Genomic DNA, 59,917 nt, shown 5'->3' with positions numbered 1-59,917 from the left:
TGTGTGCGTGAGTCTGTGTGTGCGGTTAAGGATGGGTGAGTGTGCGCGGGGGAGGGTGTATGTGTGTAGGTGTGTCTCTATGTGTGTATGTGTGTATGTGTGTATGTGTGTGCGTACTGTAAATGTGTGTATGTTGTATTGTGTGTATGTGTGTATGTATGTGTGTATGTGTGTATGTGTGTATGTGTGTATGTGTGTATGTGTGTATGTGTGTATGTGTGTATGTGTGTATGTGTGTATGTGTGTATGTGTGTATGTGTGTATGTGTGTGTGTTATGTGTGTGTGTGTATGTGTGTGTGTATGTGTGTGTGGTATGTGTGTATGTGTGTGTATGTGTGTAATGTTGTGTATGTGTTATGTGTATGTGTGTATGTGTGTATGTGTGTATGTGTGTGTTGTGTGTATGTGTGTATGTGTATGTGTGTGTATGTGTGTGTGTATGTGTGTATGTGTGTAGTGTATGTGTGTATGTGTGTATGTGTTATGTGTAATGTGTAATGTGTGTCTGTGTGTATGTGTGTAGTATGTGTGTGTGTGTATGTGTTAATGTGTGTGTGTGAATGTGTGTATGTGTGTGTGTATGTGTTAATGTGTGAATGTGTGAATGTGTGTATGTGTGTACGTGTGTGTGTATGTGTTAATGTGTGAATGTGTGTATGTGTGTACGTGTGTTGTGTATGTGTGTAATGTGTGAATGTGTGTGTAATGTGTGTGTGTGTATGTGTAATGTGGTATGTGTGATGTGTGTATGTGTGTATGTGTGTATGTGTGTACGTGTGTGTGTATGTGTGTATGTGTGTATGTGTGTATGTGTGTGTATGTGTTGTATGTGTGTATGTGTGTGTGTCGTGTGGTATGTGTGTATGTGTGTGTGTGTATATGTGGTGTATGTGTGTATGTGTGTATGTGTATGTGTGTATGTGTGTATGTGTGTATGTGTGTATGTGTGTGTATGTGTGTGTGTTGTATGTGTGTATGTGTATGTGTGTATGTGTATGTGTGTATGTGTGTGTGTATGTGTGTACGTGTGTATGTGTATGTGTGTATGTGTGTATGTGTATGTGTGTATGTGTATGTGTGTATGTGTGTGTGTTGTGTATGTGTATGTGTGTATGTGTGTATGTGTGTATGTGTGTATGTGTATGTGTGTGTATGTGTATGTGTGTATGTGTGTATGTGTGTGTGTGTGTGTGTATGTGTGTATGTGTGTATGTGTGTATGTGTATGTGTGTATGTGTGTATGTGTATGTGTGTATGTGTGTATGTGTATGTGTGTATGTGTGTGTATGTGTGTATGTGTATGTGTGTATGTGTGTATGTGTGTGTGTGTGTGTATGTGTATGTGTGTATGTGTGTATGTGTGTATGTGTGTGTGTGTATGTGTGTATGTGTGTATGTGTGTATGTGTGTATGTGTGTATGTGTATGTGTGTATGTGTGTATGTGTGTGTATGTGTGTATGTGTGTGTGTATGTGTATGTGTGTATGTGTGTATGTGTGTATGTGTATGTGTATGTGTGTATGTGTGTATGTGTGTATGTGTATGTGATGTGTATGTGTGTATGTGTATGTGTGTATGTGTGTATGTGTGTATGTGTATGTGTGTATGTGTTATGTGTGTATGTGTATGTGTGTGTGTATGTGTGTATGTGTGTATGTGTGTATGTGTGTATGTGTGTATGTGTGTATGTGTGTATGTGTATGTGTGTATGTGTGTATGTGTGTATGTGTGTATGTTGTGTGTATGTGTGTATGTGTGTATGTGTGTGTATGTGTGTGTATGTGTGTGGTGTATGTGTGTCTGTGTATGTGTATGTGTCATGTGTGTATGTGTGTGTGTGTATGTGTGTATTGTGTATGTGTGTATGGTGTTGTGTATGTGTGTATGTGTGTGTATGTTGTGTGTATGTGTTCTGTATGTGTATGTTGTATGTGTGTTGTGTGTGTGATATGTGTATGTGTGTACGTGTGTGTGTGTATTGTGTATGTATGTGTGTGTGTTGTGTGTATGTGTGTATGTGTGTATGTGTGTATGTGTGTCTGTGTGTATGTGTGTATGTGTGTCTGTGGTATGTGTATGTGTGTATGTGTATGTGTCTGTGTGTATGTGTGTATGTGTGTATGTGTGTATGTGTATGTGTGTATGTGTATGTGTATGTGTGTATGTGTGTATGTGTCTGTGTGTATGTGTGTAAGTGTGTCTGTGTGTATGTGTGTGTGCGTGCTGACGGATGTTTGACTACAAGAGTAGGCGGCCTTACTACAGTGGTGAGCTGACAGTCAGACATGTTTACACACCTACCTTATCTCCTACCTGTGCAGCTGTGGACGTCCCACACCTTATCTGACCCACACACGGCCTGTCCTGAGATACATCACGTGACCTCCGCGTTGTAGGGCCTGTGGTCGTGACCCGGACCTGCACGTGCTGTCCAACGTGAGCTGTTGACACTGGCCAACATCCGGGGCTTGTTTGTTCATTTCTTTGTTTTTCGCACCCAGCTTTCTGTGTCACACGATCAGAGCTCTCCTATGTCAGCACGTAGTTGTACTTAACATGTAGTTAGTGTGACAGCACGTAGTGTTGTACTTTACACGTAGTGTGCTAGTGTGTCAGCACGTAGTGTTGTATCTAACACATAGTGTGTTAGTGTGACAGCACGTAGTGTTGTATCTAACATTTAGTGTGTTAGTGTGTCAGCACGTAGTGTTGTATCTAACACATAGTGTGTTAGTGTGACAGCACGTAGTGTTGTATCTAACATTTAGTGTGTTAGTGTGTCAGCACGTAGTGTTGTATCTAACACATAGTGTGTTAGTGTGACAGCACGTAGTGTTGTATCTAACATTTAGTGTGTTAGTGTGACAGCACGTAGTGTTGTATCTAACATTTAGTGTGTTAGTGTGTCAGCACGTAGTGTTGTATCTAACATGTAGTGTGCTAGTGTGTCAGCACGTAGTGTTGTATCTAACACGTAGTGTGTTAGTGTGTCAGCACGTAGTGTTGTATCTAACACGTAGTGTGTTAGTGTGTCAGCACGTAGTGTTGTATCTAACACGTAGTGTGTTAGTGTGTCAGCACGTAGTGTTGTATCTAACACGTAGTGTGTTAGTGTGACAGCACGTAGTGTTGTATCTAACACATAGTGTGTTAGTGTGACAGCACGTAGTGTTGTATCTAACATGTAGTGTGTTAGTGTGACAGCACGTAGTATCTAAAACGTAGTGTGTTAGTGTCACAGCACGTAGTGTTGTCCAGTGCTTCTACACGCAGTGTTGACAGTTGACACAATCACAGTACTGACACATTATCGACACTAGACACTACTGACATCAACGACTGACATTAGCTGTGACAGTTGCTGTGTCACCATCGTGTAAAGATAACGTAGATGTAAAGATGAGAAGCAAGGGAGAGTACTGTCAGTCGGGTGGCTGGTATTTACTCCCGTGGACTGTGTTTCACTTCTCTGCGACTTGCAGCGAGCAGCAGGCGGAGGCGGACAGTGGCGTGGGCGACACCAGGTGGCAGCAGGTGACTTGACGACCACGCAGTCTGTGTCCTGTAGACCTGGAACTTTCTCGCGACTATAAATAGCGGCAACGCCAGAACATTCAACTCATACACCAAACAATTCATTGTCCGCAGCCATGTTGGTGAAACTCGTGATCGTCTGTCTGTCCTTCACCCTGGCAACTGCCATCGTGTGCACCCAGGACATGTGTGACGGCGTGCAGTGTGCGGCGGTGACAGAGGACAACTGTGACGGGAGGGTCGCCCGCAATGGCGGCTTCTGTGGCTGTTGCGACCTGTGCGTCAGGCAGCTAAGTGTGTGACATGTCTGTATTCACCTGTCTGTCTAGGTGTCAGGTAGCTAAGTAAGCTACTTACCTGTCTGTCTAGGATCCGTATTCATGACTTCTGTACGTCGTTAGTTACGGGTAAACCTAAGGCGACCGTTTAGCCTCCGCATTCTTAAAGCATATTCCAGATTGCCCGGATGTTACTTTACCCTCTCTGTAATCAGCGGTACAGAGGTCCCGGGGCACATAAGCATCAGGTAGTATCCGTGGTGTCAGGGAACTCGTGAAACTACGGACACAAGCCTTCTCCTCGATTTCCCCATTCGACCCCACACATGATGACTTAGCCGTGCTTCATGAATACGGCCGTAGCTATCGGGCCTGTACGTGTTGAGTCCTGGGGCCGAGACAATAAATGTTAACTGAGTAATTTGAGTTTGTAACAAGTAATTTGCTCCTCACATTTTAAACACAGTATCAAACTACATAAACACACACTAGCGGAGCACATAGGAGTGATTCACACAGGAGCTCAACAGCGCAGCATCTAGTGTAGCACTATGTATTCCTACTAGTGTAGCACTATATGTATTACTACTAGTGTAGCACTATATGTATTCCTACTAGTGCAATGTATTCCTACTAGTGATATGTATTCCTACTAGTGCAACACTATATGTATTCCTGCTAGTGCAACAGTACAGCTCCACGTCATATGACACTACAGCTTCAAGTGACATGACACTACAACTCCACGTCATATGACATTACAGCTCCACGTCATAAGTCACAAGAACTCTACCTCATATGACATACAACTCTATGTTACATGACAGTACAGCTCCACGTCCATGTACCTCAGTATTACTGTAATTGTCCTCATCATCGTCGCTCTTATCTACGATGTCGTCCATGTCTTGTTGTCGACAGAGAAGGGCGACTCGTGCTTGGCGACCATGTTGCTGGGGATGCCGGCCACCGTGGAGTGCGGCTCTGGACTCGTGTGTAACACCGCTACTCGCACCTGTCAGGAGCTGCTACTCAGTAAACGGGCAGGTGAGCTGCACTCAGGGCTTGAGACTCCATTCGGTCTGCCTTCCCTTCATTATTCTCGCTCCATGTTTCTTCCCTCCTGTTGTCTCTCCATCCCTCTTTCTCTCTCTCTCTCTCTGATGAACAATGGAGGATAACTCAGATGGACTACCATCTCGCGCGGAAATAGATCACTTTCGTCATCTCTCTTTATCTTTCTTTCTCCCATCCTAACTATGACAGACAAACAGTTATTCGTGTGCTCCCCTGACTTTGAATGTGCTCCCCTGACTGAAAAATTGTGTGCTCCCCTGACTTTGAGTGTGCTCCCCTGACTGTGAGTGTGTGCTCCCCTGACTTTGAGTGTGCTCCCCTGACTGTGAGTGTGTGCTCCCCTGACTTTGAGTGTGCTCCCCTGACTGTGAGTGTGCTCCCCTGACTTTGAGTGTGCTCCCCTGACTTTGAGTGTGTGCTCCCCTGACTGTGAGTGTGTCTCCCCTGACTTTGAGTGTGCTCCCCTGACTGTGAGTGTGTGCTCCCTGGACTTTGAGTGTGCTCCCCTGACTTTGAGTGTGCTCCCCTGACTGTGAGTGTGTGCTCCCCTGACTTTGAATGTGCTCCCCTGACTTTGAGTGTGCTCCCCTGACTGTGAGTGTGTGCTCCCCTGACTTTGAATGTGCTCCCCTGACGGTGCTCAAGCAGCGAACTAAAGGCGCCAATGAAGTATAAGCGCGAGGGATGGATACAATGTGAAGACTACTCACACATCACACATCACACATCACAATCAAACATCAAACATCACACATCACACATCACACATCAAACATCACACATCAAACATCACACATCAGACATCAAACATCACACATCACACATCAAACATCACACATCACACATCAAACATCACACATCAAACATCACACATCACACATCAAACAGTACAAATGTTTACTAAGCATCATCAACACTCAAGGACTTCAACACAAGATTACATCACAATGCTCTTAGTGCGCCTTTGACCACTTGGCCACTTAGCCCCACTGCTAGCAGCCTTATGGTCAGCTGACTAATCAGTGGAGCTAGCAGAGTGGCTACAAACTGTCGTCACGACACACGAAGCTAAAGGTTCGTGACAAAACTCATCTCTGTCACAGGCCATACATGGAATGTAATGAGACTACACTCTCTGTCCGCCTTATTTACACTTTCAGGATTGCTGTCAGTGAAAATAAGTGTCTACATGTCAACACACGTCACAGGCAGAGTTCCTGGAGGTACTAAAGTCCTGCTAGCGTACAGCACGTGCGGTCAGTCACTGTCTAGCAGTGTCTACAGTCTCTAGCTAGACATACTATGATACTCCAGCAGCAGGTGGTGAGTGTAGACAACAGATGGTGAGTGTAGTGGAGACAGTTGTAGTTGTAGCCAGTGACAGTGTGGTGAGTTACATGTGTGTTACATGTGTGTTACATGTTTGTGTTTCTCACAGACCCGCAGACCTGCCAGGAGCGCGTGCAGCAGCTGCAGTCCGGCGTCCACCTTCTGGGTCAGTTCCTGCCCACGTGCGCCCAGGACGGCACCTACGCCGCGCGCCAGTGTCAGGGCTCCGTGTGAGTGGTTCATCCTAGTCACGTGACACCCACTTCCTGGTCCCCGTGCAGTGTGTCAGTCACTTCCCCTGTTTGTCCTGTCCTTCTGTCCTTTCCGCCAAGAAAATCACAGGTGACATGAAGGTAGCTTCTACATCATTCCATGTTTTGCTTAATTCCAGATGTTTCTGTGTGGACCAGACTGGAGTCCGAATCCCTGACTACTCCTCCGCCATTGGACAGGCAGCCGACATGAACTGCCGTGAGTCTTGTCTGTGAATTGTGAACGTTCATTAGGTCTCCGTGGTGTGGAGTGAGGCACTGAGTGGATAAATACACTCACATTCTGCATGGCTGTGTGTGGATGGCTAACTCACAGACACTGACTGTGTGAACATTGAGTTTGTGAACACTGACTGTGTGAATACTGACTGTGTGAACACTGACTGTGAACATTGAGTTGGTGAATACTGACTGTGTGAATACTGACTGTGTGAACACTGACTGTGAACATTGAGTTTGTGAATACTGACTGTGTGAATACTGACTGTGTGAACACTGACTGTGAACATTGAGTTTGTGAATACTGACTGTGTGAATACTGACTGTGTGAACACTGACTGTGAACATTGAGTTTGTGAACACTGACTGTGTGAATACTGACTGTGTGAACACAGACAATGTGAACACTGACTTTCTGAACACAGACAATGTGAACACTGACAATGTGAACACTGACTTTGTGAACACAGACAATGTGAACACTGACTTTGTGAACACAGACAATGTGAACACTGACTTTGTGAACACAGACAATGTGAACACTGACTTTGTGAACACTGGCTTTGTGAACACAGACAATATGAACACAGACAATGTGAACACTGACTTTGTGAACACTGGCTTTGTGAACACAGACAATGTGAACACAGACAATGTGAACACTGACTTTGTGAGCAACTCTGTAAAGAGTAAAAGTGAAAGCTTAACCACACCTTATGTCGTGTGTAGTGGTAGCCGAGTCGTCTGCTACTTGTCGATGTGATTGCTGCCCTCGACGACTAGCGGCATCCTCCTTGTTCGCACTGACATTTCCTCAGTTAGCGCATGCGCAGTGCACACTCATCGTAGTTGAAGCGGAAGTAAAAGTTCAATCTGTGAGCACCTTTGCTACCTTGACTGAGCCACACACATGTCGTGACATGAATAGGACAGACAGCTGTCATGTCGTACACTGTGACAGTGATACACTCGGAGACAGATGACACTTAGTGTCACTTGCTGTCCTGTGTGTGTGACCGTGTACACTACGTGTGTGTGTGTCTGTGACCGTGTTACACTACGAGTGAGCGTGTAGACTACGTGTATCTGTGTATCTGTGTGTGTGACCCTATTACACTACGTGTGACCGTGTACACTACGTGTGTCTGTGTGACCGTGTGCTCTACGTGTGTGTGTCTGTGTGACCGTGTATACTACGTGTGTGTATCTGTGTGACCGTGTACACTACGTGTGTCTGTGTGACCGTGTACACTACGTGTGTGTATCTGTGTGACCGTGTACACTACGTGTGTCTGTGTGACCGTGTTACAGAGTGTGCACGTGACCAGTACGCCTACCTACAGACGGGGCTCATCGGCAAGATGTTCTCGTGCGAGGACAACGGCAACTACCGGAAGTACGGGTGCACAGGCTCCGTGTGTTACTGCACCGACTCACTGGGCAAACAGTTGGCCGACTCGCCCACCGTCAACATCGGCGACTTGGCCACCCTCAACTGCTAGGGGGCGCCACCTGCTGGGGTACAGGAAAACCACCCAAAGACAAATACAAAATAAAAATATTCTCTTTAATAATCTTTCTTAGGAGAAACATTGACACATTGTGTGTGTGTGTGTCTGTGTGTGTTTGTGTGTGTTTGTGTGTGTTTGTGTGTGTGTATGTGTGTTTGTGTGTGTGTGTGTGTTTGTGTGTCTGTGTGTGTGTCTGTGTGTGTCTGTGTGTGTCTGTGTGTGTTTGTGTGTGTTTGTGTGTGTTTGTGTGTGTTTGTGTGTTTGTGTGTGTGTGTGTGTCTGTGTGTGTTTGTGTGTGTATGTGTTTTGTGTGTGTGTGTGTGTGTGTTTGTGTGTGTTTGTGTGTGTGTTGTGTGTGTTTGTGTGTGTTTGTGTGTGTTGTGTGTATGTCTGTGTGTGTGTGTCTGTGTGTTTGTGTGTATGTGTGTTTGTGTGTGTTGTGTGTGTTTGTGTGTTTGTGTGTGTTTGTGTGTGTTTGTGTGTGTGTCTGTGTGTGTCTGTGTGTGTTTGTGTGTGTGTGTTTTTGTGCTTGTGTTATGATTACGCGGTAAGCCTGTCTATGACATGGTCTCGTGACTACAGTATCACGTGGTACATGTAGCAGAGACTGTCGCCTCCTATCTGCTGCATGCTGTGGCGTTCCCACACCTTATCTCGCCCCCCAAGACGCCCCCAGCCTACGATGCCACGCGCCGTTTTTTTAACGATTGTGTAGACGAAAGTGCACGGCCCGAACATTGTAGCTGTTACAGTGAGGACCGGTCACACGGCCCTCTACAGTACACAGTACACGCCAGGTGAGGCTTTCACTCAGCAAACGTACAGAAACTGGTCACATGACACAGGTGTCATTGATAGGAAGATTGATCACGCGGTACACAAGATATTTATAGATACACAGGTCCTTATTGATAAATACAGAGACAACTACACGCGCCACGTGGTGCACAGCACATCTTGATGGCTATGTTGATGACACGTCACACAAGACACGTCGATGGCTATGTTGATGACACGTCACACAAGACACGTTGATGGCTATGTTGATGACACGTCACACAAGACACGTTGATGGCTATGTTGATGACACGTCACACAAGACACGTTGATGGCTATGTTGATGACACGTCACACAAGACACGTTGATGGCTATGTTGATGACACGTCACACAAGACACGTTGATGGCTATGTTGATGACACGTCACACAAGACACGTTGATGGCTATGTTGATGACACGTCACACAAGACACGTTGATGGCTATGTTGATGACACGTCACACAAGACACATGGCTACGTAGGTCAAATGTCAAAGACCTGTTGCTGAAGACAGAAGTCTCATGTGACAGAAGTCACTGACTAGAGACTATAGCTATAGCTACAGCTCGGTGTGCAGCTCCTCTGAAGACGAACATAACAACATGGACAACAGCACGAAGTACCAATCACAAATCTTCTCTATAAAACCCTGTGTAAACAACAACAGTGGTGTCAATCCTGGCCCACAGCAAACATTGTTGTGTAAATAAAACCTACAGAAGGACAGACAGAAGGCTGTATAAACAGGTGTGCGCCTGACGTCACACGAACTTTGTGTGGACACCTGTGTGCTTTGTCTATATTTACACGGAGGTTTGCTGACTGTCACAGGTCAATGTGTTGGACACTAAACAATCCGCTAGATGGCGTCAGGCTACAAAGATAAGCGCCGCAGTTTTAACCCCAACAGCGCCCCAGCCTATATATAGCAGCAGACAGGTAGGTAACAACCGTCAACTGAAATCTGCGACACACGTTTGACAACTGAGTGAGGATGAAGATGCTGGTAAATATTCTCGTTCTCTCACTGGCTGTGACCCTCACCCACGCCATCGCCTGCACACCCGGGGTGTGCTCCCTGGTGCGCTGTGCTGCGGTGACGGAGGACAACTGTGACGGGAGGGTCGCCCGCAATGGCGGCTTCTGTGGCTGTTGCGACCTGTGCGTCAGGCAGCTAAGTATGTGACATACCTGTATTCACCCGTCTGTCTAGGTGTCAGGTAGCTAAGTATGTGGCATACCTGTAGTCACCCGTCTGTCAGGTAGCTAGGCACGTGGTTTACCTTTATCACGTAAATAACTATCACGTGGTACATATCACCAGTCGAATAAGGAGAGTAGGTAGACAGACCCTCGCACACGAAGCTGCAGACTTGAATCAAACATACCAACATCGCCAAGGGAAGTGGAGTGCGCCATGTTAGCACGTGATCAAAAAAGGACTCGGCTACAGTTTACCTGGACTAGAGAGAGAGAGTAGGAGGGTTAAGGCCGCTTCTAAACAGAGACACGTGAGCTGTGTGCAACGAGAGCGAGATTCACGTCACGTGACCAGCGAGCGGGGGGGGGGGGGGATTACGGTTACTTGTGGACAGAGGACGGGGAGTGGCTTATTGAGTTGTTGTTTGTATTTGTGACTAGACAAAGGCGAGTGGTTTATTGAGGTTGTTTGTGAAGTTGTTGTTGTTGTTTGTGGCTAGACAAAGGCGAGTCGTGTATCGAGGCCTTCCTGCTGGGACTGTCCATGCCGGCGAGCTCCGAGTGCGGCGCTGGTCTCACCTGTAACTCCCAGACTCACATCTGTGAGGAGCTGCTGCTGAGCAAGAGGGCAGGTGAGCTGTGCCTGTCATCCTGGCAAGTACGACGACGACGATGATGATGATGACGATGACGATGACAATGACGATGACGATGACGATGATGATGATGATCTTAAAAGACACATTGCTATGGATCAGACTTGACACCAACAGGTAAGAGAACGATGTATTTGTCTTGTCCTGTCCTTATATCTCATATCACTTCTCCTACACTGTGTCCCTCCCAGACCCTCAGACCTGCCAGGAGCGCTTGCAGCAGCTGCAGTCCGGCGTCCACCTTCTGGGTCAGTTCCTGCCCACGTGCGCCCAGGACGGCACCTACGCCGCGCGCCAGTGTCACGGCTCCGTGTGAGTTGATGTGTGTGTTGTGTCAGGGCTGTGTGAGATGTTGTCACGTGTTGCGTGTCATGTGACTTGCCTTAGGACACCTCGTGTCATGTCAGATGTCGTCACAGTCACGCATTTTGCGTCAGGGCTGCGCACTGGTGACGTCATTGTGACCAGTCCAGCTTCTGTTTGTTTTTCCCCGGGGACCATAATATTCTGGAGGTAGCCATGTCGACGCCCGCCGTGACAGTAGCGCCACCTCAGGTCACGTGCTGACAACACTCAGTGTCCAGGACCTGCACGTGGCTGCTGACCGCCACAACAGCGCCACCTGGCTGCTTGCAATCGCACAGCGCATGTACAGTCAATACCAACCGCCAAACGACAATAAACACAAACAAATGTTGTTTACAAATAGTTTCAAGACACTTTGAGCGCCAGAGCGAGATTTGTTCTTTCTGTGTATATTGCACGGCGGCCATGTTGTTTACTACGATGGTTACATTCGCTGAAACAACACGTGACTCTGTGATGTTCCACGTGACTAGCTGCCCCTGTCAGTGGTGGAACCCGTCTTTTGGGCCTTGGTTACCCTCAGTCCACTTCCAGTGTTGGGACGATGGGGTCGACATTTCTGGGGCCACAAGGATGGGGGTGGAAGTGAGGGGTCCCCCACTAGACAAACAAACAAACAACCTCTGTCAAAATGTACATGATGTATTTTTCTGTATTCTTGTAGAAAGTCAACATCTACAGCAAATAGTCGGCCAGGACACTTTGTTTAAATTTTACTTCATGTTTGTGTCTGCTGCGCATTCACAGAAAACGGTTCCACAGCACCAACTGCCGGTGATAAGTGAGGTTGTGGAGGTCGTCGTCATGGAGATGACGTGTAATGTGCCACGTGCACCCTGAAACAAGTGTGGACTGGAACCAAGTATGGTCGTGATAGGGAAGGTCTTCATGAGGTTACACTGTAGTGGAACAATTTAATAGCACGGGTGTATCACTGTAAATATATAAATATGTAGTGTGTCACAATAAATAGCAAGGTGTATCACTGCAAATATATAAATATGTAGTGTGTCACAATAAATAGCAAGGGTGTATCACTGTAAATATATAAATATGTAGTGTCACTATAAATAGCACGGGTGTATCACTGCCCCTTGTTACACGGGTTTGGGGAGACAAGTGAGGTCAGAGGACAACCTTCACCTTGAATAGTACACATGAAAACATGTCTACGATACACAACAGACTTTATTCTACGGAATGACAGCCGCCATTAGTGTTTGTCTTCCTCCTGCGTCTGTAAACATTGTACACGTGTCAACACTCTACCTTGTTTATGTACAGGTGATGCTATATACACTGAGCCTGTCAACATTGTACACGTGTAAACATTGCCCTGTGCAGGTGCTACTGTGTGGACCCGAGTGGCGTTAAGATCGCAGACTACAGCGCGTCCATCGGACAGTCAGCGGACATGAACTGCCGTGAGTCAGCCGCCATGTCTTGTGTCAGTCTGTCTGCCGTCTGTCGCTACATAGTCGAGAGAGAGAGAGCGGAGAAGTCTGTGTGTAGGTGGATGTCGCCATAGTCAGTAGCATGGGTCAGGTGACTGTAGGTGTATGAGTAGATATACCAGAGTATAAAGCCCAGATGCTCCAAGGCCACAGGACGCCATTTTGCGCCTTACACTCAGTTGAGGACAGCGTCAACCTTGACCTCTCCTCCTCCCACACCCACTGCTGACGTCACAAACTACTGGAACGTATGTATGTGCGAGAGTTTAGAATGACCGGATGTAGGTAGACAAACACCAGCAAACACGTCCACGTGTAGACATACACCCACATCCTGCTACACACATCCTGATTTGGGTTGTTTCTTTGTTTTTTATTTTATTTTTAGCCCAGTTCTCTGCTCTTTGTGGGCCCTTGTCACAAACTGTGGGCCCTCGTCACAAACTGTGGGCCCTTGTGGCAATCTTTGTGATTCTTGAGTTTATAGAGCGACCAAACTGCGTCACAATTGACGGCATTATCGCTCCATTATCACAGCTGTTGTGACCTATTCATGCCACGTGTCCAGCCACGTGACGCAGCCCACTGAGTAGCCGTGTAGCGGCCTTCATCTCAGAATTCATCCTGGGTCCAGTGGCCTCAGCTTTACAGCCACGTGTCCACATCTGTAGCAATAATGTTAGTCACACACCAGTGTTTATTTATTTACTCAGACTGTGAACTATTCCTCAACGACTTGGTCACAAGCTTTCCTCTCAGTGTTTCCTCTCCTCCATTCTTCACAGTCACCTCTTAGACCCTGCATTGTGTGATACACGTATCTGTGTGTGTATCGGTGTGACCGTGTATACCACGTGTGCCTGTGTGACCGTGTGCTCTACGTGTATCTGTGTGACCGTGTACACTACGTGTGTCTGTGTGACCGTGTACACTACGCGTGTGTATCTGTGTGACCGTGTACACTACGTGTGTCTGTGTGACCGTGTACACTACGTGTGTGTATCTGTGTGACCGTGTACACTACGTGTGTCTGTGTGACCGTGTTACAGAGTGTGCACGTGACCAGTACGCCTACCTACAGACGGGGCTCATCGGCAAGATGTTCTCGTGCGAGGACAACGGCAACTACCGGAAGTACGGGTGCACAGGCTCCGTGTGTTACTGCACCGACTCACTGGGCCAACAGTTGGCCGACTCGCCCACCGTCAACATCGGCGACTTGGCCACCCTCAACTGCTAGGGGGCGCCACCCTCCCCAGCCTCGAGTACCCTGGGTAAGACTTGACTTAGCGAGCGCCTGTAGTCCCAGAGGTTTACACGATGTCAGTCTAAAGGTAAACACGTCGTAGTCACGTGTCACATCAAAGGCTGTCACAGCTGTAGTGCAGGTCTGTGTAGTTTCCTTACCTGTAGATGACTTTAGTGACAGGTGTAGTGTGATGTCATCAGGTGTTGTTACGAGCGGCCCTCCAGGTGTAGTGTGATGTCATCAGAGAAAGTAGAAAGCATTCTTTCTTGATGTTGTTCCGGGATAATCACGCGATGGCGCTTCCCTTACCTTTGTAAGTGTTTTATGTGACCGACAGTTGTTTTGATTATGGATGGCGCTGTGTTTACAGTGTGGTGTCACAGTGAGGACTACACGGATGTGACATCATCACCTGTGTAGGGAGGTCCTCTAAACACAAACACTTGGTCTGTAGCAGTGACAGCAAATTTCCCCGAGAAGACTTCACAAGCCTTTTCAAAAAGTCTTTAGTAAAGTTGTTAACAACTGCACAAGTTTAGTGTAAACGTGTAAACACCTGTACAGCTGCTGCTTTGCGGTTTATTTGTTGTTCTCTGCATGAGACCTGCCAGTCCTCCTGCCATCATTTTTGTCTTTTCAGGGAAGGGGTCTGAGAGGGAATCCATGCAAAGACTTAAAGACCAGGATTGGCTGTAAACCTTCAGGAAGTAGTTTGTGTCATATTGTTAATAAACAGTTTACTTTAGCAAGCAGTGTGTTATGATGATAATAAACAGTTTACTTTTTAGCAAGCAGTGTGTTATGATGATAATAAACAGTTTACTTCACGAAGTAGTTTGTGTCGTGAGACCGTTTTCCCTACAGATGTCTTTCTATAACCAGTTGCGGTTTATCCAAGGTTTATCTGGTGACCTAGTGGCTCCTTTTCTTTAATAAATCGTCTGGACTTCACGCGCTTTGTACTAAATTCCACAAATACGAGCCTGGCGATTGGTCTTCGTGCTGTTACATGCAATCTGACCTCACACTACTTCACTAGGCGTCACGACACGAGATCACACACCACAAGATGTCACGCCACACCATACTACAAGTCACAATACAATTTCACACGATACAAGATGTCACGATACAAGATCGCAAGAGACAATATCTCACGATACAAGATGTCACAATAGAATATTTCATGATACAGGATGTCACAATACAATATCACACGATACAAGATGTCACGATACAATATCATACGATACAAGATGTCACGATACAAGATCACAAGAGACAATAACTCACGATACAAGATGTCACAATATTTCATGATACAGGATGTCACAATACAATATCACACAATACAAGATTTCACGATAAAAGATCACAAGAGACAATATCTCACGATACAAGATGTCACGACACAAGATCACGTGATCAATAAGCTCACGAAGAGGCTCCCACAAAGACGTCAGGGCATGACGTCATGTGACTGTGAACTAACGGCACGTCATTACAAGACAACCAACAGCAGGTGCCCCGCGATGTCCTGGCACTGACACTGACACTGACACAAGTCTGCTGGAGTTCAAGCTGGCACTTGAAGTGTCACTTGGCTGATTGTATTGTGTACTGGGAGTACTGGGAGTATTGGGTGTAACGAGTGTTCTGAGTGTACTGCTTTCTGAATGTCATCGTTGGTATTTATGCTCAGTGTATCAGTATATCAATGTATCAGTATATTAGTGTATCAATGTATCAGTGCATCTGTGTATCAGTGTATCAATATATCAATGTATCACTGTATTAGTGTATCAGTATATCAGTGTATCAATGTATCAGTATATTAGTGTATCAGTGTATCAGTATATCAATGTATCAGTATATTAGTGTATCAATGTATCAGTGCATCTGTGTATCAGTGTATCAATATATCAATGTATCACTGTATTAGTGTATCAGTATATCAGTGTATCAATGTATCAGTATATTAGTGTATCAATGTATCAGTGCATCTGTGTATCAGTGTATCAATATATCAATGTATCACTGTATTAGTGTATCAGTAATATCAGTGTATCAAGTATCAGTATATTAGTGTGTCAATGTATCAGTGCATCTGTGTATCAGTGTATCAATATATCAATGTATCACGTGTTTAGTGTATCAGTATATCAGTGTATCAATGTATCAGTATATTAGTGTATCAATGTATCAGTGCATCTGTGTATCAGTGTATCAATATATCAATGTATCACTGTATTAGTGTATCAGTATATCAGTGTATCAATGTATCAGTATATTAGTGTATCAATGTATCAGTGCATCTGTGTATCAGTGTATCAATATATCAATGTATCACTGTATTAGTGTATCAGTATATCAGTGTATCAATGTATCAGTATATTAGTGTATCAGTGTATCAGTGTATCAATGTATCAGTATATTAGTGTATCAATGTATCAGTGCATCTGTGTATCAGTGTATCAATATATCAATGTATCACTGTATTAGTGTATCAGTATATCAGTGTATCAATGTATCAGTATATTAGTGTATCAATGTATCAGTGCATCTGTGTATCAGTGTATCAATATATCAATGTATCACTGTATTAGTGTATCAGTATATCAGTGTATTAGTGTATCAGTGTATTAGTGTATCAATGTATCAGTGTATCAGTGTATCAGTGTATCAATATATCAATGTATCACTGTATTAGTGTATCAGTATATCAGTGTATTAGTGTATCACTGTGTTAGTGTATCAATGTATCGGTGTATCAGTGTATCAGTGTATCAACCCTCTGAATACCGGCGGATCGAAGCCCACACACGCGTGTAGTGTGTTGTCCAGTGCGCATCACTTGTAGAATGTTGTCTATTTATTCTCTACACTCAGCTGCAGTGCTGTCACTAGGGAGGGGGATGTTGAGTTGCTGGTGAGGGAACTCACGCAAAGACTCACTGACAGCTTCAAGATCACGTGGGAGTATTACAGCCATCCTTTTCTCGTTCTTTTCCCCAACACTAGGTGACATTTCCCGTCATGCTCAGAACATGATGACAGCTCCCCCCAGGGCCTCAGACTGTAACCTGCTGTTTGCTGTCTCGTGTCTCTGGCCACGTGGCTAGGGAGGAGGATAGCTCTGTAGTTAGCTCCAGACACAAGTGTAACACTCGTTAACACTAGCATCAATGGTAATGCTGTCATTAGCCCCAATTATCCTGGTAATGTTTTGTGGGGAACCTTAGCGACAATAGCGGCGCTGTTACATCCTAATGGCGACTGAGATATTCTGCTGTTAACCCTTAGGTAGTGGAACCTTTCTGTCATTAACCCTAGTAACAGTGTGACAGCAGGGTTAGTGTCTACACGAGATGTTAGACAGTGTCACGGCAGCCTGTCAGTGTATGACACGAGATGTCAGTGTCGTTGTCACAGTGCCCATGTGGCAATATGAATCGTTGAGCAATATGAATCGTTGAAGCGAGGTATGCTCATGCATAGAAACTATGGATCTTCTAGTGTTGTTGAATGAATTAGCAGACATGTTCGTGGTATTTTTATAAATCAAAACCAATAATAAAGCGTGAGTTGTATGTGTTTAGTTTTTCATGTCATTTTTATTTAAATTTGACGTGCATTTACTCTTAGCAGACGATCAAACACCCATTCGCGCAGGGATATCAAACAAAAATAGTCCACTATCCACATCACTTGCAAGCTATAATAATTTGAACCTAAACGTTTCGTTTGTTTATCAACTGTTAAATGTAACTTTGTAGTATTTTATTTCTTGTTAGGTTCACTACATTCTCTTCGCATGCCTCGCTTCAACGGTTCATATTGCTCAACGATTCATATTGCTCAACGATTCATATTGCTCAACGATTCATATTGCTACACCCACACCTCATTTCTGGTCACCTGCTCTGTGGGTGGTTGGGCGGAAGGGGCCAGGGGATGGAAGGACTGGAAATTCCAGTGACTGTCGACGTCACGGACAACGGCTGGCAAATGAGGTCACACTGATATCTAGGCCAAGTACCAGCGATATTGTCTCAACAACAACAACAACAACATGGACTTTGTTGTTTGCTGTACACGTGGCTGTTAGGACAGCTTCCTACACCAAGGACACAACACCACCAAGCCCTCTAACGATGTGTAACGGCACATTGTCCCCGCGTGTTTGTACTGTGCAGACTTGGGGGCTGGAGTCTCCCCCTTCCTCCCTGCCCCACCCCCACTCCCACCCCACTCCATTTTGTTTGGTTTCTTTTTTATTTTACCTCCCCTGGTATGTCTAGGCTGATGAAGGGAAAGTGGTCACAGACAAACATTCCAGCTACAAGGGTGGAGATAGACAGTGGAGACCAGGCTACAGACAAAGCTACAGAATGTGGAGACCCAGACACAAGGTGTGAAGGCAGAGTTACATACATGTATACAGTATCCTGACAGATCGAAGAGCTGAGTATGCAGACAGACAGACAGACAGACAGACAGACAGACAGACAGACAGACAGACAGACAGACAGACAGACAGACAGACATTATCAGTAAAGGTAACCCTACCAAAGACACAGATTTTTCTAAACTTTTTCTCGCCCTGGAAAACAGACCTAGACGAGCTTTGATAAGAGGAGCAAAATAACGTTTGTGACCCCAGAGATAAGTTTCCAGGGTGTGTTTTGCCCACACGCGGTGCATGCTGGCAAGCTGGGGGGTGTACTTAACTACCCAGGAGCTGGATCAAGACCAACACTCGTGTAGCCACGCTCCGGGTTCACAAAAGCTGAGATTGTAGCGACTTGTCCTCTCTTTTCTCTTCTTCTTCTTTATCCAACTTGTGGGTGAGGTCAGCTCGGGTCAGCGATGCTGCGGCTCCTACTTGTCTCCCTTGTGTTGGGGTGTGCGGGGGGCAGCGTGTGCGGACCGGACGTGTGTGCGCATGTCCAGTGCGAGCTCGTGACGGAGGAAACTTGTCTTCGCGGGAGGATCATCAAAAACACCGGCTTCTGCGGCTGCTGCGACAGGTGCGACCACACGCTAGGTGAGTGACCCGTGACAGTGTGACACACAAAACCGATTTCACACGAATCTTTCGTCAGCCCACAGTAGACACGCTTCAGTGCCAGCACTCACTAGACCTGTCTCTGTCACTCACTAGACCTGTCTCTATCACTCACCATATAGACCTGTCTCTGTCACTCACCATATAGACCTGTCTCTGTCACTCACCATATAGACCTGTCTCTGTCACTCACCATATAGACCTGTCTCTATCACTCACCATATAGACCTGTCTCTGTCACTCACCATATAGACCTGTCTCTGTCACTCACTAGACCTGTCTCTGTCACTCACCATATAGACCTGTCTCTGTCACTCACTAGACCTGTCTCTATCACTCACCATATAGACCTGTCTCTGTCACTCACTAGACCTGTCTCTGTCACTCACCATATAGACCTGTCTCTGTCACTCACTAGACCTGTCTCTGTCACTCACTAGTACAGACGTTTGTTCGTTCATCGTGTTCCCCATGAGTGCCAGTATTAGCGATGCTGAGAGAACAATGGTAGCATCAGGACCTTGTGACATTACTGCTTACAGTTTGTGACACAGTTTCGCTGGGGGATGTTGGGGGGGGGGGAACTGTAGCCCCAGAACTGTAGCTACCTGTGCCCTCCTCAGCCCCTCTCCCGCATGTCGTGCGTAGCTGCACGTGCAGAGCACTGCTCACCTTGACCTCTCATGTCCCTGTGCAGTGAATGGCCACAGGTGTGCTGTCGTCATCACCACCATAGAGGACGTACCACTCGACTTCCGCTGTCCCGATGGCTACGAATGTGACCACGTGACCTTGACCTGTCAGGAGGTCACAGCCGTTGGCAAGCGCCAAGGTATGGGGGGAAGGGAGGGGGTGGAGCTCGTCTTTGTTGTCTTTGGGTGGGGGGAGCATTCAGCACGTGCAGCAGAACTTTCATTGACAAGACAGGGTTAACTTCCTGTTGTTGTTTACTTGTGTTGTCATTTCTCACTTGATGTGTGTTGAGCTTTGTTGTGTCCGTTGTCAGTCCACTTACAGACACCAGGAGGCAGTCTCACGTCTGCACCAAACATTGAATGTTGTTGTGATCAACATCTAGCTGACTCTATCTGCAGGCGAGTTCACTCACTTTTATCGAAATGAGTCCTTGTCATCGGAGCTCGGCGAAATAGTTTTGTTCCGGACACTGGAGTAGACCTTGTGACACTGCTCAGTCCACATTCACAAAGGAACCAGCAGCTGACAGCCAGCCAGTGAGTGAACGTGACACACCATGGAAATAAACGTGACACACCATGGATGGGAACGTGACACACCAAGAGAGAGAGAACATGACACACCAAGAGAGTGAACATGACACACTATGGAAATAAACGTGACACACCATGGAAGGGAACGTGACACACCGAGAGACGCACCAAGAGAGGGAATAAATATGAGACATGACTTTGTTTGTCCCTCCCCCTTCAATCCAACCCCGCCCCTGCTTTCAGGAAAACTCCGGTCTGTACCAGTTCACAGAAAGAGTGTAAAGCATGTGACCTCGGACACCGTGATTAAGAGTAAGACCGTGTACGTGAACGACGTGTGACTTGTTCACTGGTCAAACATCCCGGTCAAAGTCGACAACAACTAATCTCTGTACACTCACTCATTCCTGTCTTTCATGTTTTTGTTTATAGTTGTCGTGTTTCAGTTTTCCTTCCTTAGATGGAGGGCTGGATGTCAACTAAAATAACTTTGCTCATCCTGTTACCCTGGTAAATAAAGATTTGTCATTTGTCAGCGCCCTCCCTCAGCTGCTCGGACTTCGCACGGAAACTGGCACAGGACGGCCTGCCGGGTGGATTCGTACCCCAGTGCCAGGGGGACGGAACTTATTCTCCTCGACAGTGTAGAGGATCTGTGTGAGTCACCTCCCCTTATTCCTGTTTATGAAGCCTTTAATATTCCCCTGTCTGTCTGTCTGTGTGTGTGTGTCTGTCTGTCTGTCTGTCTGTCTGTCTGTCTGTCTGTCTGTCTGTCTGTCTGTCTGTCTGTCTGTGGTGAGCTCTATCCATCTTGCAAATAAAATTAATGAAAGACACCTGCACTACTTCAAGTTTCATGTCTCAACACGTGATTACACTCGTGCAGGCAGCCAACCATGAATATGTACATATAAACAAACAGACAACAAGCAGACTAACAGAGAGAGAGAGACAGCAGTGTGTTTCTCTATTTCTCTCATCCTCCTCTATTCCAGATGCTACTGCGTGGATGAAAGGGGGACTACCATCAAGGGCTACACATCGCCCATAGAGGAGGCCACTAACATGGGCTGTGGTGAGTACATGTACCCGCCTTCCACCTGTCGTCTGCCTCACGTGTCACGTGTAACTGTTGTCTCACAGTCTGTCTCACTTCTGTAATATGTATATCATTAGTATGATTACTTCAGTAATATGTATATTATTAGTATGATCACCAGTACTAGGTATATCATTAGTATGATCACCAGTAATATGTGTATCATTAGTATGATCACTTCAGTAATATGTGTATCATTAGTATGATCACTTCAGTAATATGTATATCATTAGTATGATCACCAGTAATATGTATATAATTAGTATGATCACCAGTAATATGTATATCATTAGTATGATCACCAATAATGTGTATATCATTAGTATGATTACCAGTAATATGTATATAATTAGTATGATTACTTCAGTAATGTGTATATCATTAGTATGATTACCAGTAATATGTATATAATTAGTATGATTACTTCAGTAATGTGTATATCATGAGTATGATTACCAGTAATATGTATATAATTAGTATGATCACCAGTAATATGTATATCATTAGTATGATCACTCAATATGTGTATATCATGCGAATAGTATGATTACCAGTAATATGTATATAAATTAGTATGATTACTTCCAGTAATGTGTAATATCATTAGTATGATTACCAGTAATATGTATATAATTAGTCATCAACACAGTAATATGTATATAATTAGTATGATCACCAGTAAATATGTATATCATTAGTATGATCACCAATAATGTGTATATCATTAGTATGATTACCAGTAATATGTATATAATTAGTATGATTACTTCAGTAATGTGTATATCATTAGTATGATTACCAGTAATATGTATATAATTAGTATGATTACTTCAGTAATATGTATATCATTAGTATGATCACCAGTAATATGTATATCATTAGTATATCTTTACAGAAAAGTCTGGAAGCTGGAATAGTTGATAATGAAGCAATAATACACGATAATACATGCGGTCAGCTTACTCTCCATGCTTCGACTGATTTCTGCTCACTCACTACATGCTATGCCTACAAAGATTTGTCTGTCCTTTTCTCAAAGCTGATGTCCTCCATTAGTTTAGTACAAGCCTCAATGACCCCGACTGTTCAGTCCAAAAGGTCAGAGTTGGGCCTTGAGGATAGAATCTGTACCGGAAATGTTTGCTCGGGAAGTTTCCTCCACACACGTGTTCAGCAGGCAAAGCGAAACTGCTGGACGATGTTGCAGCACCAGTCAGCTGCACCAGTCAGCTGCACCAGAAACAGAAAACAGGAAATGAAGAGCTTAAGAACTCCTTGATTATAGCTTAGTGCATCAGCTGCAGGTCAGACGATACCAAACGTCAGAGTAGTTGTAATCCAGAATGTTCCACTAGCATCTCTCTTGTGAGATTGACTGCTTTATAAAGTGTACATCATGATGATGATGATGATGATGATGATGATGATGATGTCAAACAGAGTGTGCCCGTGATCAACATGCGTATATGCAGAGCGGACTCATTGGGAAACTCTTTCCCTGTACTGACAAGGGCAGCTACCCACAGTAACCACAGTCTTATCCTGACGTCAGACCTCAGGCACGTGGCGGTGTCACGTGAGGGACGTCACGACTGTACTGCCTCGCGGACGCCTCTGCTGACAGGACAAATCGTGCGTGCACCACGTGTAGTGTCATCGGCAAGTCAGTGCTGTCTCTGTCTACATGTGTAGACTCCTGACGTCACTGGTCTCTACAACTACGTCACTACTGCGCTACTCACTACATCTATGTCACTATACTAACCTCTAGGTCACGTGGTGTCCATGTACATGTCAAAACGCTTCATGCTAATAATCGGCTGCTGTAATGTAGACGTGACACCTATGTACAGGAGTGAACACGTTGATGTTAATAAAGTCACGGCTGTAATTTGTGTCAGGCCTGTCTATAGGGCTGTATACGTTGCTGTCAATAAACTCACGGCTCTGATGCCTGTCTATAGGGCTGTAGACGTTGCTGTCAATAAACTCACGGCTCTGATGCCTGTCTATAGGGCTGTAGACGTTGCTGTCAGTAAACTCACGGCTCTGATGCCTGTCTATAGGGCTGTAGACGTTGCTGTCAGTAAACTTACGGCTCAGCAGCAGTCACCGTCACCCGTGCACTCGTCCTTGACCCCTACAGTGTAGAGATCTCTCGTCGCTGTCATCTAGAGCGAGGATATTTGATGTTGTCGCCATCGTAAAGGAGCTTTCAGACGATAACAAAAATGACAGGAAGAAACAGTCCCACATCAAGCATTCATAATCTCTGTCTCTGTGATATGTTTGTGACGTCAGTAGGTCATAAGTAAGTAGGCTTGTGACGTAGCAGTGCCACACAGTCAGACTGCTGACAACATTTTTAGTTTTCTGGCTGAACGTGAAACTACATCAGTGGATGAATGAATGTTTCAGTAGAGACACACGATAATACTGGCCTTCTGTGTGTGTTGTGTTGTTGTTGTTGTTGTTGTTGTTGTTGTTGTTGTTGTTGTTGTTGTTTGTCGTCGTCGTTGTTGTTGTTGTTGTTGTTGTTGTTGTTGTGTTCAATGCGTCAGTTGCGTCATCGCCGACAAATACAACATGGCCGGTGGAGGTTGCGTCACGTGTGACGACACTTGTGACGTCTAGTCACACTGCCAAGTTTTCAACATCCGGGGGTCACTTAGACTTTCACCTGACAAAGTCCTGCAATGTCACACACACACACACACAGTGTTTGTCAACATGTTCCTGTACACAGCTGACGTCATCTCTATTCAAACTGACGGTCGCCATGGTGCTTTGTCTCCAAATGGCGGAAACTTTGATCACCGCGATGACGGCTCTTGTCTCCCTGACGACGGAGGTCGTGTAGCACATGGTCGTCCAAGCACTAAGTGTTCTTAACAAAACATTTTACTTCTGTGGCCTCATAACACTGCACACCAGACGCACACTGCAGTCAGTACAATCATGTCAGCTGAGCGACTGTCACACTGTGCTTCCTTCAGTCACTAGGATTCCTTGAGTATACAAGTGGATGTAAACATCTACTCAGAACTTCTGGAGTAAATATTACAGACGAAGTCAAAAGATCAATCCACTCCCCATGAAGACAAAAAGCGAGCCTCTGTAGTAACTCTTTACAAACATTACTTGCAAGTCATCCGGCATGTGAAGCTGATGCCAAACTGTGAAGTAGCAAACATTGTAGCATACCACACTACATACATTCACTTCACTCACAGGAGATCAAGATCATCACTGCTGCTTCACCAGTTCAAAAATTCCATGCAGTTCATAGTTCACATGGAAAAAAATGGTTTCTTTTAATTAAAGCTTAAGAAAGGCGAGAGTTGTCTCCGCTCCTGCCATCATTCATCTGTATGCTGCTATTGGATCAGCTCACCTTCCTGCAACACTGTCTTTCATTCAAGTCTGTGTTTCTGATCCTCGACTACAGAACCCATCTCCAGCATCGAAATTAACCACGGCCAGCATCTGTTAAACAACTTTTTTCCAATTGACATGAGCACATGGCGTGAGTTTGTCAAGATCAGGACATTCTTGGTCTCTGAAAGAAAAAGATTTGTCTCCTGTCACAGACGAAGTCAATATGTAAGTGTAGGCTGCACTGTGGCAGCTGTTGATGTGACCTGACATGAAATAAAAAGTACAATGGTGCAGACACAATACAATGGTGTATACATGTACACAACACAATGGTACAGACACAATACAGTGGTGTATACATGTACACAATACAGTGGTGTATACATGTACACAATACAATGGTGCAGACACAATACAGTGGTGTATACATGTACACAATACAGTGGTGTATACATCTACACAATACAATGGTGTATACATGTACACAATACAATGGTGCAGACACAATACAGTGGTGTATACATGTACACAATACAATGGTGTATACATGTACACAATACAATGGTGTATACATGTACACAATACAGTGGTGTATACATGTACACAATACAGTGGTGTATACATGTACACAATACAGTGGTGTATACATCTACACAATACAGTGGTGTATACATCTACACAATACAGTGGTGTATACATGTAACACAATACATGTGTATACAGTGTATACATTTACACAATACAGATGGTGTACATGTACAAATACAGTGGTGTATACATGTACACAATACAGTGGTGGTATACATGTACCACATACAGTGTGTATACATCTACACAATACAGTGGTGTATACATCTACACAATACATGGGTGTATACATGTACACAATACAATGTGCAGAACAATATGTGTTATACATGTACACAATACCGTGGTGTATACATGTACACTACAGTGGTGCATACATGTACACAATACAGTGGTGTATACATCTACACAATACAGTGGTGTATACATCTACACAATACAGTGGTGTATACATCTACACAATACAGTGGTGTATACATGTACACAATACAATGGTGTATACATGTACACAATACAGTGGTGTATACATGTACACAATACAGTGGTGTATACATGTACACAATACAGTGGTGTATACATGTACTCAATACATGGTGTAACAGTGTACAAGTGGTGTATACATGTACACAAGACAGTGGTCTGTTTAATGTAACACAATACAGTGGTGTATACATGTACACAATACAGTGGTGTATACATGTACACAATACAGTGGTGTATGCACTCTTGCCTCAGAATGCTGATGGAAACCAAACTACATTTTAACAATCACTATTGCCATGCACATTCACTAAGACCATGGTCCAGTTGCAGAGTTTTTAAAGACTTAAGATTCGCATGCAAATATATGTTGGAAGCATGTATAAACACACAATGTATAAACATGTATAAACACACAATGGTGCACCTACACACAGGTGTATACAGGGCTACAGTCTTGTCTCAAAAGGAGAGACCACAGCACGGACAATATTCTAGTAACAACCGACCTGTTTTCAATGTCACTGAGTTGCCTATTTCATCACTTTGATTAGGAGAGAGAAACAGATGAAGCCTTAAGTTACAGGCTTCTGAAGCAGGTAAACAAATTGTGTAGTGAGTGGTACACTGGGCAGGGCAAGTGTCATCCATACACAGCAGCCCTGTCTACAGTCATCAATGCCACACAGGGAAATGGTCCAAGCAGACACTACAGCGGCACTTCCTCTGTCATACATAAAATATCTTTACCGCACATGCAGTATGATGATTATGTTGTGAAAAAGGAAATATATTTGTGAAGAAAGAATATAATGATGATGTGTACAAATGACATAAATAGCAATGCTCCTGGCACATTAGACTTACATGATAGACACTGACATAGTAAACTCTAGAGATAAATATAAGGAGAATATCTGCTGCAATTGGACCATTACTACACAGCGTCGACATGACCATTATACTAAGGGAAGAGGAAGCTGCAAGGTTTACGAGAGCGCCCTAGCATCCTCAGTGTGAACACTCTCACTCCTGTTCACTCTCCGTCCAAGCTACTTTGATTAAACATCTACTGAGAGTGTCAGACACACATTCACATTGACAGCAACACATGCATTGTGCTGTAAACTGAAAACAACTGTCCAATGGTGACGACTGAACATTTCACGTCACTGTCACGTTGTCTCCTCTTTGTTGCTGACACAAGAGCAGCAACGAGCAGCTAACTTGTCAACTACAGTTGGCACGTCACGCCACCACAGGTTTCAACAGGTCAATGTAACAACAAAAACCACAAGAGTATGAACTTACTTTGTACATGTAACGCCACTTCGTGTTAGGAAATGGATGACACTGCTAATGAACATACTCCCCAGCTCGCCATTGGCTGTAGCCTTGACGTCTCACCTTGCCATAGTCACATGACGTCATGAAGTCGATGTTGGCGCTCCTATCGCGTATGATGCAGCTAACTTTTTCACTGACAAGTAATCAATTATCATAATTAAACAAATTGCTCTCACAAAAGTTGAATTTTTTATTTGTATCATTTTCATGTTTTTGCATTTCGCCATGACTATAGAAGCGAGTTTTTTTTACGAACGCTTTCCTGACTAAAGCACGTTTACACGTGATACAACAAAACTCTTCCTGGCGAAAAACAACATTCAGTGTCGACTGTAAACTTCTCTTTAACCGTTTGGCTATGAGTCGGTCGTCCTGACGTCACAACTGGACCCTCAGAGAAGGCAGCTGTACAAGCTTAGCAACAGCAGCAGCCGCTACACCACCAGCAACAGCAGCAGCCACTTGATAAACACCAGGTTGTGTCATCTATCCACGAGCCCAGGCATCCTTTCTTTCCAAATATGAACAAACATAATTCCAAACTACAGTAAAACCTCTCTGTTAAATAGTGACATGTCACAGGCAGTGTGACACTGACACGGACATGACAAACCACTCTATTAAATAGTGACATAATTACAGTGTGACACTGACACGGACATGATAAACCACTCTATTGAATAGTGACATAATTACAGTGTGACACTGACATGAACATGACAAACCACTCTATTAAATATTGACATAATTATAGTGTGACACTGACATGGACATGATAAACCTCTACTAAATAGTGACATGATTACAGTGTGACACTGACATGAACAAGACAAACCTCTCTATTAAATAGTGACATGATTACAGTGTGACACTGACATGAACAAGACAAACCTCTCTATTAAATAGTGACATAATTACAGTGTGACACTGACACGGACATGATAAACCACTCTATTGAATAGTGCCATAATTACAATGTGACATTGACATGAACATGACAAACCACTCTATTAAATATTGACATAATTATAGTGTGACACTGACATGGACATGATAAACCTCTCCAAGACTCGCTAAAACACAACTCAGGTGGTAACTGCCAGAGGTCATAGTGCAGAGTTCAAGCTGCCTGCTTCATTCCACGGACCAGGACTTCCTATGACATCAAGTTTGTTGACTGAAGTGTTGACAGAATGTCTTAGAAACATCTCAAGCTTTTCTGTCGCTGTGGCTGTCACTCGGTCCTGTGTACGGTGCCACCATTAGACCAAGGTTTGTAGGGAAAGCTGCTCACGTGATCAGAGCACGTGATTACAGTGTCACGTGGTGACAGACAGACACCCTCTCACAACACAGTGTTTACATTTCCACCAGATTTTACAAGAAAGTCGCAGTAAAGACAAGCAGTCACAGTGTTCGTGAGAGACATGTCCTGTACACACGACTGCTAGTCACGCTCAGTCGACTGATGGGCGCTGGTGGACAGACGACAACGACCACTGGCTCGATCACCTTAGAAACCATGGTCCGCACTCTCGTGAACTTGTGTCTGAGGGCAATGGACTGCACCACCACCACCACCATCACCACCAGCACCAGCACCACCTCATCCACCATCACCTCCACCACCATCACCACCATCACCTCCACCACCATCACCACCATCACCACCATCACCTCCACCACCATCACCATCACCACCATCACCTCCACCTCAAGCAACATGAGGGCTTTTCGTGTCAGCCAGTGGCCATCTCCGTTTGTAAGACGGTGGTTGAAGGTGTTCAAAGAACGCTGTGGCTCTGTTGATAATATTTGATGACAACATCTGCTCTTGTCATTGGAGATCGGTTCGTCCTCTGCACTTGGGTGGATTTGACTTTTGTAGTTGGGGCGATCACGTGGCTAGGACTGGAGCAACATGGCTTGTGGCGCAATGACAGTGAGCCGCTAAACAAGCAGTCTCATTGCGAATGTACTCACTTGACGGCAATTGTGTGAACACTCGTACAGTAGGGCCAACGGTTGGTCAGAAGTATTCTAGAAAATGCTTTCTGTCAACACGCAACGTTTGCAAAACTAAAGCTCGAACTGTCGGACACAAGTCTGGATTGGAGGTAATGGACTAGAGATGACACTTACACAGGCCAGTCGGCCATGGAGACATTTGTATCGTCATGCGAGGGGATCATAAACAGGAAGGTCTTCATGGGGAGGTTAAACCGTATTAGTCACAACCTGCAGCTGTATATGCAGCATCACACAGGGATACCAACAAAGTATTACACAGTCGGTCTACTGTACAGTAGACATTTGTACATCTATTTCTCGACTAAAGTTGCTCCGCGTGTGCGGCGCGCTGTGTAAATGGTCGGTCACACTTCATCAGATAGATGGAGAGAGAGACAAAAAGAAGATGTCAAGCCAAAAAGGCCAGGAGCCGAAACAACTTCGGTAGATGAACTTTGTCCTCATCTTAACTGGAGTTTCAACTGCCGCGAGAAACTGTCCGTCGTGACTCACATCTTCCCTCCCAGCGAGAAATGTTTCCCGGTGAGCACACGTCCTGCCGTCGACCTGCGTCCGCCCAGTGCAGCAGCTGAGGGCAGAGGACATGCAGGTCGCCGCGTGGTGGACGTGGATGCTGGGGGTCAGCGTGACGGTCACCGTGACGGCCAGTGTGACGGCCAGTGCAGGTAGGCTCCACACCGCCATTTGGCTTTCCTGGCACCATAGAGGGCTCTGTGTACTGCTAGACACTTTCCTTTGGTCACGTGACCCGCTGCTTGCTATCAGCGGCCATGGATTTCATGTCTCAGTCCTGCTGCAGACCTTCTGTAGGAAATCTGTTCATCTGGTGGACACCGGATGTCACTCAGTTGGGGAGAGATAGAATTCTTTCGCAATTATGAAATGTCACAAATGTGCCGTCAGACATGTTTGCGATCATCAATGGCTGCAACAAATGTAGTTCAACATTTTTTGTGAAAGTTTATAGCTTTTTATGTTTTCAAATGCAAATCAGTTTCCAAGTATATGATACGACTTAAAAAAATGTAAATACTGTAGAAAATGTTTTTAATATACAATTGCCGGGATATTCTGTAGGAACTATGACTGCAGTACAATTATTATGTAGGAACTGTATCCTACGATAGTCGCTGGGCGCGACAAACTGTCGCTAGTGACTGAGTGTGTGGGGACACCCTGATGACATCTGGTCACGTGTGCTGTGAAAGATTTCAGCAGGTGTCTGTCTAACGTCTGTCTTGTCCAACCAATGATGTTAGATGAGAACGTAGTAATGTGTGATGGCGATGTGTACAGCAGGCTGCTACAGGTAAGTATGCAGAATGACACGGTGTGTCTGAACACACTTGACATACTCGTGTCGATGGGGGCTTGGTCATAGGTCATAGTGTCGCGTGTAGCGACGTATCCAGCCGCTCCCAGCGCTGAACAAACCAACACGCACACGAAACGATGCTACAAATATATATTTAATGAAAACAAAATAAAAAAAACGAACCCCCCAAAAAACAAAAAACACAAACGCCTCCCTACCGGACGCCAACTGACCTTACCCACAACTCCCGACAGTTCCGTCCCCGCAACAACCTAGCTCAGACTTCCTCAGCGGCACAACCACCACCGTTCTTCCAGCGGTGGTCACTCACAAGTCTCCGTCTCTTCGACGGTAATCACAATCAAATTTCCCTTCACCGTACGATAATCATCACACAGTTGAAACTTCCTTCATGATGGTTTTCTATCCCTCTTCGCCGTCCTTCCCCAAGAAAAAAAAACGTCATCAAAACAAATTACGTCAAACTTCATTGACGCAACAGGCTGAGTCAGCATGCGACACGCGACACATAGGTCATAAGTCATAGGCTATGTTCGGTATGTGGATGTTGTTTTACAATATGTCTATGGCTGATGATTATTTTCTGCATTATATAATTGTCCTGGTGGCCTCAAATCAAAAAGAGGAATAATGCAGACGACATTGCGACCAATTGCTAAGACACAAAAGTCGTCATTGGAGAGCGTGGCGATGAGAGAGAGAAAGAGTAGAGAAGCTAGTCAGTATCCCTGAGAGAAAGGGAAGAGAGTGAGATGGAGTAGGAGCGAGGGTACAACATCTGTATTATCTCCCCTTTCCTCCAAACTTCCTGTCCCAGTTGCTGCACTTGTCAGCCTGAGGAAGCGGAGTCACCAGGACAACCGCTCGGCTGCTTGAGTTTAGTTCACGAACATTAGTCTAATGATAGGGACAGAGAGAGAAGTCGGCCATAAGTCACAGGAAGTCGAGTACTAGGTGCAGCCTATTAATAACTCATTTTAGCTTATTAGAAATAGTCATAGCGCAGCTTAAGGTGGCTTGTGTGTTCAGGGAGGGTGTGTGTGTGTGGGGGGGTATATGTGTGGGCGTGTGCAATATGTATATGGGTGTGTATATGTGTGTAGGGGGTGTAGTTGTGTGTTTAGGGGCTGTATATGTGTGTAGGGGGTGTATATGTGTGTAGGGGGGGTGTGTGTAGGGCTGTATATGTGTGTAGGGGGTGTAGTTGTGTGTGTAGGGGCTGTATATGTGTGTAGGGGTGTATAATGTGTGTAGGGGGGTAGTTGTGTGTAGGGCTGTATATGTGTGTAGGGGGTGTATATGTGTTGTAGGGGCGGTGTAGTGCTGTATGATATGTGTGTTAGTGGTGTGGGGTGATATGTGTAGGGGGTGTAGTGTGTGTGTAGGAGTGTATATGTGTAGGGGGGTGTAGTGTTGTAGGGGTGTATCATGTGTAGGGGGGTGTAGTTGGTGTAGGGGTGTATATGTGTGTAGGGGGTGTAGTTGTGTTGTAGGGGTGTATATGTGTGTAGGGGGTGTAGTTGTGTGTAGGGGGTGTAGTTGTGGTAGGGGTGTAGTGTGAGGGTGTAGGTTAGTTGTGTGTAGGGGGTGTAGTTGTGTGTGTGTAGTTGGTGTAGGGGGGGTGTAGTTGTTGTAGGGGGTGGTAGTTGTGTGTTGGGGGTGTAGTTGTGTGTAGGGGTGTAGTTGTGTGTTAGGGGGTGTATATGTTGTGTCGGGGGTGTAGTTGTGTGTAGGGGTGTAGTTGTGTGTAGGGGGTGTATAGTTGTGTGTAGGGGGGTGTATAGTGGTAGGGGGGGGTGTATCAATGTTAGTGTTGTGTGTAGGGTTGTAGTTGTTGTAGGGGGTGTAGTTGTGTTAGGTAGGGGGGTGTAGTTGTGTGTAGGGGGTGTAGTGTGTAGGGGTGTAGTTGTGGGGGTGTGGTGTAGGGGGTGTAGTTGTGTGTTAGGGGGTGTATATGTGTGTAGGGGTGTGTTGTGTGTAGGGGTTTGTAAGTAGGGTGTTGTATGTTAGTGTAGTTGTGTGTAGGGGGTGTATATTCTGTCGGGGGTGTAGTTGTGTTTAGGGGGGTGTAGTTGTGTGTAGGGGGGTAGTTGTGTGTAGGGGTGGATATGTATGGGCGTATATCACAGTGTATGTGTGTGTAGGGGTGGATATGAGTGTGCGTGGATGCGTGGGGGTGCGTATATGTGTGGGGGTGTATGTGTGGGGGTGTACATGTATGTGTGTGGCAGCTAATATCACATCCATTACCGTTTGCCCTTGGGTCGTCCAATGTGGTGAAAATATTTGTGTTGATTGTGCTGAGGTCATGATGCTCTCCGAGTATGTATATACAGACACCATTATGTTCAACATGCTGTCCTACTGTCCTACTGTCCTACTGTCTGTGGCACATTGTGGTCTGCATGGTGTATCACGTGACAGTGGAGAGAAGGACACGATGACGACACATCTGACTCTAGTGTCTGTAACAGCTGTCGGTTTCCATGGAGACACACAAGCTTTACGCTTCCAGCCACCGAGAAGACAAACAAGGGATGTTGTTATGGTGGAGCCTGCAAGATACAGGGCAGAGCCTCCAGGGTCCAGGGCAGAGCTTCAAGGATCCAGGCAAGAGACTGCAGTTTGGAGCAGCGGTAAGAGGCTAAGTCGTGCAGGGGTCGAGACACGGGTAGATGTACAGACACCCGAGTGTCTTTCTAACGCAGTAGATGACCCGTCACTCGGGGGTCGCCTGACGTAACGGTTAACGTCTGTCACAATACTGTGAGGGTTGGTTGTCCTGGGTTCAGCTCTCGTGTTGGGCAAGCTGTTCTTTCCCTGAATGTGGCATGTGTACAGGCTGACTGCCTTGTCGTGATGTAGTCGTAGCTGCTGACTGGGTGTCAAGCACCGAGTACCTCCACACACACCTGTCTCGTGTTACGGTGAGATGCTGGGAAAAGTGTGTACATGTCAGGCCACAGTAAATTGTACTACTGTAACATGTCACAGTACATCGCACTATTGTAGCATGTCACAGTACATCGTACTATTGTAGCATGTCACAGTACATCGGGTACATCGTGCTACTGTAACATGTCACAGTACATCATACTATTGTAACATGTCACAGTACATCGTACTATTGTAGCATGTCACAGTACATCATACTATAGTAACACGTCACAGTACATCATACTATTGTAACATGTCACAGTACATCATACTATTGTAACATGTCACAGTACATCGTGCTACTGTAACATGTCACAGTACATCGCACTACTGTAACATGTCACAGTACATCGTGTAGACCACAGTACATCGTGCTACTGTAACATGTCACAGTACATCGTGCTACTGTCACACATTACATCATGTTCACATATCATGCCACAGTACATCGTACTTCTGTAGCCTGTCACAGTACATCATACTTCTGTAACATGTCACCGTACATCGCACTACTGTAACATGTCACAGTACATCGTGTTCACATAACATGTCACAGTACATCGTACTACTGTAACATACCACAGTACATCATAATCATACAACAGGCCATAGTAAGTACATCCTACTTCTGTAACATGTCACCGTACATCGTACTACTGTCACACAGTACATCGTGTTCACATAAGATGTCACAGTACATCGTACTACTGTCACACAGTACATCGTACTATTGTAACATGTCACAGTACATCGTACTTCTGTAACATGTCACAGTACATCGTACTACTGTCACACAGTACATCGTACTATTGTAACATGTCACAGTACATCGTACTTCTGTAACATGTCACAGTACATCGTACTACTGTCACACAGTACATCGTCCCATTGTACACCACAAGCTGTGTATTTGTCTATTTGACAACACAGTGTATCTACTGTCGTGTGGTTGTGTTTGTATTATCACTAAACATTACTGATGACACAACATGTGACTCACAACATTTCTTGTCCTCCAGGAAAAGCAATTTCCGCTACAACTGTTGTGCTTGCCTCCCTTGTGACCAGCACGAGCCTCGTCCTCTGTGTCTGGTGAGTGACGTCGTCCCCACGTGACCTGTCATTGTGGTCATCACACATCATCGGCAATCATCCCCTTATAATCACACATTATCAGCAATCATCATCTTGTAATCGCTGATTACTTGTAGTCATTGTGGTCATCACACGTATCAGCAATCACCATCGTGTAATCACATTATCGGTAAATACGGTAGTAATCACACATTCTCGGAAATCGTTGTCTCACATTCACACATTACCAACAATCACGTTTTCGTTACGACAAATGATCGACAATTGCTGAGCGGTAACCACTTCCTCATCAATCATTATGTTGTGATCCCACATCATCAGTCATCATGTCTTCATCGCACCTGCCCTGAACTCATTACCTTCTTGTACTCATTACCTCATTATACTCAGTGCCGTCCTTACTCATTATCTCATTATACTCAGCACCTTCCCTGTATCAATTACCTGTCGAGTACCTTATTGTACACATTACCTTATTATATTCATCACCTGTCCTGTACCCATTACCTGTCCATTCCATTATTGCACTCATTACCTCATTATACTCAGCACCTGCCCTGTACTCATTACCTCATTATACTCAGTACCTGCCCTGTGCTCATTACCTCATTCTACTCAGCACCTGCTCTGTACTCATTACCTCATTATACTCAGCACCTGCCCTGTACTCATTACCTCATTATACTCAGTACCTGCCCTGTGCTCATTAGCTCATTCTACTCAGCACCTGCTCTGTACTCATTACCTGTCTCAGGTTCGCAGCCAAAGCTCGCCTGCAGTGCTCCAGGAAGCTGCGGATGAATCTGTCTGTGCCAAAGCCGCAGTGTTTCAGGAGATGTCTAGGAGCAATCAGGAGGTTGAGGCAGGACACCGGCAATGATGATGATGATGATGATGACAGCAGCTTCTACACCGACGTGGCGGTGGCACCTGACGACTGCCTCACACAAGCGGCGGTGTCCCCTACCTGCCACGCGGCAAGTGTGTCGGGTGGACCGGACTACACTGACGTGGCTTTCCCGGGTGTCCGTGACTACACCGAGGTCACTCTCTCGCCTGGACCGCACTACGCGGATGTGCAAGTGGTGAGTGGGTCACGTGGCTCTGACAATGCAGCTGCTGGTCTGTCCAGTAAAGGTAGTCGGGTACTCTTTGTGAGGGACTATTCGGAAGTCAAAGACGTGAGCAGTGACCGAGTGGGCATTTCGGGTAGGCCGGAGTATGCCGAAGTCTACAAACCTCACCATGGTGGCCGGATGGATACCTTGGGTACGCCTGAGTACACCGAAGTCTACAAACCTCATCATGGTAGTCGGATGGATACCTTGGGTACGCCTGAGTACACCGAAGTCTACAAACCTCATTATGGTAGTCGGATGGATACCTTGGGTACGCCTGAATACACCGAAGTCTACAAACCTCACCATGGTGGTCGGGTAGTCATGCTCGACGACCGTGAGTACACTGAGGTAGATGTGTCACCTGTAGATGGTCGGGTGTTTGTCCCGGGTGGGTATGATTACACTGATGTCATGGTTTCTAGAGGAAACGGTCAGATGCTTATGTCGGGTGGCCACGAGTACACGGAAGTAGAATTGTCGAGGACAGATGACTACACAGAGGTCGTTGTCCCTCCTGAGGACTGTCGGGTGGTCATGTCGGGTGCCCTTGAGAACCGGGGGGTGGGTCTTTTTAGGGCCATGGCTGGGGTGGACGTACCGGACGACCTACATTACGCCGAGGCCTGTGTGACAGACGTGAGGACGGGTGCTGCCACCCAAGGACCTGAGCAGTACAGCCACCTGGAGAAGTGCGCACCCAGGGGCACACTACAGGGTGTGCCGCGCGCCTATAACCACGTGGTGGTCGTAAGGGCCAGACATCAGGCGTGTGATGACAGGGGCCAGGCTGCTGGTGTGGTCAAGCTGACCTCTGACACTGAGTACGATGTCAGCTCCGTCACGAGTGAGGGATGTCGGGTGAAGGTCATCGCACAGCAGTACGACACACTCAACAAACAGTTTCCACCCGGTCCTGCCAACACGTGACCCCACCTCCACCACCTCCACCACCAACACCACCACCTCTACCTCTACCACCCTCCTTGCCACTCACAGCAACGATAAGAACATTAGTAGCGACAGCATGTACACCAGCAACAGCGACGTGTACGGCAAAAAAAAAAAGAGGAAAAAAGAGAGGAGCGAAGACTGTTCCATGGAAAGACGATATTGACAGTGGCGGACACACAGGCAACCAGCGAGACTGCAAGACTGACAGACAGGTTGACTGACAGATGATGATGATGATGATGATGATGATGATGATGTCGATTTGTAATGCGCAGGTATTCATTCAGAAGAATGCTCATTGCACAGAAAAAAAAAACAAAAGAAGAAAAAATAAAGTAAACAAATATCTAAAACACCAGGAAAGTAAAAAATATAGACAGAAGTGTTTCTTGGTAGTTTAAGACTGGTTTGAAAGAAACAGATGGGTTTTCAGTCTTTTGCGAAACGTGGTTGGTGAGGTGATGGTGGAGAGTGACGATGGCAGAGCATTCCACAGCTTAGGTGCCGCGTGTTTGAAGGCCCTGGCTCCAGTGCGCTTCTTGTTGGTGTCTGTCACTGCAGGGAGACAGAAGCGTGACTGGGAGCCTGAGTGCAGGCTACGTGACGGCTGGTACGGAGGAACTATCTCTTGCAAATAGTCAGGAGCAGTTGTAGACATGCAGGACTGGGCAATGGAAAGTACTTTGTGGTCAGTGCGCTTGTTCATTGGGAGCCAGTGAAGTCTGTAGGATAGTTGTGATGTGCTCAGTGGACGACTTTGCACGGGTGACAATCCTGGCGGCTGTGTTTTGAACTCTTTGGAGTCGATCCAACTGAGTAGCAGGTATACCCCACAATGCACTGTTACAATAGTCCAATCGTGATGTGATGGTAGCCACAGCAAGTGACTTGGCAGCAGCTTGAGTCAGCATGGGCCGTAGTCTACCTAAAGTCCTCAAAACGTAGTAGGACTTAGCCACAACAGAACTGACATGGTTATAAGAACATGGAGAGTTCTGCATCAATAAACAGCCCTAGGGTCCCGTACACAGTCAGCAAAGGCGATGGAGGCATCACCGACCTGCACGGCACTAATGCCAATCTGCTCCCGTCTGGCCCTGGGGCCACACAGTAACGCTTCTGTCTTGTCGTCGTGGAGTTTAAGACGATTGCTGGTCATCCATGCCTTCACCGCAACACAACAGACAGGTTGACTGACAGACAGGTTGACTGACAGACAGGTTGACTGACAGACAGGTCAGGGTTGTGGCAGCTGACAGTCAGAGGGAGAAGCAGAATGCGGATGGACGTGTTTCTGAGAGGCAGACTGACGGTGGAAAAAAGCATGAAGAGAATGAGTGACTGGAGCTGTGGACACTAACACTAATCATTTATATATGTTTAGATATTTATGTAACCATTCATTAAATACATTTAACGACACACATAATTATGTATATATACTTGTATATACATCGACGATGTTTATGTACTTGGATCTGTAAACGTTATTAAAGGGACATAACAGCTTGTCTGTCCTCTAGACACTGATTACGTCCCCGTTCAAGAAGTGGGTCGACCTGTCCTACATACACCACATTGCTCCCTCCTTCAAAGCTACTCTTCCTTTTTTTCTTTCCCATGGATTTGCGACTCGCCCTCCCCCAGCCAGCATCTTTCTCTCTCTTTCTCTCCACTCAACGACCCCCAGCCTTGATTATTGTTGTTGTGTGAGGTGACCCCCAGCCTTGATTATTGCTGTTGTTGTCTGAGGTGACCCCAGCCTTGATTATTGTTGTTGTTGTGTGAGGTGACCCCCAGCCTTGATTATTGCTGTTGTTGTCTGAGGTGACCCCAGCCTTGATTATTATTATTGTTGTTGTGTTGTTAACCCTGACCCCAGCCTTGATTATTGCTGTTGTTGTTGTGTGAGGTGACAGCCAGTCCCTCCATCAATAAATGTCTCAAACGTGTTTTGTTGTCTCATTTCTGACATGACGAGATATTCAAAGGTTTTCAAGGTTTGCAGAGGACAATAGGACAGTCACAAGTAAACGTGGCAGCTGTGTGACAGCTGTATAGCAGCTGTGTGACCGCTGTATAGCAGCTGTGTGACAATGGACAGCAGCTGTGTGACAATGGACAGCAGCTGTGTGACCGCTGTACAGCTGTTTAACCAATATATAACAGCTTTTCGATAGTTACAGCTCTCTTTCTCTTTCCCTCACTTTCAATCGCTCCCTCTTTCTTCCTATATTTTGTTCTCTTTTCTTCTCTCTTTCCCATTATGTCTCTTTCTACTCTTTATTTCTTTCTTTCCCTCTCTCTTTTTCTTCGTATCTTTTCTCTCTCTTTCCGTTCTTCTTTTTTCTTTTCTTTCTGTCTCTTTTAAACCTTTTTTACTCTTTCTTTCATTCTTTTCTGTTTTGATCACGCTCTCTTTTTCTTTCTTTTTTCTCTGTTTCTATCTCTGTCCCTTTATTTCTTGCCTCTGTGTGTGCGCTCGCGCGTATATCCGTGTTATCAGTTGTAAACAATGGACTTCAGAATGAAGCAGGTAAGAAAGCTTGTCAAAACAGTTTCTATTTTCTGATAAACCATTGACCTTTAACCCAAGTGATAAGCGTGGGTCCTCGCAACATGAGATTACCAGCCTCCTTCTTGTTGCTTTCCTCGACATCGCTCACACTTCAAGTGTTTGTCACCCTTTGCGCCCAGCGCACCCTCCCGAAAGTGCAGCTCCTTGTACCCGGGGTGTGTACGACGAGCAGTCACGATGACATGAAGGATACCATGGATGGCGTGGCTCATCGTGATCAGTGCACACCGCTATCTACCCGCAATGCTCTCAAAGTCTTGTCACAAACCTGTCTGAACTCGGCTCGCGGCGAGGTGACTTGTGAAGCTCGTCAACCTTTGGACGACGGCCACAACGAGGAGGGCAACCCCTAGAGGACGGACAGGAGCTGGTCCCTCACCTGCTCTCACACCTGCTCTTTCTTCTGACCACCGGCCACACGTGGCTACAGCATCAACAGCTACACAGCAGTTGCTACATCAACAGCTACACAGCAGCTGCTACATCGACAGCTACACAGCAGTTGCTACATCGACAGCTACACAGCAGCTGCTACATCAACAGCTACACAGCAGCTGCTACATCGACAGCTACACAGCAGTTGCTACATCGACAGCTACACAGCAGTTGCTACATCGACAGCTAGACCCTCAACACAGGTGATGACAAAGGTGGAACTGCAGTCGCTTGGCTGACCCCACTAGCAGACCAGCCTCTCTCCTGAAAGTCCAGGCAATCAACTCGCTACCGTTACTAACCTCAGCAACGGACCGACGAGAACGGTAACAGCATCTCTGATAACATCGATAACATTATCCTCTGTCAGACTGACACACGGGGACTAGTGACCCTCCCTGTGTGTGCGGTGTGCACTTTAAATTGACCCTCCCTGTGTGTGGTGTGTACACGGGGGACTAGCAGCACTCAGACTCCTACACACGGGAAGCGGGAGGAGGCAGGCCGGAGGCGGGAGGCGGCAGCACTTAGAGAGAAAAGACAAAGTTGCGGCCCTCGCCACAAGACACTTGGAGCACCTCAAGTCTGGTGTCGCCAGGCGCTGACCCAGTCACAGCCACACCGGAAGTAGGGGTCGCACGTGGCCCAGCAGTCGCCACACTGCACCGCACCGTGCACAGACTGATGTTGAGACAGCGCCGCCTAGTGGCTGGCAGCAAACAGTTGACAACACGAGACAGAGCTGCAGCTTGCAGGATGATTGGATACCCAGGATACCCGCTGACAGCCACCCTGCTGGTGCTGGCGTTGTGCTTAGAGAGGGGTGAGTACCTTTATACGGGTAGATGTACAGTATATAATGTGTAGCACTCAGGGTGGCCGGTGGGTTGGTACGGGTAGCATCCTATTTGTATTTCCTTTGTACAACTCAGCGTGTGTTGGGTTAGGGTTAAATATATTTACTGCTGTGTATTGAGGGCGCAATACTTACCTCCCCTTGTTACACAAAGATATGCTTATTGCAGAGCGCGCACACACAGACACACAAACACACACAGACACACAAAGACACATACAGACACGCACACACAGACACAGACATACACAGACACACAAACACACACAGACACACACATACACACAGACACACATACAGACACACACAGAGACAGACACACACAGACACAGACACACACACATATACACACAGATACACACACGCACACGCACACACACAGACACAGACACACACAGACACACACACGCACACAGACACACATACAGACACACATACAGACACACTCACACACATACAGACACACACATACACACACACAGACACACATACAGACACACAGACACACATATACACACACACAGACACACACATACAGACATACACAGACACACAGACACACATACAGACACACACATACACAGACACACACAAACAGACACACACATACACAGCTGTATTGTAATGATACAGCTGTACTCTTCGTGTGAATGAATGTGCTAGTACACAGCTGTGTAATCCTACAAAATAATCCTAGATGTCAGTGTCCATGTTGAGGACGGCGATGACAGCTGCTATCAGCGACCTCGTGCGTGCATGACACTGACACAAGTGGCACTTAGTAGAGGATGAGTAGGGGCTACAGTAATGTCAGCTGCCATCTTGCTGACAGCCTGCAGACACAGGTCAGAGGGTGGCAGCTGTGTAATGCCCATTACTGTGCTGGCCTCGCTGATGTCTGGCCATCCTTGCAAATAGTGTATACTGTATATGATAGCATGGTGTACATGATGTCACATGGTGTTACACACGGTGTACATGATGTCACATGGTGTTACACATGGTGTACATGAAGTCACATGGTGTACATGATAGCATGGTGTAGATGATGTCACATGGTGTTACACATGGTGTACATGATGTCACATGGTTTTATACATGGTGTACATGATGTCACATGGTGTTATACATGGTGTACATGATGTCACATGGTGTTATACATAGTGTCCATTATGTCACATGGTGTTATACATGGTGTTACACATGGTGTGCATGATGTCACATGGTGTTATACATGGTGTACATGATGACACACGGTGACAACAGCCCATGACTGTGTCAAGAGACAAACTAGCGCCACTGCACCACTTCACCCCCTGTCCCTTGACTTCCACTGACAGGTGTGGAGGGAGGGTTGGGAGGAACAGTCCTGTCTCTACCTCCTCTACCAAAGGCCATCTCCTCTGTTTTTTCATCACAGCTGCAGAAAGCGGCGGACAGAGCTTGTATACACTGACATACATTGTCTATATATAGAATTATATGTACATATGACACATGGCAGAACCCTGTCTACAGGACAAGCACCTGAGGTCCTGTCTACAGACACATGTCACAAACCTGTAGAAATATTGACTACAGATGACCTGTCGACATGTCCTACATTGCAAGTCTGTTTACAAGAGTTCATGTCCTCTTGTCTGTCGAATGATGCGGTCATCTTCATCGGACAGGTAAACGCTCAGGTGTTTGACACTCACTGTTACGTCACTCCTGTGGTGTGACCACCGTCGTTTGACACATTCCACCCACAATCATGATTACTCTCAGCCCTGCAATCACTGTTCAGCAGTTTTCTGTCTTCCTGATGATGACCTTTGTCCTCACTGTTGTTTATTCTGGAGGCAAGATCACCACAGCTCGGTGGTGTCGGCTTTATCGCCGTTATCATCTAACGTCGGCCGCTTATCTGCTTGTCTTGTAAAAACTGTTACTACAGCTCTCTCCTCATTCATCTACAGATTATTTTATTTGTTGACCCACTCGTCCAGGCTTGTTCTGGCCTGGTAAAAAACAAAATGAACTTTGACATCGACACGGACTCGCCCTGCGATCCACGAGTTGTGTCAGCACTTGACGAGTCTGTCAGGGTCGCAGGTCGCAGGTCGCAGGTCGCAGGTCGCAGGTCACAGGTCAGTCACGGCGCAAGGCGCACGCTATCAAATGTCGCAACAGATTTTGATGAAGATTTTGATGCAGATTAAGAGGAACAAGAACTAACACGACTGAGAGAGGTTTTCAGTGGGAGGGGTTACGTGGGTTACCGTGACGTGTGCCATCCCAGCAATCCCTTCAACTGGATAAAGTGTTTGACTTGTCTGGGCGCCAGCTTCTTGTGAGGTGTGGGCAGTGAGGTGTGACCTCATTCATTGCTTCTTGTGACGGCGGTGCCCATCTCTTCTCCCAGCCTGCCTGACCTCCCCAGCTCTCCAGGAGTTCAAACACCCATGGAACACCTAGGTCACAGAGTATCGGTTGTCACGTGTGTACACTAGGGGGTAGAACTCTACCCATAGGCAGTCAAATGTTTGCAGAAGAACAGGGTGGTCAGGTGTTCACACTACTTTTAACACACAAGCCTCCAGGATTGTTCACGCGTAGTTTGTTCACAAAAAGCATCAGATCTTGAGTACAGCACAAATATAACTGCCTCAACTGATGTGATCACGTGATTACCATGTCAAAGCACAAATATAACTGCCTCAACTGATGTGATCACGTGATTACCATGTCACAGCTAAACAATAACCTTCTCTACTGAAGGCGCTTGTGACAGAGCTTCAAACAAAAGAGACTTCCCAGCCTGCAAAATATCATCGGCCCCAACTCGGCCCTACTTGGGCTTAAGATGTGCCCTACTTGGTGCAACCACTGATCGGGCCACAGTGGGTTTTGCAAATGGTGGCCAAGTAGGCCCGACTTGGGTATCCCATCAAAATACCACCCTTTTACCACCTTAATACCACCAACAGGTGGTCTGCCCAACACTTAACCACCCTTTCACCACCAAATTCCCACCCTTTCACCACCTTAATACCACCAACAGGTGGTCTGCCCACCACTAAACCACCCTTTCACCACCAAATTCCCACCCTTTCACCACCTTAATACCACCAACAGGTGGTCTGCCCACCACTAAACCACCCTTTCACCACCAAATTCCCACCCTTTCACCACCTCAATACCACCAACAGGTGGTCTACACACCTCTAAACCACTTTCTCACCACCAAAATCCCACCTTTTCACCACCTTAATACCACCAACAGGTGGTCTGCATGCCACTTTCTAACTACCAAAACCATCAGTCTTTCACACAGCATATCAATCTCTACCACATTTAGAACACCAATACCAAGAAGCAAATGACAATTCAAAATGATTTATTTTTCTATATCGGTATGATTCTCTCAGGCTTATTTTTATTTCTTTTACTTTTGTAACTTGGGAATTGCTGAGGCAAACAGATGTCACATGCAAAAGTAGTGTGTCCAAGAACCCTGTGCAGCTAATCCTCACTGTATTGGTTCACTAACCGATGCACCACCAGACAGCCTGCTAGGAGACCGGGAGCCAGAATCTGAAAAACAAATTGCCGACAGAAATAAACTGTTCTATGAAAAACCACTCGGAGAGTGAATAGAAGACATGTTGAACTTTCACATCTCATAATCTCAAAATGGCTAAAACTTAAAAATTTACGTCAATTAAAGGTAAGGTGTCTGGCCTTCATACCACAAGGAGGGACAAGAAATTGGTTTTTATTCTAATTTCTCGTAGAGCCAGTAACTAAAGCTATGCAGAGAAAGAACACTATCTGAACCTGCGATATTTCCAACCAACGCACCACTTTAGTTACTCAAATGAATAGTCCACAAAGTTAAAAATAAAAGTGTCAGTTATGACCACTCACCAGTAGTTGAGTTAAATTGCTGATGTCGCTCACCACCCCTGTCCTTGGCACTAATGAACCATTTATGTGCCACACTATTTATTTCCATTTCTGTTGCTTGTGGAAAAATTCTCCTGACTGCATCTGTAATTTTAGAGGAAAAAAACACTTTATAAAAAGAAAACAATCATCAAAGTTCTATCCTTTGATATAAATGAGAAATAAAAAGCCCCAACAGAAGCTATAACATCTCTCTACCTTGCTGGGAAAAAACACCACGGTATGCCTCCAAAATTCAGCAAACTACTATGACTGTGAAGTAGTTTAGAAAAAAATTCTCTTTCCTCTTTTACATTTATTAATGAATCAAACATCAAACTGAGGTATCTACTGTAAGCCATTGTTCCTGGAAAGACTAAAACGTGCTGCATCAGCTGAACAAACAACTTAACATTTCTATTTCTTATTATATTTCATTCTCCATATGACTTTACAATGATACTGATAAAGTGCAAAACAATGCCGATATTAAATTTTCACATATTGGAAATATTTTCCACAAATACAGTAGAGCTAACTCACTCACCATCACTCTTCTTAATCTGAATACATTGAATCCTCTTTTCCTTTTGGCACCAGTGAAATTGTACATGATGCATACCAAAGTGGCAAACACTATTCCCCACCCACCCACCAGATACAGGAGATACTTAATCTGGAAAGTAAAAATGCTATAATACTGATGTATGCAACCAAAAGCTCATGTTAATGCACACTGTTGTGACAGAATTAAGACACACTTAAAGATAGCCATGCAATAATCTTGGAAAAAACAGTAATATCTCTATAAAAAAATAAACTTAATGAAAACAACTGCTATAAAACATACCGTTTTCTTTTTCACACCACAGTCTTCCAGCCATCTTCCTTTATCTTCAGAGGAAATGAAAAGTTCTCCACTCAAGTTTTGGTCATCATTGATGCGCAGCAGCTGGTTGACCTTTTCTTTCAAACGTTTTTGCCCCACCTTGATTTCTTCTAGGCATTTCAATAATCCTTTCTTTGTTCTTTCTACACTCAAGCAAAACATTTTCATTTATTTATAACCTGTGCCTTTGATTTTGCACATTAAAACAAAATCTTCACAAATGCTACTTTTTTACTTGTCACAATTAAGCTTTTCCAGATCAATTTATAATGATGATCCTCTTAAATGACACTCTAATGAATTTGAATAAGTGAAATTTGCATCCAAATAAATATCTTACTGTCTGAATCATTTTGCCAGATTGGTACAGCAGTTTCTCCAAGTAAAACAGTTTAAATTTTATGTTGCCATACATGATAAGTGTATTATAACTTTCTTCAAAAGGTCAAAGGTTTCAATCACTGTTAAAATGCAAAATAAAGTTTTGAACCAGAAATATGTAAGAGGATAAAAAAAAACATAAAACTACACAAACCTTGGCTTGCCCAAGATGCAGCATTTGATACTGCCCCTTACACAGCAAACTGTGGAGCACTGCTTGAAAATGAGTTTCAGTAGCTGCAGTACCTCAGAATAGGCTTGCCTTGGAGAAAAGGTTGTAAAAAAAACCACAAAATGACAATGTAGCTTACGCAATATGAAGGCAGTACTATTTTAAACCTATTTTAACTGCATGCAGACAGTATTGTCAGCTAATTTATATATTCTTCTAAATAGTATTTAAAAGAGAGAAGGCTTTTTTAAAAACTAGATCTTGAGTATAAACTGTTGCAAAAATTCAGTTTTATTCCATTTTGGGTCTGCAAATAGCACACGATAAAGCTACCATCACTTTCTCCACAACTCCTGGCAAATAATGAGGCCTTTTTTTGCAACGTCTTCATCTCCTTCACAAAATCAATTAAGCATTCGATCTTTAACATCGTTTGGTTTCTCTCGGCCACAGTAAAGACCAATAACAAAGGGTCAATAACAAATAAACGGAAACTCGGCCATGTATAGGCCAAAACTGAGTTCCTGGTGATTTAAAAAGTTGTATGCCATCAACATTAATCTGTAGCTGCAAATAGCAGCTGCTCAAGTTTAAATCCAACCTTGCAACAACATTTGTACAGCGTACTTAAAATCCCAAACTGGAAAGCTGGCTTCGCAAAGATGGCGGCGACAGCACGTGTACGCTTATCTGCCCAGTGGTAGTAGACAATTCAGGGCTCCTTACAAGATAAAATTCACAGAAAAGCACTTTGATAATAATTGAATTAAAAAAGTAAATATAAAATAGTTGTCTTAAATAAAAGAATTTTTAACTACAGTAATTTTATTGTGCGAAAACGAACTTACCTCGAGAGAGATCAAAGGATGAAAAGCTTGAGTCACGTGTGTAGCGCGCTTGTCTCTTCAGGCGTGAGAAAAGTAGCCCACCATAACATATGACGGGCATCGCTGGGGCCGAGCACGTTAGCCCACTTACACCTGACCGGTGGGCAGCCCACGACTTGCCTGGCACGGCGCCAAGCGGGTTGGCCCACTTTTGGGGACACAACTGCGTTTAGCGCAAACTGGGGCAAAACTGGTGGGCGCATAGTGTAGCAAGTGATGGGACAGCCCACAGCCCACCTGTAGGTGGGCAACCTGTAGTAGGGCCTACTACTACACCACTAGTTTTGCAGGCTGGGTTAGTCGTTGAGAAATTAATTTCTGACGCAGTGACGTGTGCAGGAAGACATGGGTGACGCAGTGACGTGTGCACGAAGACATGAGCGACGCAGTAGCCACAAAAGGAGGCGGTTGGCGTAACACAGCCCAGAGCACTGACCGGAAGCGGAAGCAGGCCCTCTTTACACACCGCGGCGCTCTTTCCGTCAAGTGCAGCTGTCACTCTCCAATTCTTTCTTTTTTTTTCCACTTTATTTCTCACTATCTCTCACTCGCTCGCAATCCTCTCTACACACACTTGAAGAATGGGAGATAACCCTACTATTGTGTAATCGTCATTGATTTTGTTATCCAAGGGGGAATAACCCTGACTGCTGGTGTTCACTGCAGACCGGACTTCCCTCTTGTCCCCCTTTCTCCCACTTCACCCCCCGACACACACAGGACTTGTGTGGACGCGGTCCTTGTTGGCCACCAGGCATGAACTCTTCACCCGCCACTTGTCACGCTGCCTGCTGCTGACCACGTGACCAGGGGAGGTAAGCCATGCTGCAGACAGAGCGGCTACCATGCCAGGTGTGGTACTAAAAGTCTAGGCCGCAGGTAGAATGAGTGGAGCAGACGTCCACAGACGACGTTCGTTCAGCCAAGACACGGACGTGTATGTATGGACTGCTGTCTGTACGCCGAGACTCACTCTTGGCCTCTTGCGAAGTGATCCGCTGTTAGTCTCGGCGAGCCGTAACAAAGAATGTGAATAAACCGGAAGCTATGTCGTCTAATGCCTCGTTTTAGTAGTTAACTGGAAAAAATCGTCTGCCGGCAGTTAAGGGATATTAGTTCGTGGTCAAGAGAAGCAGGTCAGGGTGGACAGTGTGGACCGGATGTGAGTCAGAGGTCAGACATACCCGGCTGTCGGCAGCAGACGCACCTCAGATTTTTTGCAAGTTGTTTTATTTCGGTAAATTTCATGAGCACACTAGTCACATGACCCCCCTTATATATATACACACACACACGCGCAGCCTCACTCGTCAAGCGTTAATTAACCCTTTGACCCTCGCTTGTTGACACGCGCTCGTCGACAGTCATTGAGAGGTCGTCGCCTCCTTTCCTACAGTAATAGTTGTTGTCGTAGTCTTGATACAGTGCAATGACTTGTGGTAATACAGCAGTACGTTAGCGTGACTGTCAGCGTGACTGTTGTCAGTGTGCGGCAAGCACAGTGTCAAGGTGTCCCTACCTCGGGACCTTCTGCAGGGTGAGACATTTGCACATCTGTCATTCATTGCCATTACTGTCATCACTACAACTACTGTGTATTACGGACACATTCAGTGTGGAAGGTTGTCAAGGTGATTGACCTGTAGCCACCTCACAGCCAGGCTCGGGCAGACATGTCACCAACATACCCGCGGCATGGCGACTGGTCAGGTGCGGTTAGTCAAGCAAAGCTCAGCAAGTCACAACAGCTCGCAAGAGAATTGTTTGTTGAAATAAAGGTAAAGACGTCTTTGATATATTACAATATTACAACATCAATCCCTCGTCCTGTTTGAAAAGTTGAAATTGGGATGGACAGTGGCAAATACTGACAGAGCAGTACTAGAGCGCCACCTGTTGCCTGTACACTGTACACTGTACACTGTAGATACTTGCGTCACAGTACAGACCGTGCGTCGTGCGACCTTTGGCCTCTCGCTTGTGTGTTACTCTCTGTGTCTTATGATTATTATCATACAATAATAAACAACGCTGGTATATTGGCCTTATCCTGCCCTATACACAAGCTCAAGGCGCGTCACAGATGGCAGAAGACGACGTGACGTCATAAGGTGACAAAATGTCGGAGTTCAGGTGACGCTACTCCAGGCCAAAGTTAATATTCGGCTGAGAATGTTGTCAGGCGACTACAGGACAGTCGCTCTCGCACCACGTGGTGTACATTTAGTCACATGCTGTTACATAGTCACATGATGTTACATAGTCACATGATGGCAGGGTCTCCAAGTCAGGGTGTGGTGCGGCATTAAGATGGTTGTGACTCTGTCACTACTACTACTAAACAAAAAAACTAAAAGGAAAGTGAAGGTACAGGATGATGTCCATCACTAGCATAAGACATGTCAGCCTACGACACGTCATTAAGACGATGACATTGTCCAGGATACTGTGTCAAGGTATTGTCCAGGATATATAGTAAGGATACTGTCCAGGATACTGTGTCAAGGTATTGTCCAGGATATATAGTAAGGATACTGTCCAGGATACTGTGTCAAGGTATTGTCCAGGATACTGTCAGGATACTGTGCACCACTAACATGATCCCTGACAGTTTTCACGGACCCGACAAGACCAGAAGAAGGAGGAGGACATTCTAGTGTCGGACAGGACACGTGGGCTGCAGACTGTGGTTCGTGCTGTGTGGACGCTGACCACTGAGTAGCACAGACCACGTGACATTGCGGACCGGATGTTGCTTTCTTCTGATGGACACGTAGTAACTGTCAAGTGCTGCATCTGACCCCTGATGTCAGAGGTCGTAACTGTCAAGTGCTACATCTGACCCCTGATGTCAGAGGTCGTAACTGTCCAGTGCTACATCTGACCCCTGATGTCAGAGGTCCTTACTGTCCAGTGCTACTTGTCTCGTTGCTCATCTCACACCTGTGTGTTTCAGGAGCCGGCCAGGTGTGTCCGTACGGCTGGTATGGGAGGCCGGGCAGCGACTCCTGCTACCTCATCAACACCGACTCCACCAAGTACAAGTGGCCGGACGCCGTGGACAAGTGCCAGGCGTATAACGGACAGCTGGTTGTCATCTCAGATACTCAGGAGAGGGTGAGAGTTCACTGTAGCATTGAGTCAAAAACCCAGGTGACAGTTGCTAGCACCTAGATGACCTCAGACCTAGACCTCATCTAGATGACCTCAGGTAGATAGACACAATTAAATTGAGGAGATTAGTTTCTGTCTCATCAGAACTCTAAGACTTTGTTACCAGTCACCCAGTAGTCACCCAGCAGTCACCCAGCAGCTACCGAATAGTCACCCAGCAGTCACCCAGCCAATATCAGTCCACCAGCATCAGGTCCACCTCAGCCCCCACCAACAGGCCCCACAACACGAGCTGAGCACGTGACCTGTGAGACATGTAGCTTAGCTACCTGTGTGTTTGTGATTGTACACTGACATCAACATGTAGCTAGCTACCCGTATGTTTGTGATTGTACACTGATGTCAACATGTAGCTACCCGTATGTCTGTACTTATACAATGACATCAAGATGTAGCTAGCTACCCGTATGTTTGTACTTATACAATGACATCAACATGTAGCTAGCTACCCGTATGTCTGTACTTATACAATGACATCAACGTGTATGACATCAACATGTAGCTAGCTACCCGTATGTTTGTGATTGTACACGGATGTCCTGTTAATGTTCGTTAGTCTGACGACTTGTACTTGTACTCTGTCAACATCTACTTAGTACACTGCCAGTAGTTGAGTGTAGTGAGTTTGTTGACTGTCGTGAGTGACGTGTAGTCATAGCTATGTGAGTACAACAAGTTGTGACGAACACAAGCCACGGCGCCATGTGCAGGACTGGTTGTTTCAAACTCTGGCGGACGTGACAGCAGCTGTACCCAGTGTCGACAGCTGGTGGATTGGCATCAAGTTCCAGGACAGCAAGTACTCCTGGGTCGACGACACCCCGCTCAACAACTCGCTTGTGTGAGTTACACACACACAGACAGACATACATACAGACACAATAGACAGATAGACACATAGACACACAGACAGACATACATACACACAGACAGACAGACACACACACACAGACAGACATACATACAGACAGATACACAATAGAAACATAGACACATAGACACACAGACGGACACACAGACATACATACAGACAGATACATAATAGACACATAGACACACAGACAGACACACAGACAGACACACAGACAGATACACAATAGACACACAGACACACAGACCTGCCAGCATGACACAGACTAGAAGCCACAACTCAACACTATCAGTGTGACAGTAACTATCATGGCTGCTCCATCATTACAGCTGTAGTATTGTAGTGAGCATCTATTCACTTCTAAATGTTTTCAAAGAAATGTGAATGTGAAGGCAATGTGTTGCTGTAGGTTGTGTTGACAGTCAGGACTCACAGCTGTGTGTCTGTGTCTGTGTGTCTGTGTGTGTGTGGTGTGTGTGTCTGTGTGTCTTTATGCACTGGGACTTTTATGTCTGCATTATGTGTGTATTTGTGTGTGTGTTTGTGTGTATATTTGTATTTACTGTGTGTGTACACTGTAGGTATTGTGTGGGTATATATATATATCATGTTTATATGTGTATTGTGTGTATATTGCATGTATTGTATGTATTGTGTATGTGTATATATATATCATATTTATATGTGTATTGTGTGTACATTGCATGTATTGTATGTATTGTGTATGTGTGTATTGTGCATGCACTATATGTCTTGTGTGTGTACTGTGTGTATATATTATGTATGTACCTGTATCTGTATGTGTGTGTGTACTATGTGTATATATTATGTATGTACCTGTATCTGTATCTGTGTGTGTGTGACCAGGCCGTGGGACAAGGGTCTACCCGGCGACTCCCAGGGTCCGTGTGTGGCCATCGTCAGGCAGAAAGTCAGCAACTACACCTGTCTGAACTGGTGCAACCTGCTGTGTGAGCGGTTTAAAAGTAAGACATCGTCACACACTAGTCAGTGGCTTAGTTTAGACATCTCCATGACAACACACGTAGGTAACGTCTCTTACACTGTGTGTGTGTTAGTGTGTGTGTGTTAGTGTGTGTGTTAGTGTGTGTGTATATATGAGAGAGTGTGTGTGTGTTAGTGTGTGTGTGTGTATGAGAATGAGTGCATGTTAGTGTGTGTGTATGAGAGAGTGTGTGTGTATATCAGTGAGAGTGTGTAGGAGGGGGAGCTGGTAGCCATAGTAATCAGGGTGAGAGTGTTGCACGTGCGTGTGTTGCAGGTGTACCCCTGCAGTGTGACGTGGACAACAAGTGGAATTTCATCAATGGCTCGTGCTTTAAGATCTACCCGGACAAGCGCACTTGGCAAGACGCAAAGTAGGTCATGAGTCAGAGGTCAGGCTGTAGCCCAGTGTCGCCTGTGTTTGTAGGTCAGCACTTCTGTCACTGCCAGACTGACACTCGCTTGTCTGTCAGCACACCGTGACCTTTCACTTCTTTTTCACACCTGGTCGTCTGCCTGGTTCTTAGTGGGTGATGAGGGGTGAGTGGGGCAAGCGTGTGAAATGTGATGGCGGCGACACGTGACACACAGGAGCAAGTACCGTAACCACCTTTACAGAGCAGGAGGAGATAACTAATCAGACTAATTGCGTTTTAACGTGAGAGAGAAGGTAATTAGTCGTGTAAACAGTCAGTGCAAGTAGGCAGAGGAGACAACTCTCGTTTGGCAAAGATTTAAGTAGAAGGGGAGACTACTTCCTATAGACATAGTGTAGACAGACTGCTTCCCGCTTGCTGCCCCTCCCTAGACTCCCAGACTACATGTAGGGGACAGTTGCTACACGGGTTTGGCTCTGTCCACGTGTACATGTTGTGTGTGTGTGTGTACATGTGTGTGTACATGTTGTGTGTGTGTGTGTACATGTGTGTGTACATGTTGTGTGTGTGTGTACATGTGTGTGTTGTACATGTTATGTATGTATGTTTTGTACAAAACTTGCTGCTGTCAATATTGTGTATGTATTGTGTAGCCTCATACTGTCACGTGTCAGTGTCGTTCCGCCTTATGGTGAGTGCGTGTGTGTGTAGCTTCATGGTGACAGTGATAGTGACAGTGACAGTGAGTGTGTTTACAGGCAGATGTGCGACCTGCAGGACAGTCAACTGGCCAAAGTCTCCTCATTCACTGCGCATGCCGACTTGTGGGACGCGTCAAGACGTCTGGGCGTCAACCTGTGGGCGGGGCTACAGGCTGCCAATAACGTGAGTGACAGCAGTAGTGGGAGGTCCTTGACTTTCTGATGTCAGTGACGGCAAGCTAGAGAAACGTCATTACTGTGTGTGATACATGTGACGCATTATGTGTATTATGTGTATTGTGTATATTGTGTATATGCCACTACTGTGATGTATTATGTGCATTGTATATACTATATGTCATTACTGTGTGTGATACATGTGACGTATTATGTGTATTATGTATATTGTGTATATGCCACTACTGTGTGTGCTACATGTGACGTATTATGTGTATTGTATTATTACATGTTGTTACTGTGTGTGATACATGTGACGTATTATGTGTATTGTATTATTACATGTTGTTACTGTGTGTGATACATGTGACGTATTATGTGTATTATGTATATTGTGTATATGTACATGTATGACTACATGTGACGCACTATGTGCACTGTATATACATGTCATTATTCATGACCATATGTACTCCATGTCCTGTACTGTATGTAGTTATGTACTCCATGTCCTGTACTGTACGTACTTATGTACTCCATGTCCTGTACTGTATGTACTTACATATGCACTCCATGTCCTGTACTGTATGTACTTACATATGTACTCCATGTCCTGTACTGTATGTACTTACATATGTACTCCATGTCCTGTACTGTATGTACTTATGTACTCCATGTCCTGTACTTATGTACTTACATATGCACTCCATGTCCTGTACTATATGTACTTACATATGCACTCCATGTCCTGTACTGTATGTACTTACATATGCACTCCATGTCCTGTACTGTATGTACTTACATATGCACTCCATGTCCTGTACTGTATGTACTTACATATGTACTCCATGTCCTGTACTATATGTACTTACTTATGTACTCCATGTCATGTACTGTATGTACTTACATATGCACTCCATGTCCTGTACTGTATGTACATATGTACTCCATGTCCTGTACTGTATGTACTTACTTATGTACTCCATGTCCTGTACTGTATGTACTTACATATGTACTCCATGTCCTGTACTATATGTACTTACATATGCACTCCATGTCCTGTACTGTATGTACTTATGTACTGCATGTCCTGTACTGTATGTACTTATGTACTCCATGTCCTGTACTGTATGTACTTACTTATGTACTCCATGTCCTGTACTGTATGTACTTACATATGTACTCCATGTCCTGTACTATATGTACTTACATATGCACTCCATGTCCTGTACTGTATGTACTTATGTACTGCATGTCCTGTACTGTATGTACTTATGTACTCCATGTCCTGTACTGTATGTACTTACATATGTACTCCATGTCTGTCTAGCAGTCAAGTCAGCTTGTGATGACGTGGACAGACGGTAGCCACCTAGAGGCGACTGATCAGAACTTCTGGGTGGACGGGCAGCCCAGCCTCGCTCCGTAAGTCTCCCCTGGTTGTCTGACGATAGTAATCAGGTTGTTGATGTAGAAGTTGATGACATGACGCATCATGATGTTGACATGACACATCCTGTGGCAGGAACACCACCCAGTGCATGTACATCAACGGCGGCATCCCTCGCCGTCTCAAGTCCTGGCAGCTGGGCGACTGTAACTCTCTCAACGGCTACACGTGTCAGAAACCGCCAGGTACGGGTGTACTTACTAGCTAAGGTATCAGGTACGGGTGTACTTACTAGCTAAGGTATCAGGTACGGGTGTACTTACTAGCTAAGGTATCAGGTACGGGTGTACTTACTAGCTAAGGTATCAGGTACGGGTGTACTTACTAGCTAAGGTATCAGGTACGGGTGTACTTACTAGCTAAGGTATCAGGTACGGGTGTACTTACTCGCTAAGCCACCAGGTACGGGTGTACTTAATAGCTAAAGGACCAGGTACGGGTGTACTTTTACTTAAGGGATCAGGCACGGGTGTACTTTCTAGCTCTGAGATGAAGTACGGATGTGGTCCTTTGTGGGTGTATCTCACCTGACCTCGCGTGAAATCAGTAGATGTCGACTGTTGTTTACGCTGTAGGAGCAAGTATACACAATGTTTACCTCTAAACTGCCAACACAACCTGTTCAGGTGAGTGCCAGGACGGGTGGCTGACACACCAGAGCACGTGCTTCAAACTGTTTGACGACATGCAGTCATGGAGCGTGGCTAACCTCACGTGCACTGGCATTGGAGGACAGCTGGTCAACCTGGCATCGTGAGTGCATTTCTACCCGCTTGTCACTGTACCCGGCCTGCGACTGCACTCATTCTCTCACATTGCCAGTCTCTCACCGTGCTACATGTTACTGTACCCGCTGATTGTGTTTGTAACTACATCTTCTCTGCAAACATACCGCTGGCGCCATCTGTCACTAGATTCCACATGTCACTGTCCTGATATGTTAGTCTGTCATTGCATGTGTCACTGACATAATTTGTTACTAGGCTGTTGTATTCCGTCACTGTACCCCATCTGTCAATGCAGTCTGTGTGTCACTGTCTCCACCTGACATGACATTCCATGAGTCACTGAGTCACACACTCGCTCATTTGTGAGTTCTTCTAGTTGTCACTATTTGTACCACTGTGTCAGTCTGACACTAGCCTGCTGGTCACTGCTGACTACTGTGTAAACACACACCTTGCCCAGGCGGTCTCTCACCTGGAATATGACGTCACAGTCGTGTGCTGTCAGCGGCCATGTTGCTGTGACAGAAGGCATCCCTAGCGCTGAGACAAGCAGGGACAGAAACATGTTTGACACGTGACAACAAGCTGTTTACATTATTGTTCTGGGTGACTTCCCTTTAGTCATGTGACAGGAACAATCATTGTGTTGCTTTTATTTCTCGTTATTATTGATTCTTGATGTGAGATGTAACCCAGGATGTGAATGTGCGACTCGGCGCTGTCTGTGAAGTGACGTACATGGAATGCTTGGCACTGGAGAGACTTCACTGTGTGTGGACTGTGTGGACAGACTTCACTGTGTGTAGACAGACTTCACTGTGTGTGGACAGACTTCACTGTGTGTAGACAGACTTCACTGTGTGTGGACAGACTTCACTGTATGTGGACTGTGTGGACAGACTTCACTGTATGTGAACTGAGTGTGGACTGTGTGGACAGACTTCACTGAGTGTGGACTGTGAGTTGACAGACTTCACTGTGTGTGAACTGAGTGTGGACTGTGAGTTGACAGACTTCACTGTATGTGGACTGTGTGGACAGACTTCACTGTGTGTGGACTGTTCACTCGCTTGACTGCCATTCACTCACTAACTGTTCCTGTGCACAGACCGTCTGACCAGATGTTCCTGCAGCGTTACCTCCCCGTGTTTGCCAGCGAGTACGTGGACAGCATCTGGATAGGACTGAACGGTGAGCCGAACGGACTGTCCACCACTTACAAACTGTCAAACTGTCTCATGGAATATGTACTTCACTCACAACAAAGCAGCCAGTCATCACATTGTCAGACAGCTTCTCAAGGATCTCACATCGCATCTTCTTCTTCAAGAGAATAAACTAAGAGTTTGAAAGATAATTTTGCACACATAATGTCTGAGTATTTTGGTATCTGAAATGTTGTGTAGTCAATAAAATACGGAGGTTACACTTCATGCCAAGCGTAACACGGGTGTTCGTAATTCCTGTCCAGAAATAGAATACCCCAAACATTCAGGGGAACGGGTACTACGGGTACTACGGGTGTGTTTATGAATGGTCGAGATACGATCTGTCCTCTACAACCCAAGTGGTCCAAACATCTCACCTTGGGAAACATTGACAATATTTGTCTCGCCACAGCAATAATCGTTGGGTTCCATTTATTTCTCGTTATTATTTCATGGCTCTGTCATGTCTAAATTCATAAATCAAGTCATTTACCTCTCGGTCCTGAAAATGTTTGGGAAATAAAGCTGTGAACACTACAAGCGGCATACGTTGTTAGCCACGCCTCATATATGGAGCTCTCTAGGGATGATGATGATGATGATGATGATGATGATGAGGAGGAGGAGGAGGAGGAGGAAGGATGGATATCTGAGCGTTACAAGGCTACATCCTCATGTAGTGACTATACGATGATCACTCGATTTGCAGACAACGGCAACGACTACGGTCCCATCACGTGGTCTGGCGGCAAAAACATCGGCAACGCCACGCACTGGGCCGAAAACCCGCCCCCCAACAACACCGTCGGCAACCTCGACTGCGGCTTCATAGACACCAGTGAGTGAGAGAGTGTGTGAAAGAGAGTGTGAGAGCGAGTGAGAATGTTTGAGAGAGTGTGAGAGAGTGAGAGAGTGTGAAAGAGAGTGCGTGCTACTTTCAGTCTGATGTGTTTCAGTTTCAATGTCACGCATGTCTCAGTCTAACATGTCAGACTTGGGTCTACAAAATAACCCTAACCCTAACCCTTAACCCCGCGGTTCTCAAACGGTGGGGCACGCCCCCCTTGGGGGGGCGAGACGTGCTTACAAGGGGGGCGCGAAGGTGGTCATTTGTTAAAAGTTTCTTATACCGGTATTAGTGAAATTAGCTTACATTGCTGGCTAAGGGGGGCGCGGACGTACCTTTGTTCGTCAGGGGGGTGTCACTAGAATCATTGTAACCAGTTCAGTTCAGTTCAGTTCACATAACAACTACAGCTTCACTCTGACAATGAAACGCATTCAGTTTCGGCCTCAGTCTAAAGTCTAAAAATGTTTTTCTAGTCCTGCACCGACACCTGGCGGCGTGATTTAGCCTTGTGACCTATTTGTGACCCAACAAAGACTAAACACACCTTCATGCTATGTACATGTACACCTTGCACTGTGCAGGTGACTCGGAGGGGCGATGGCAGTTAACGTCAGACTGCACGGTGATTCGATCCTGGGTGTGCACGATACCCGTCAACACACCCGTGCAGCCAATGCCCACGTCTGTGTGTAAGTATGTTGTGTACAGCATCAGGGCTTGAGTGAGCAAACATGTTTATATCCATGTTGACAACTTACTATACAGTAAACACTAAACGTGTACAGCCATGCTCACAGTCCTACGGAGCTCAGCACCTGAGAACGAGACACGGACAGCCGAGCAGCAGCTGCTGAAGCATCTAGTCACCGTGAATGAGGAGTGGAGGTGTTTGGGGGACACAGTCTGTACATTCTACAGTCTGACAATGCCTAGCAACTGTTGTAGTCCTTGTCTCCAGACTCTGAGACGGAATCCCGAGACATGATTGTACCCGGTACCCGATATAAGCCGCATGTACCCGGTATAAACAGCATGTGATGCCACCCCTTGTCTTTCAGCGCCCTACATGTGTGACCCCATGTGGATCCAGTTCGGACTCAGCTGCTACTTCTTCTCCGACGGCCCTGAGATCTGGTCTGATGCTCGCAGGATGTGCAAGAGCTTTGAGGCCGACCTGGTGGTCATCACTGGCGACAGGGACCAGGCCTTCCTCAACCGTGAGTTGAGTTTACTCGCACTCACCCAGCAGTTATCTCTCGCTCACCACTTGCATTGTCAGTGAGTTAGTTCTGACATCTAGCAGCCACTAAACCACTAACTGCCGAGCGTTCCACAAAGTAACCGGAACTCGGTTGTCAGCTATTCAAAGCGAAATAAACTGAACATCGACATTGTTTGCACGGTGAACCACACACTGTTCCACAGCCAGGGGGCAGCTTGGTCCATCCACCCGGCCTTCCAAACATGACAGACACACTGAACTATTTGTTCTCTGTACCCGACAGACCCATGTATCAGACTGTTTAGCCTCAACATTGTTGTCCACCTGTCGTCTGCTCCACTGACTGGCGACTAGGAGCTAAGGTCCCGCTGGTTGTCGTGTCTCGTGGTGCATGTCTGTGAAAATATTCACAAAGTGTCGTCTGTTCTCCAACTGCTGCCTCCTACAACGCTACCTGTATAAGTCTCTTGTTCTTTGTGTGAATCTACCAACAGGTCACGTGACAGGAGGAGACTTCTGGATTGGACTACACGACATCATCGTAGAAGGCACGTGGCTTTGGGTCAACAACAACCAGGCACGTGACTGACGGGCGCTCGTGTGTGTGTGTGTGCGTGCTATAGTCAGCTGTCAACACACGTGTGTAACTGTACATTGTGTGACGACACCAGACTTTCATGATAATAATGATGATAATAATAATGAATGCAGCTCTTTGTTCACGTAAAATAATCACCTACCCGGACACTAACGGGTGAACTTTCACAAGAGACTTTCCAGTGACACAAGTGACACAAACCAGCGACACTCACAAGTCAGACAACAATTATGTTTACAAACCAGCGACACTCACAAGTCAGACAACAATTATCGACTCTCACATGTTTACAAACCAGTGACACTCACAAGTTAGACAACAATTATGTTTACAAACCAGCGACACTCACAAGTCAGACAACAATTATCGACTCTCACATGTTTACAAACCAGCGACACTCACAAAATACACAAAGACCGTTAGACATAAACAGTAGCACTAAGACCAGATGACTGTCATCACGCCCCGTGTACCTTCAGGTGAGAGAGTGTTGTGGTTGTTAGCCAGGTATTTCCACTGGGCGACGGGGGAGCCCAACAGCGACGGTAACGAGGACTGTGTGGCGATCTGGGTCACGTGTCCCTCGCAAAACGGACTGTGGAACGACTACGACTGCTCCAAGCGCTACAATACATCTGCCAGAAGGCGGCGCACCAGTGAGTAGATGGCGACTGCATCATGTGGGACCGCAAGCTAGGAGTGGGAGGTAACATTGATGACAGGGGCAGGCGTTTTGTACTTCCGGGGCAGCTCTGAGTCACTCTTGTACTTCCGGGCCGTAGCCTCAGCCCTGAGGACGCGCC

At 45.7% G+C, this 59,917-nt stretch overlaps 5 protein-coding genes and 1 long non-coding RNA gene across 11 annotated transcripts; 5 read left to right on the top strand and 1 right to left on the bottom strand.

Annotated features, from left to right (window-relative positions):
- The first annotated feature begins 3,490 nt into the window (after positions 1-3,490).
- LOC112557560 (saxiphilin-like) lies at positions 3,491-8,286 on the top strand. Its single transcript, XM_025227500.1, has 5 exons — positions 3,491-3,829; positions 4,735-4,860; positions 6,329-6,449; positions 6,611-6,690; positions 8,022-8,286. Exons 1-5 carry the CDS (start codon positions 3,652-3,654, stop codon positions 8,210-8,212), a joined length of 696 nt encoding a protein of 231 aa, XP_025083285.1. The 5' UTR covers positions 3,491-3,651; the 3' UTR covers positions 8,213-8,286.
- A 1,612-nt stretch (positions 8,287-9,898) lies between these two features.
- LOC112557559 (saxiphilin-like) lies at positions 9,899-14,796 on the top strand. The gene is made up of 6 exons (XM_025227499.1): positions 9,899-10,218; positions 10,741-10,872; positions 11,088-11,208; positions 12,607-12,686; positions 13,766-13,990; positions 14,606-14,796. The coding sequence occupies exons 1-5, from the start codon at positions 10,035-10,037 to the stop codon at positions 13,954-13,956; spliced, it is 708 nt and encodes a 235-aa protein (XP_025083284.1). The 5' UTR covers positions 9,899-10,034; the 3' UTR covers positions 13,957-13,990; positions 14,606-14,796.
- A 3,908-nt stretch (positions 14,797-18,704) lies between these two features.
- LOC112557823 lies at positions 18,705-23,252 on the top strand. Its single transcript, XM_025227887.1, has 5 exons — positions 18,705-19,012; positions 19,731-19,865; positions 20,799-20,919; positions 21,258-21,337; positions 22,802-23,252. Exons 1-5 carry the CDS (start codon positions 18,835-18,837, stop codon positions 22,888-22,890), a joined length of 603 nt encoding a protein of 200 aa, XP_025083672.1. The 5' UTR covers positions 18,705-18,834; the 3' UTR covers positions 22,891-23,252.
- Positions 23,253-28,927: 5,675 nt separating this feature from the next.
- On the top strand, positions 28,928-38,577 carry LOC112557766. 4 transcript variants are annotated; one of them, XM_025227795.1, is made up of 5 exons: positions 28,928-29,850; positions 32,996-33,157; positions 34,478-34,550; positions 35,308-36,837; positions 37,862-38,577. In XM_025227795.1, exons 1-4 carry the CDS (start codon positions 29,769-29,771, stop codon positions 36,599-36,601), a joined length of 1,611 nt encoding a protein of 536 aa, XP_025083580.1. In that variant the 5' UTR covers positions 28,928-29,768; the 3' UTR covers positions 36,602-36,837; positions 37,862-38,577. The 4 variants fall into 4 exon arrangements, with proteins under 4 accessions (XP_025083580.1, XP_025083581.1, XP_025083578.1 ...); XM_025227796.1 differs by lacking the exon at positions 32,996-33,157 and having other exon boundaries at positions 28,930-29,850; XM_025227793.1 differs by lacking the exon at positions 28,928-29,850 and having other exon boundaries at positions 32,691-33,157.
- A 1,593-nt stretch (positions 38,578-40,170) lies between these two features.
- On the top strand, positions 40,171-59,320 carry LOC112557866 (macrophage mannose receptor 1-like). Its single transcript, XM_025227950.1, has 14 exons — positions 40,171-40,461; positions 49,710-49,870; positions 50,638-50,768; positions 51,666-51,784; positions 52,081-52,177; positions 52,939-53,065; positions 54,392-54,483; positions 54,584-54,693; positions 55,135-55,261; positions 56,345-56,427; positions 57,154-57,282; positions 57,876-57,983; positions 58,353-58,511; positions 59,011-59,320. Exons 1-14 carry the CDS (start codon positions 40,323-40,325, stop codon positions 59,103-59,105), a joined length of 1,677 nt encoding a protein of 558 aa, XP_025083735.1. The 5' UTR covers positions 40,171-40,322; the 3' UTR covers positions 59,106-59,320.
- On the bottom strand, positions 43,515-47,012 carry LOC112557867. 3 transcript variants are annotated; one of them, XR_003098006.1, is made up of 6 exons: positions 46,715-47,012; positions 46,468-46,587; positions 45,849-45,956; positions 45,275-45,456; positions 44,407-44,529; positions 43,515-44,073 (listed from the first exon to the last, which is right to left on the bottom strand). It is a non-coding gene; the product is annotated as an uncharacterized LOC112557867 (long non-coding RNA). The 3 variants fall into 3 exon arrangements; XR_003098005.1 differs by having other exon boundaries at positions 46,494-46,587; positions 46,715-47,006; XR_003098007.1 differs by lacking the exon at positions 46,468-46,587 and having other exon boundaries at positions 46,715-46,998.
- Positions 59,321-59,917: the final 597 nt, after the last annotated feature.

This window comes from Pomacea canaliculata, linkage group LG2 (genome assembly GCF_003073045.1).
Source record: "Pomacea canaliculata isolate SZHN2017 linkage group LG2, ASM307304v1, whole genome shotgun sequence".
Lineage (NCBI taxonomy): Eukaryota > Metazoa > Mollusca > Gastropoda > Architaenioglossa > Ampullariidae > Pomacea > Pomacea canaliculata.
Note: the sequence above shows the minus strand (reverse complement) of the source record. Positions and strands in the feature narration are given on the sequence as shown.

Coding starts and splice junctions, on each gene's coding strand:
- LOC112557560 (XM_025227500.1), top strand. CDS start 3,652: ATGTTGGTGAAACTCGTGATCGTCTGTCTGTCCTTCACCCTGGCAACT. Junction 6,450..6,610: donor CGCCAGTGTCAGGGCTCCGT/GTGAGTGGTTCA, acceptor GCTTAATTCCAG/ATGTTTCTGTGTGGACCAGA. Junction 6,691..8,021: donor GGCAGCCGACATGAACTGCC/GTGAGTCTTGTC, acceptor ACCGTGTTACAG/AGTGTGCACGTGACCAGTAC.
- LOC112557559 (XM_025227499.1), top strand. CDS start 10,035: ATGAAGATGCTGGTAAATATTCTCGTTCTCTCACTGGCTGTGACCCTC. Junction 10,219..10,740: donor CCTGTGCGTCAGGCAGCTAA/GTATGTGACATA, acceptor GTTTGTGGCTAG/ACAAAGGCGAGTCGTGTATC. Junction 12,687..13,765: donor GTCAGCGGACATGAACTGCC/GTGAGTCAGCCG, acceptor ACCGTGTTACAG/AGTGTGCACGTGACCAGTAC.
- LOC112557823 (XM_025227887.1), top strand. CDS start 18,835: ATGCTGCGGCTCCTACTTGTCTCCCTTGTGTTGGGGTGTGCGGGGGGC. Junction 19,013..19,730: donor CAGGTGCGACCACACGCTAG/GTGAGTGACCCG, acceptor GTCCCTGTGCAG/TGAATGGCCACAGGTGTGCT. Junction 19,866..20,798: donor AGCCGTTGGCAAGCGCCAAG/GTATGGGGGGAA, acceptor GTCATTTGTCAG/CGCCCTCCCTCAGCTGCTCG.
- LOC112557766 (XM_025227793.1), top strand. CDS start 32,740: ATGTGTGTGGCAGCTAATATCACATCCATTACCGTTTGCCCTTGGGTC. Junction 33,158..34,477: donor GACTGCAGTTTGGAGCAGCG/GTAAGAGGCTAA, acceptor CTTGTCCTCCAG/GAAAAGCAATTTCCGCTACA. Junction 34,551..35,307: donor AGCCTCGTCCTCTGTGTCTG/GTGAGTGACGTC, acceptor TACCTGTCTCAG/GTTCGCAGCCAAAGCTCGCC.
- LOC112557866 (XM_025227950.1), top strand. CDS start 40,323: ATGTTGAGACAGCGCCGCCTAGTGGCTGGCAGCAAACAGTTGACAACA. Junction 51,785..52,080: donor GCTGTGTGAGCGGTTTAAAA/GTAAGACATCGT, acceptor CGTGTGTTGCAG/GTGTACCCCTGCAGTGTGAC. Junction 56,428..57,153: donor CATCTGGATAGGACTGAACG/GTGAGCCGAACG, acceptor CTCGATTTGCAG/ACAACGGCAACGACTACGGT.